The sequence below is a fragment of the Medicago truncatula genome, chromosome 3, assembly GCF_003473485.1.
Source record: "Medicago truncatula cultivar Jemalong A17 chromosome 3, MtrunA17r5.0-ANR, whole genome shotgun sequence".
NCBI classification, from domain to species: Eukaryota; Viridiplantae; Streptophyta; class Magnoliopsida; order Fabales; family Fabaceae; genus Medicago; species Medicago truncatula.
This window is the reverse complement of record NC_053044.1, coordinates 15407113-15470903: the sequence shown is the minus strand read 5'-3', so window position 1 is coordinate 15470903 and position 63791 is coordinate 15407113. Positions and strand designations below refer to the sequence as shown.

Here is a 63791-nt window from a genome sequence, read left to right as displayed (position 1 = left end):
GAAAGACCACGCCCTTGGATGAAGTTGGGTAGGAGCTACATTAAGGATTCGGACGATCTCACATTGAAAATCAGTGAAGGGTAGCCGAACACCAAATTTTTTAAAGAAGTAGTCATATACATAGGTATAATATTCCGTCTTTTGGGTTACGTGGAGAATGATACACAAACTCTCTGTTTTCGCAAGGGAAGATGTCAAAGAAACCTTTCCGGGAGGGATTCACTAGACAAGGATAAAGTTTAAAGGTGTTGTTATAGTCGACATAAATGGAGGAGTGACGAAGTTCCTCGGCCACCGAATCAGAATCACTTTCTTTCGATATGGCTGCGGAGGACGTGTAAGAAATGGAGGGAGGGTCAGAGGAGCTAGATGCGGATTGATCACTCATGGAAGATTGAATGCACTAATTCCTGACACAAACAAATACATAGTTATTATTGTGTGAACATGATATACTTGTATCATTAAGCGAGAACTAAAAAAAAAAAAAAAAAACGGGGTGATCAATCCACCCTCACTATTATCTCTAGCCTACCCACCCTTTCACGCCGTCACTACAACTTGCTAGCTTGGAGATAAATTTGCTCTCCTTTTCTAATCGCCTGTTTTATACTAAAACACAATATAAGCTCTCCTTCTCTAGTGAGGGAACATGTAAATGTCTTAAGGGTAAGAGAAGGATTAAAGTGTGGGTCATTCAAGGCACAAAAAGTTTCTTTACTTAACTATGTGAAAAGTTGGAAAGCATAAAACCATTACCTACTAGTACTTTGTTACATAGTAAAGGGTTAGTTGTTTTTAGTCAGTTTTGAGAATATTAAACTACTAGGATAAGATACAATCCAAATAAAAAATCAATGGACCAAAACCAGAATGCATAAATTCTCTATAAGTTAAGGCATGCCATCATAATTGCAATAAAAGTTTAGAAAATTCTACATATTTTCCAGGCTAATGCGATTTCAAAAGAAAGCATCTTAGCTAGAGCAAAAACAACGACTTAAAATTAAATAAAAGAGTTTTAGTTTTTTAGTAAACTAATTATTAGGATCATTCAGAATCACCAATTATCTTACTCGTCTATAGATCGCAACAAAATGTTCTAGACTATACCAAAGTAATAGTAAGCAGGGACAGAATAATTGAGGTGTGTCTCACTCCTATCTACAATACAAGCATATTTTATATTTTAAAGACATGAGAGGGTACAAGGCTATTATCTACCCTACCCATCAATCTTCTCTTTACCCTATCCCATCTATTTGACTTTTCTACACACTAGAGACATAGAGCTTAGTACAAAAAATGGCAGTTAGAAAAGCACATGGGATGTGTACTTTGAGATATAGTATAAGCTAGCTGGCTAAAGATATATAAGTTTGTTGAATCCTTGCACTCTACCCGTCCCCACTCCCCACACTCCTTTCTCCCACCCGTCCCCACACTCTCTCTATCCTACCCTACTTTCCTTTCTCCTACCCGTCCCCCCACTCTCTCTATCCTACCCTACTTTCCTTTCTCCTACCCGTCCCCACTCTCTCTACTCTACCTTTCCATTTATTTATTTTGTACTTTGTGATATGATATATGAGTGGGTGTAGTTACTTTCTCTTGTGATACAATATTCAAGACATAAGACTACAATATTCTCAATCATCATTTCTTCCCATTACAAATATCCAACAACCATAAAGAGCATGTCTTTGTTCAAAAACGTGGTTGTAGAACAAAGCAAGTGAAACCACATACACATGCAGGAATTCAAAATTATCGTAAACACATGTTTTTGTTCAAAAATTATGGCTAGTGCTTGCTTACTATCATCACAAGCCAAAAAGAGTTGCATATATACTACAACCGGCTTCATGATTGCCACTCCTCTACTCGTCTCCTCCTTCCCTACTCAGCTCGGCCCTCACATCTTCCTAAAAAGCTAGGAAGGGGGCTTTGGTGTGAGTACGACCAATCACACTTAAAATCTCACACAACAATAATTATTATTAGTCTATTACTATATACTACGTGTTACAACTTGTTTCATTATCCTCAAGAAGTAAAGTAAAGAAGGACAAGTACGGATACATAAAGGAGTTCAACTAGAAATATGCAAAGAAAGACATGTTAGTACCTGTGAAGAAGTGAAGAAGGAGTGGAGTTGTGGTAGTAGGAAAAAGAGCCAAAACTGTAAAAATGAAATGGTGAAAATGTAGTGATGTGAAAATGAGGAGGTAAAAGTTAGTATATATAGGGAGGAAAATAATAAAGGGTGTGGTTGGGGCCGCTGAACAATTATGAAGGTAAAGAAGTATTAATGAGGTGGTACAATGATGGGACAAGACATGATAAAGGACAAATAAGTTTGAATCCAACCAGTGTTTACAACTCGGTTACGAGCTAGTTATTTAATGGACGATGGGTCGGTATGAGTCGTTTGAGCAAAGAACAAACTTATACGCCTTAATAGGCTTGACGCTTGGTGGACTGTGGACTGGTATAGATCGACCGGATTAAAGAACAAACGTCTACGCCTTAACAGGCTTGACGCTTGGTGGACTGTGGACTAGCATGGGTAGACCATTTCCATTTGATAGTTAAGCCAGCCAGCTCAGCACGTCTTCGGTCGACACTGGATTGATTGTTCAAGTCAAGCCAGCCAGCTCAGTACGTCTTCAGTCAACACTGGGTTGATAGTTCAAATCAAGCCAGCCAGCTCATCTCATCTTAACTTAATACCACGTGTCCAGTACGGACGATCATCGCGTTTCAACTCCACGCGCCCAGTACGGAGGAGTTGCTTCCTAGTCCACGCGCGGCCGTACTCAAAGCCTCACTTACGCGTCTAGTACGGACGATCAAAATCACACATTTTCAGTTCATTATCAATCTATAATCACCTACGTGAACACCTCTATTTTACTAAATAAAAAAGCCTCACTTTAATATTAGGCAAAGAAACCCTTACTTTTAATTAAAAATGAGACCAATAGTGGTGTTATAATTCACCTACATAAGATTTAATTAATTACGATAGGATTTGCTCGTCTGCTGTAATGAAAATTAAGTTCTGGAGCATCCTCAAGTAGTTAGTATTCAGTTATAGGCTTGACGTTCAGTACCTTCTGCTATTCGATTCACATTTTTCTCATAAAAAGACCAAACTTTGAATACCAAACCAAGTCACCACATAAAAAACTTACTGGATGATGATCATTTGAAGAAGAAACGCGAGCCAAAGATGATCGGCGCCTACTTCCAATTCTTCTAGCCACTAATAAGAAAACGCAGATTAAAAGGAAAGCAATGCATCAGTTAAAGTGCTGAACAAACACCGTGAATAAAAACACAAAAGATCTATAACAATAACCACATAAGAAGATGGACCTCGTTTATGAATCTAATCTCATAAAAATGTTGAACTCAGTGGCCGATAGTCTTCTCCTAAGGTCCCTATCTCATGTCTGTCCTTTGTGAGATTTTGTTGCCCGACTGATTATCTTTAATCTAATCGTTTGTTTGATCTTTCTGTTCTCTTTTCCAGTATTCATTTCACCGAGATCTCGTTATGAGATTTGTTATTAGGTCAATGGTTTGTGATTTTGTATTGATTATGATTAATCCCAACTTCAATTGTACCAATATTTTTTTGATTTGGCTTTCAAGGCAGAATCCAGCAAATCATTAATGGGATTTATTGCTCATCTTATTAGCTTTTTCGGAAAAATCATGTCCAGAGTCAGTGGTCTCAATCTGTTTGTATATGGGTCTTTATGGTTTTCGATCAACTCTTTTGATCATGAAGATACCAGTGTTATTGAGTAAGATTCATTCTCATGTAGATTTTGCTTACAAGAAGTCCTATAAGTCTGTCACGCAAGCGCCTATTATCATCCACTGCTCTTTACCCTTTATTCAATACTCTATGAGATACAACCTTGTTTTATTCACTTACATCACGTTCCTAATCTATAGTCCAATTATCCAAATGGAGAACCTCAACCTTAATAGTGATAACAGTGCTACAGCCAAGAGACCAAACCTCACTCAAGCTTAATTGCTTGACCTTTGTCTGGTTGGCCGAGTAATGGTGAACAAACCTATCCACTTAACAATGCTTGAGGCAAGGCTCGGCCCTATGTGGGAACCAAAGTATCAGATAACGCTAATTCTAATGGAGGGTAACAAATTCATGGTCCAACTTTACTCAAAGGCGGATCTTGTTAGAATTCTTGATAGGAGTCCGTGGTTACTCGACAATAACATGATAATCTTGAAAAAAGTTGCTATTGGGGAAGATCCTTTGACGTTAGCTATGGACACCACAGAGATATGGGCACAGAAAAATGAACTGCCGTTTGGGTTCATGGACAAGAAGGTCGGTGCGCTTGTTGGAAGTCATATTGGTAAGATGGTTAAGTTCGATGAGGAAAACAACTATGGGCTATGACGAAAGTATATGAGGGTCCGAGTTGAAATTGCGTTGGATGCTCCGTTACAACAAGAGCTGATCATCGAGTGGGAGGAAGGCGATAACATTAAACTTGTCTTTAAATTTGAGAAACTAGGTAAGTTTTGCTTTGTTTGTGGTGTCATAGGCCACTCTGAAAATTTTTGCAGCGGCAAATTTGAATCAAGCATGACAAGCAACGAAAAGTAGTGGGATGCCTATCTTCGAGCTGAGAACAATTCGGTTGGGGGTGGAAGCAAAGAAGTCAGCAAATGGATTGACGGTGGTCGGAACAAGACTTCCGGCAGCCGGAATGAATGTGGCGCAGCTGTCAATGACATTAATTGTCACTCAAGAGCAATTATTGGCTACGGCATTTCAAACCACAAAGTCTATGGACGCATTAAGGTAGGCATAAATGCAGAGACAAGATCCTTAACTTTCTTTAAGTACACTGAGTATGAAAGGTCAGACGGAACCGGGTTAGTGCGATGGTGGACGGAGATTGATCCTACTGAAGTTACCAATGTTGGGATTAATCAACAGGAAGTCAGAACTAGTACAAAATTATTTGCTCAAAACCTTACCAAATCGGATCAAGTCAACAAAGTTTTAACGGATGGGATGACGGAAAAGGAATAATTTCTCTATGCTAATGGCGGGGGTGCAGAAGCACTTCGAAAACTAATTGATTTAGAAGCCCAACAAAGGGTCAGCCCACAACTTTCAAGGGCGGGTGAGAAAGAAGCGTGTGAAGGAAAAGGCGCTGGGAGCAAGCTTATGGCCAACAGCTGGGTCCCACAAGGGAACGGTCAACAGACAAAGCAGGGACAACAGCATCAAGTTGTCCTCTTCAATGCTAATCAACAGTAGGTGGTCCCACCGACCAGTCAATCAATCCAACCTTTATTGCAGCAATCATCACCAATTAAGAAAATGTCTACGCAAGTCTACAGGCAATTATTTGCAAAGGAGACAACACCAATTAATGTCTCTTTTAAAACTAATAATGTTGTTTTTCAGGTCCAAAAAGTGGAGAAAGTTCAACATTTAATGTTTGCAGGTCAATCATCAGTGATGGATCCTACTTTCAATGCCACTAATTACCGTGCAAAATTTGCTTCCACAAAAGACAAAACTAGCAAGCCGAGCCGAACCCGAGCCGCCAGGAAGGACAAAGGACCGGCTGCAATTCAGAGTCATGGGAAGCCAAGAAAGCCAGCCATCGCGCGCAACCCAGTGAAGCCAGATTCTTTCATGGCTTCTGCACGTGGGGCCAATAGAGCTGGTGGGCCTCAAGAAGAAACTGGGCCTAAAAAAAGGTATAGAATAGAAATTGCTGAAGAGGGTGATCGTGGGAAAGAGGGGCGGAAAGAAATGTCTGTTGTTAATAATCCAGTGTTTGGAAAAAATGAAACGGCGAGACCTGCTAGGCAGGCCTGCCGAGACCAATGAGTATTATAGCGTGGAATTGCCGAGGCCTGGGAAACCTGCGAGTAATTCCTAAAATCAAATTCCTTGTCCGGTATTATAAACAAGATATCCTTTTTCTTTGTGAAACAATGGTTGAAGTCAATAAAATAGAGGAATTTCGTTATCTTTTGGGTTATGATTTTTGCTTTGCACCTGCTAGAAATAATAGAAGCGGAGGTATTGCTTACTTTTGGCGGAATACGGTTAATTGTAGCATTGTTAATTATTCGGCTAACCATATTAGTGCTAAAATTGAAGAAGTTAGTCGTAGTGCGTGGACTTTTACAGGCTTCTACGGTTACCCAGAAATTGCTAGAAGAAGAGACTCTTGGAATTTTATTCGGGGTCTTGCTAGACAAATTAATTTACCTTGGTGTCAAATGGGAGATTTTAATGATATCCTTCATTCCGATGAGAAGAAAGGTAGAGCCACTAGACCAAATTGGCTTATCAGGGGGTTCCGTCATTCTATACAAGATGTTGGTCTCATTGATGTTCATATGGAAGGTTATCTGTTCACTTGGTTTAAAAGTTTGGGTACTACACGTGTTGTGGAAGAAAAGTTAGATCGGGCTTTAGCAACCAACTCTTGGATGCAGCTCTTTCCCAATGCAAAACTAGAAAATCTGGTTGCTCCATCATCAGATCATTTCCCTATCTTGCTAGATAGAACTCTGATGGTTAGAAGTCACAGAGTTGAAAGGTCGTTCAAATTTGAAAATGCAAGGAGAGTTGAGGAAGTGGTAAATGATGTTGTTCGAGGTAGTTGGCTTGGTAGTACAGTAAGTAATGTCATCAACAATATGAACAAATATATAAATTGTTTGTGTTTAATATCTTTGAGTTAAGGATAAGAAAAAATATATAAATTTTCAAGTTCGGAGGGCATTTTGCACATAAGTGTAAAACTTCAGGGGGATATTTGCAAAACGTCATGTTTACTAACAGAAAAATTTGACGGAGGGGGTAAATTGATTAACGTTGTGCAATTTCAGGGGGTAATTGACATTTTGTTAATTTAAGGGGGTAGTTGACGAAACTTACAATTTCGGGGGGGTAATTGACTATTTACTCAATATTATATATATATATATATATATATATATATATATATATATATATATTAGAATAGAATATTGAGACTGTGGGGGAAGATTTGGAAATAAGAGAAAATAAGTAGGTTAAGGATTTATATAAAAGGGGAGAGTTAGAATTAGAAAATAAGGATTACGTGAAACCTGTTTTTGGAGAAAAAGGGAGAAAACCAAGAGAAGAGAGAAGTCAGAGAAGAGAATAATCTTGTGAGAAGAAGAGTAATCTTGTAGAGTCCGATCATCTAATTTATGGTAAGGGTGAGACTAACTTTCTCTAATTCTAAGTTGTATAATTCTGAAATTGAGGTTAGCATGTTGTAGGTTGTAGTTATGGGAATTTTGGAATTAGGTTTTGGAAGTTGTAATTGGTTGTAGAAAGAGTAGATAATCTGATGAATTAGATTGATAATTGGTGATTTTCTAAAATAATGTTTTGGGTCAAGTTTTATATGGTTTTCAGACTCTTTTGATGTATATAAATGTTTTGACAAACTTTGGGATCAAATTTGGGCATAGGGAAGTTAAAATTGGGATTTTGGGGTGAAAAATGGGTTTTTCCCGAGTTGCTCTCTGACAGCACGTCATGTTTTATGTTCTTGCGTCTTTTTCACACGTTTATGTTTTGAATTGGCCTTTGGTGTAAACATGAAAGTTGTAGATAATTGAGTTAGCTTTCCTATGGCTTTGGTTTGACGTGAAAATGATTTTTGGTTCATGAGATATGATGAAAATACTCCAAGGAGGTCTTAGTGAAATCTTATGAAAATTCAGCATAACCGTTTTAAGTTAATCCAAAACTTAAGGAATAATTCCAAACCTCAAAACTAGAAGTACTATGAGTTCAACTAGGGTGTTTAAGAGTATTTAACCTATGTTGTGATGGATCTAATTTGGTTTGACGTGAATATCTTTGTTGGATAATTTGAAATACATGTATTATGTGAATGTTGTTGAATAATTTGAGTTACATATATTTATGTGGAAAAGGTATTATATAGAAAATAATGTTGTTATACCATTCAAGTTGTTATTATTAATGATGCTATGTTGTGAAGTTGTTGTATGTTGTTGTCTTTGTTGTATTGATTATTAAATCATTAAGTTGCATATGTTGGTCAAGTTGTTAAAGTTGTAAGATGTTGAATCAAATTATTGGAGTCATATAAGATATTTAAGTTGTTTAAGTTGTAAGACGTTGAGTCCATGCATACTCATTTAAGTTGAGGGCTTGATGCCCTGTAATGTATATTTATACATATTATGTTGAGGGCTTGATGCCCTGTGAGCCTATTTACGCTCAATACGTTGGGGGCTTGATGCCCCGGTTGGTACCACATGCATGATTAAGAAGTTGAAGTTGCATTTATTGAGTTTAAGTTGTTGAAGTCGCATTGTCGTTGTCGTTAAGTTGTCATTTATCAATGAGATGTTAATGAAGAACTATGTAAAGTATTAATATTTATTAATCGCTGTTATTTATATTGTTATATGATGATGTTTATGATGTGAAGTATATGATGTTATAAGATGAAGTTTATGTTATATTATGATGATGTTTATGATGTGATGATTATGCTGTTACATGATGATGTTATGATGTGATGATTATGTTGTTATATGATTAATGTATATGAGGTGATGAATATGATATTAATGATGACTAGAAGTTGATCGACGATTTAATGAAATATTATATGAAGAGTTAATGTTATTAATTGATGAAGCTTAAGTTGTTAAATGCTTTTGATGAATTACATGCTTATTATTATTGAATGTGAAATCTCACCCCTTTTGCTTGGAAATGTTGCTCTTCGTATGAGTAACTTGCAGGTGATCGAGTTTAAGTTGTTGTTAGATTGCTGTCGTGAGTGGACTATCTCTCACGTGTTTCTTTAGGTGCTCTGATATGTAACGGGATGGGAACTTTGTTACATGCTTTTCTATTCCTTACGTATTACTTTATGAAGCTTATGACTATGTTTTTAGACTGGATTTCTATGAGATATTTATGATGAGGTCTTCATGCCAAAGACTACTATTTTTAGATGTTGAATAAATTCCGCTGCGAAGTTTTAATTATTATGTTATTGAATTTTGAAAGATAATTAGTTAATTATTCCATTTATGATTTAAAAAAAAAAAAAAGAAGTGTGACATTCCGTTTATGTGAATTACTCTGATTATTTTTATGAAATTTTTACGTTGGGAAAACGGGGTGTTACAACGGAGACCTGAATACAAAGTTTTTTCATGCTGCAGCAACCTCTAGGAAAAAAGTTAAGAAAATTCTTTCTCTTGAAAGTAATGAAGGAATTCGCATTACTGATGAAGGTTGAATAAGTTCTATTGCGAAAGTCTATTTTGAGGAACTGTTTGAAGGCCATGAAAGTATTCGCTCTCCTGTAATCAATATGCTAAATCAAGTAAATGATAATGAAGACAATGTACAATTAACATCCCCTTTTTGCAGAGAAGAGTTCAAAGAAGCAATGTTCTCTATGCAGTCTGATAAATGCCCAGGCCCTGACGGTTTTAATCCAGGGTTTTATCAACACTTCTGGTCTATCTGCAGTGATGATATTTTCAACGAGTGCTGTCAGTGGATGAATTAAGGGCAATTCCCACCATCTCTAAATTCCACAAATATAGCATTGATACCAAAAGGAGCAGAACAAAAAACTATGAAAGATTGGAGACCTATAGCTCTTTCTAATGTGCTTTACAACCTTTTGTCGAAGGTCCTGGCAAATCGTTTGAAGAAAATCTTACACAAATGTATTGCTGATTCACAGTCTGCTTTTGTTCCTGGTAGATCCATTTTGGATAACGCTTAGTTGCCATTGAATTAGTTCATTACATGATGACGAAAATGAAAGGCAAAGAGAAAAGCGTTGCGTTGAAGCTGGATATAAGCAAAGCATATGATAGAATTGATTGGGCTTATCTTAGAGATGTTATGAGTAAGATGGGATTTTCAGAGAAATGAATCTAGTGGATCATGATGTGGGTGGGAACAGTTGATTATTCTGTCATCTTGAATAAAGAGAAGATTGGTCCTATCATTCCAGGTTTTGGATTACGACAAGGTGATCCGTTGTCACCATACTTGTTCATTCTTTGCGCTGAAGGTCTCTCGGCGCAAATCAGAAATGCTGAAAGTAGAGGAGATCTTCAAGGAATTCGAGTTTGTCGTATCGCGCCAAGAGTATCTCATCTATTGTTCGCAGATATTGATTCAGTATGAGGAAGCATCAGGTCAAGCTATCAGTCTTCCAGAGTCCGAAATCTTCTATGGCAGAACTATGGAAGACCCAATAAAACAATCCATCACTAACATATTGGGAGTTAGAGCAGTCTTAGGGATTGGTAAATACCTTGGTTTACCTTCAATTGTAAGACGTAGCAAAAAAGCAACTTTCAGTTTTATCAAGGATAGGGTATGGCAAAAAATAAGTATTTGGAGCAGTAAATGTTTGTCCAAAGCAGGTAGAGAGGTTATGATCAAATTTGTTCTTCAAGCTATTCCATCTTATGTTATGAGTATCTTCAGGCTACCCAATACTCTCCTGGATGAAATAGAGAAGATGATGAATGCTTTTTGGTGGGGTCATAATGGTTCAAGTAATAGAGGTTTGAATTGGCTTTCTTGGGAAAAACTATATGTTCACAAAAATGATGGAGGTATGGGCTTCAAGGATTTGGCAGCTTTTAATGTGGCTATGCTTGGCAAACAAAGGTGGCAATTACAAACTAATTCAGATAGTCTTGTCTCAAAAAATTTCAAAGCTAGATACTACCCAAACAGTAGCTATCTAGATGCTAAACTGGGACATAATCCTAGTTTTGTTTGGCGAAGCATTCTCAGCGCCAAGGTGGTGATTAGACAAGGAGCTCGATGGAAATTTGGTGCAGGATTCGATATCCCCATTATTAATGAACCATGGATTTGTTTAGGATCCAGCATTCCACCCGTTGGTGACGACATGTTGGCTCTGGAAGGCGGAGAAAAATGGCCACTATTCAGTTAGAAGTGCTTACCGCATCTGCATAGAGGAGGTCATCAACAATGATCATTTGCGCAAACCAGGGTATTGGAGTGGCATCTGGAGACTGAAAGTTCCCCCAAAGTCAAGAATTTGGTATGGAGAATTTGTAGAGATTGTTTTCCGAATTGTGTGAAGCTATGAAGTAGGGGTGTCAACAGCCCCTCAGAGTGTGTCAGGTGTGAAGACCCCATGAAGATAGTTACCATCTTCTGTTTCATTATCCGATAGCAATTAATATTTGGCAGTCTGCAAATCTTTGGCATATGATCTCCCCATCCACACACCAATTTGATAATGCCCCTGATATTATTTTCAATTTACTACAAAGCTTGTCTGCAGCTCAAATCGAGAATATTGTTACCATAATGTGGAGTATATGGAAAGCTAGGAATCTAAAAATTTGGCAACAAGTGTCAGACTCAACCTTCACAATTCTGGAAAGAGAAAAACATCTGCTAGAAGGTTGGAGAATTGCTAATTGCAAGCAAGCTCCTTTAAGGCATGACAATTCATCTTCCAATACGAGTTCTTCTCACCAAAATGGGGACACGAACGTTCAATGGAGGAAACCGAGCGTTGGTAGATATAAATGCAATGTTGATGCATCCTTTCCAAATAACTCAAACAAAGTGGGTTTTGGAATGTGTATCCGAGACTCAGATGGGAATCATGTCCGCTCTAAAACTATGTGCTTTTATCCATTTTGCTCTATTGATGTTGGGGAGGCTCTAGGTTTATATCATGCACTTCGGTGGATACAAGAACTTCAACTCACAAATGTTGATTTCGAGGTTGACTTTAAAAGAATAGCTGATTATTTCAACAAAGGTCATGGAGATGTCACCGAATTTGGTTTTATTATGGATAGTAATATCCACTTCTGTAACACATACTTAAAAAATTCTCATGTCGAGTTTATTAGGAGGCAAGCGAATGAGGTTGCACACGCTCTAGCTAAGACAGCCACATCTAGTACTAGCTTCCTGGTCTTTGATGATATTCCTGCATGTATTAGTGATTTGATCTTTAATGAAATGACATAATTTATTTTCTCTCAAAAAAAAAAACACAAAACGCAAGGAAAAACCCAATATAAAAACCCACATCCTCGTCTAACACCAAGCACACAAGAACCAGTTGTGAGTCTATCTCTTTTTGCTTTAAGCTTCTGCATCCTCTCTGGACTGGCATAGGTAGACCATTTCCATATGATTGTTCAAGTCAAGCCAGCTTAGCACGACTTCAGTCAACACTGGATTGATTGTTCAAGTCAAGCCAGCCATGTACGGACGATCATTGCGTCTCAACTCCACGCACCCAATACGGATGAGTAGCTTCCTAGTCCACGCGCGGCCGGATCCGAACTGGAAGACGACGCCAACGCCCAACTAGCTCAGCTGCTCAAGGCAATGCGTGAGCTTCAAGAGCAGAATGTTGAACAACAAAAACAAATTGACAAACATCAACGTTTGCAAGTAGAAGCACAGGCTCGGGAGGTCGAGCTGAAACAACAACTGGAAGATCGAGAGCGCGAGCTCATACATCATATGGAGGCCAGAGAGAGGAAGTTGAGGGAGCAGCTCGAGCTCTTAAGAAACAATGTCACTGGAGCTGATACCACCAGATTGATGCCTAAGATGTTCCAACCATTCTCAGCGGAAATACAAGTGGTGGAAATCCCTCGTAATTTTCGGGAACCCACCATTGATTCGTATGACGGGACGAGTGACCCACATGGTCACGTTTCGACTTTCCAAACACAAATGTTCATAAGTGGAGCTGATGATGCGTTGAGCTGCAAAATCTTTGTTGGGACCTTGAAGGGTGTAGCACATAAGTGGATTGCAGGGCTGCCTGCCAGATCAGTCACAAATTTTGAGGACATGGCAACCCGTTTCGTTGCCCAATTTGCAGCAAATATTGAGAAGCCTTTCCTATTAGCGGATTTGTTCGATATCCGCCAGCGCCCCATAGAATCCTTGAAAAGCTATCTAGCTCGATTCAACAATGCCACTCTCATGGTGATGGAGCCCAATGAAGATATTTTTGTTATGGCATTTGAGAAGGGTCTGAACTCGGGAGCTTTTAGTGAAGCTTTAACTTTGCGCAAGGAACATTCCAAGAATGAGATTCGGATGAGGGCAGAGAAGCACATCGAAGCCGAGGAGATAACACGAGAGAAGGGATCCAGGGAGATACGAAACAGAGACCGAGCTAACGAGGATCGTCGGGAAGGAGTGATGAAAAGGCTAGGGGGAGAAGGGTTCTCAAGAGGTGCCCAACTGGATCGAGGAGGCCGACCAGAGCGTGAAGTCTCTACCAGAAGAAACCCATGGGAAGAAAATTTCCCTCCTCAAATACTCAAGGAGGTCATGAACACTCAAATTATCAAGCGACCACCTCCAAACCCTCGTCCTATGGGGAGTGAGGCAAGATTATGGTGTGAGTACCATCGCACACAAGGACACGATACTGACAACTGTCGTACCCTTAAAATGCACATTGAAAAGTTGATACAAGAGGGTCACCTGGGGCGGTACGTTCAAGGAAGGGGTGGAGGCTGTAACACCTGTTTCGAATTATTTAATTATTTAATTGAGTCTAAGAGCTATTTAGGTGAGTTATATTATATATATATATATATATATATATATATATATAATATATAAGTGATTTATGGTGATTTGAGATGATTTATAAGAATGAGGTGTAGTGACTTATTTTATTGTTTAATAAAATAAGATTTGAAATTAGAATAATTATTGAGATGGGGCTGTTTTGTGAATTTAGAGATTTTAGTGGTATAAGTGGAATAAGATAAAATAGATAAGAGGAGATATAAATAGGAGAAGACCTAGTTTTAGAAAAACATTGTACGTACGATCAGTTTTTGGAAAATGGGAGAAAAAGCCAAGAGAATGGAGGAAAGCCTAGAGAGCTGCGATTTCTTCAAACTAAGGTAAGGGTGAGACTAACATTCAATTCTATTAATTCTGTAATTCAATCGGTTGTAAATAACAAGTGTAGGATTGGTTTTAGAGAATTTGAGAATTAGGGTTAAAGTGAGAAATTTGGGATTAATTGATGAAAAATTGTTAGATTGATGTAGAAATTGTTTACAGACCTTAGATAATCCATAGAATGATTACAGAAATTAGTTTTGAGCTTTAAACCATGTGAATAGGTGAATTTCCGTAAAAACTGCACTTCTACCCGAGCCAACATTCATCGCTCGCCTCCCAAGTGATGATCCTCGCCATAGCGAGTGATGAGCTTCATCGCTCGCCTCGCGAGTAACTTCTTCTCGCCTCGCGAGCCTTACCCTACAGCTCGCCATAGTGAGCAGTTCACTCGTCATAGCGAGTGTGACCAGTGAGTCAACATGATTTTTGTCGATTTGTCCCTTAAGTTGAACCTTAGATGATTTTGAGTGCCTGAATATGTATAATAATGATTAGGCAAGGTTTTAGATTGAGATTGGACCTGGGAAGGTTTAAAAATGGATTTTTGAGCGAAAAATGTCAAAATTCCCGAGAGCACCCATTCTTTGTTCGCCAAGACGAGCAGCTTACTCGCCAAGGCGAATAGCCATTTTCTGAACTCGCCATAGCGAGTAATATCCATCGCCTCGCGAGCTCCTGTAAGACAGAATGTCTGGTTTAGGTTAAATGCGATCTTTGTCACGCGAGTTGTTATGAGTTGAACCTGGGGATAGTAATGAGGAATATGTTTGATGTTAGTGACGATCTGTGAAGTTGTTGTATGATGATTTGATGATACTTATAATGTTATATAATTGGATATATGTTGCATGAAATTATGATTGATGATTGAGATGTTGATGACGTGCATTTGTAATTGTTATATATGATGATTCTTATTATTGAATGATGTTGTTCTGTTATTGTGATGAATATGGTTACTTGATGATTAATGAGAGAATATTACATTTCGTGAATGATGATGATATGAAGTTGTAATGAATGTATTTGATGATTATTGTTGATGTTGACTTGTTGCAAATTATATGATGTTGTTGCCTTGCTAATGTGATATATTAATATCATTAAGATGCTAATGTTGGTTTAAGTCGTTTGAGTTATAAGATGTCGGCCCAATTTATTGGAGTCATAAGAGATGTCTAAGTTGTTAAGTTTTTAGGATGTTGAGTCCATTGCATATTCATAATCTGAGATGTGGGAGGTGTAACGCCCTCTCTAATTATTTGATTATTTTAAATGAGTTTAGAATATACTTATATGATTTGTGTGATTTATATGATTTATTTTGATAAGTGATATTTTGTTATGATATATGTTATATATTTATTAATATAATATATATGTTATTTGATTTAAGAAATATATATATATATGTTATTTGATTTAGAAATATATATATATATATGCTATTTGATTTAGAAATATAATATATGTTATTTGGTTCAGAAATATACATGATTTGTTGTAGAAATATATATAATCTGTTATAGAAATATGTATGATTTGTTCTAGAAATATATGCCATTTGTTATAAAAATATATACATGATTTGTTGTAGAAATATATGTCATTTGCTATGGAAATATAAATGATTTGTTATGGAAATATATATATGTTATAGAGATATATTTGTTATTTATTATTGTTATAGAAATATTTTATATATATGTATATATTAGAATAGAATATTAATATTTGGATTTAAGAGAAAAATAAGTAGGTTAAAGATTTATATAAATAGGAGAGACCTAGTTTAGAAAAACATAACGTACGTACGACTGCTTTTGGAGAAAAGGGAGAAAAGCCAAGAGAAGAGGGAGAGACCTAGAGGGGCTGCGATTTCCTGATTATAAGGTAAGGGTGAGACTAACTTTGCAATTTTATTAAGTATGTGAATCAATGGTTAAGTTTAACATGAATTAGGATGAGTTTAAGAAGAATCGGAAATTAGGTCAAATTGATAGAATTGATGATTAAACGGTGGAAACTTGTTAAAAAGATGTAGAAATTGTCCTTAGACCTTAGATAATGATTTAGATGAATTCTGGAATTGAAATTAGGCTTTGAACCATGTTGTTTGATGGATTTTCGAGAAAACCCGTAGTCTGCCCGTGCTTCTGTTCATCGCTCGCCATGGCGAGCGATGATCCTCGCCTCGCGAGTGATGACCTTCATCGCTCGCCACGCGAGCCCTTTCCCTTCGCCTCGCGAGTTGTTTGGTGCAACTCGCCATGGCGAGCAACCCTTCCTCGCCTCGCGAGCTAAGGCAGAGAGCATGTTAGATTTTGTGTTTCGACCTTTTTAGTTGGACCTTGGATGCCTTAGAGTGCCTGAACATACCTAGTATTGATTAGGATTGAATGTAGGATCAGATTGAACCCAGAACAACACTAGTTTGGGAGATGAGTGGTACTCGCCATGGCGAGTAAGAACTCTCGCCTCGCGAGCACATCTAGAATTGAGTGCTTTTGAGGAATTTGAGACCTGAGTCGTTTGATTGGATTAGGAATGAAACTTTAGGTAGTAATGAGACCTATCTAAGATGTTAACTGTTATTTGTGAAGCTATATTGAAATGCTAATTGTTTATAATGTGATTTATTGATTGATTGCATTACTTGAATTATTATTGAATGATTAGGAAGTTGTTGAAAATGAATTGATATTAAGCTGTTGATATGATCTGATTATGCTGTTATTGTTATTTAACTAAGTTGCATGAGTTGTTGTTGATTATCATTTGATATTGTTATATCCTGAGATGTTTATGTGTCGCCTATGTTGCTGTTGTTGGTTATGTGAAATATTTATATGCCTTATGTGGAAGATGTTTGATGTTTAAGTTGTTGATGCTTCACATTAATATTGTTATGTTGTGAATTGCAATTGATATATTGATATCTCTCTATTGTTGTGTGATTTGACTGTGCTACTGCTATTATTTAACTAAGTGCATGATGTCTATATATATATTATGAAATGATGACGTTTAGCTCCAAATTATTGGATGCATGATGATATGTTGATTATGATGATTACGGTGTTTTGTTGTTAAGAGTCCATGCATAGCATTTCATTGAGCTTTGTCCTCACCACGATTAGGAGCTTTGTCCTCCGCACATTTTAGGAGCTTTGTCCTCCGCACGATAAAAGTATATTAATACTTATGATGACGATTGGTACCACATGCATATAAGTGTCTAAGTTGCATTGTCGCATATGTCGAGTCAAGGTCGTTGTTGATGAATTATCATCCATGAGTTGTTAAGTTGTCGATGAATTATCATCCATGAGTTTGTCGAGTTGTGTTCTACCCATGTGTTGTTAAAGAAGTACCTACGAAGATTATACGATGTGAATTATATGATGTTGACTAAAATATTGCTATGTTGTTTAACATGTTGATTATGATATTGTTATGTTGCTACATTGTTTAAGATATTGATTATGATATTGTTATGTTGCTACGTTGTTTAAGATAATGGTTATGATATTGTTAAGTTGTTATGATGTTGTGTATAATTGTTACTATTAAGTGATGAATATGTTGTTCTATATATGATTAATATTGTTAAGTGAATATTATGTTATGTTATTGATGATGATCGAATGTTGTGATTACTTGGTAATTGTTTATCAAAGATGCTATGATATTTAAGATGATATTGTTTAAGATGTTTATGTTGAAGATTTATGATGTTGATTTTGGTGTTAGTATGTGTTGATTATATTTTCATAAGATGATGAATACGTTGTTGTTATATTAATACAAGAAGATGAATATGTTGTTGTTATATTATCATATTATGAAGAGATGATGTATATATAATTATTATTATTATTAAGTGAATATCATGTTATGTTGTTATTATATTATTATATTATGACGAGATGATGTATATATAATTATTATTATTATTAAGTGAATATCATGTTACGTTGTTGTTATATTATTATAAGAAGATGTTTATGTTATGATGTAGATAATTATTACTATTAATAAGAGATGATTATATTGTGTTGTTTTAAAGTTATTAGCGATGATGATTACATGATGATATCTATGAGTTGTTAAGTGTACTTGATGATGTTTATGTTAAATTGATAAGTTGTCTTTTATTAATGAATTGATAATGAGATGTTGATGAATAATTATTATTATGAATTAATGATGTTGTTATGTTGTATATGAATTAGGATTAAGATGTTGTTATGCTATATATGAACTATGACTATGATGTGATGATCTATGTTTGTTACGATTTGGTTAATATGTGTTATATGATGATATTTATAATGTGATGAATATAAAGTAAATGATAATTAGAGGTTAGTTGGATTATTAAGAATTATACATTAAGAAGTATTATTGCTAATAGATGAAGTTATTTGTGTTGTTAAATATAATTATTGAATTATATGCTTGATATTATTGTTTTGTGAAATCTCACCCCTTCTGCTTGAAAATGTTGCTCTTCGTATGAGTAACTTGCAGGTATTACTGATTAGTAGGAGTGGTGGCTCAAGTGTCTTAGGTGCTCTGATACGTAATGGAATGGGAATTTTATTGTTGTCTTTCTATTCCTTACGTATTGTTTTAAGAAGAGTTATGACTATGTTTTTAGAATGGATTTTTATGACATAATTGTAAAGAGGCTTTAGTGCCAAAGGCTGTTTTGATTATTGAATAATTTCCGCTGCGAAGTATTAAAGACTTTTTAGTTATTGAATTTTAAAGGATAAATAGTTATTTATACAGTTTTTGATTTTAAGAAAAAAATGTGACATTCCGTTTAGGTGAATTACTCTGATTAAATAAATGAAATTTTCACGTTGGGAAAACGGGGTGTTACAGGAGGGCTTGATACTCTGTAATGTATATTTATACACAATCTGAGATAGGAGAGGGCTTGATGCTCTGGGAGCCTATTTACGCTCAATATGATTTGATTGGTACCACATGAATGATTAAGAGGTTGTAGTTGCATTTTTGTCAAGAAGGTCTAAGATGAATAAGAGGTCTAAGTTGCATTGTTAAGTTGAAGTTGCGTCGTGGTCGATTAAGTCATTCTCTAACTTTGAGTTGTTAATGAAAGATTATTTGATGATTCATGAAGTTGATTTAAGATATTATTATGATGTTGTTTGTGAATGTGACCATGATGATAATCATGAATATGTATTGTTGTGTATGATGAACATGTGTTATTGTCTTATGACGAATATATGATTATGATTAATAAGTGAATATTATGTTATATTGTATTTGATTATATTTGATAAATGATTATTATGTTATATTATATATGATTATGATTAATAAGTGAATATTATGTTATATTGTATTTGATTATATTTGATAAATGATTATTATGTTATATTATATATGATTATGATTAAAAAGTGAATATTATGTTATATTGTATTTGATTATATTTGATAAATGATTATTATGTTATATTATATATGATTATGATTAATAAGTGGATATTACGTTATATTGTATTTGAGTATATTTGATAAATGATTATCATGTTATATTATATATGATTATTATTTGATAAGTGATATTATGTCATATTGTATATGCTTATTATCAATAGGTGATGATTAAGTTGTGTTGTTATGTAATTATGAAATGATGATTATGTTGTATGACAAAGTTGATATTTATTGATGTGATGATTTATATTGGTTATGATTTGAATATTATGTGCTAAATGTTGATGTACAAAACATGATAGGGAATTAATGATGAATCGAAATTGATTTAAATTGTTAATACAGTACTATATGATTATATTACCATCTATGATTAGTTTTTAATGTTGTTAAATATAATTGTTGAATTATATGTTTAATATTATTGTTTGTGAAATCTCACCCCTTCTGCTTGGAAATGTTGCTCTTCGTATGAGTAACTTGCAGGTGAACGAGAGTAGGTCGCTGTGTTTGCCGTTGTGAGTGGCTATCCCTCACTGTGTCTTTTAGGTGCTCTGATACGTAACGGGATTGGATCTTTGTGGCTATTTTCTATTCCTTTACGTATTGATTTAATAAGGCATGCGTGTCAAAGACTTATCTATGTTAATGAATTTAATCCGCTGCAAAGTTTAAATTAATATGTTGCTGATTTTTGGGAAAGATAATTAGTTAAATTATCTCATTAATTATATTTTAGAAGTGTAACATTCCGTGATATGCTGTTTACTCTGATAGATATTTATGAAATTTTTACGTTGGGAAAACGGGGTGTTACAGAGGCTACCATAACAAAAGGACTGCTCCCAGTAGAAATTCAAGTCGATCCTCGAAGCGAGGTCGTGGAAAGGAGAAGCCTCAGGACAAAGAAGTTGAGGGAGGACACGAAAGGAACAACAGAGGCACGGTCAACACTATAGTAGGGGGATTTTCCGGAGCTGGGTCTACTAGCTCGGCCAGAAGAAGATATTCACGCTCCAACCAATCTTGCAACATGGTGGGAGTGTATGCTTTTAAAGAGCACCCTCAACTAGCTTTCACCTTCAATGATTTTGAAGGAATGTATCCTCATGATGACGACCCTTTAGTTATCTATGTATTCACGGTTGGTTTCCAAATCAAACGCACAATAGTAGACACAGGTAGCTCGGCGAATGTATTGTTTTGGGAAGTATTCAAAAAGCTAGATCTTCCCAAAGAGGTTATGAGGGAGCACCGAGGATTTGCTGGAGAATTGATGAGTCAATAATTATCTATTTTAATATAATATTTAAGTCTGTTTTATTTATATTTGAGTTTATTTTATTTAAGTTTATTTCCTTTTTAGAACTCTTTTACTACAATTGCAAGTTATTATATTTCAGGAACAAATATTCTAAAGATTGAGTCTTGGAGCAAAAGAAACGAGAATTGGAGCTGATTCATGCCAAAAATATAAAAGATCTTATACAAAAATATCTGGTGCAAGGATTGAGGACAAAAATATGAATATCTCATACAAAAATATCCTGTGCAAAGAATTTGAAGATCTTGTACAAAAATATAAAAGTGGCGCGCCCCATTATACCCTTTTGCTGCTTTTGCTTAGATTCTAAGTTACTCTATTTTAGTTTTCTTGTGGAACATTCTAGTGATGTAATTGCTTAGATTCTAAGTCGAATGTAAACTATAAATAGAGTAGCTAGCCATCACAAATATTCATCTTTTGTTCTCTGAAATAATAAGTGACAATTGTTTCTTTGAATAAAAGTTCACCTTTATTTTATGTTCTTCTTCTTCTTCTCTTCTATGTCTACAATGAACGTTAGTGACTAGACTTCTTCTTGTCTTGGGATTGTTGGATAAGTCTAAATGACATAATCCTAATCAAACCAAGCTTTAAACCTTAATCTTATGTAACCCTAATCTCTAATCTAAATTCACCGCTTTAACATGAATTAACCATTATCAAACTGTGGAAACGAAAGTGGAGGGTTTGATAATTGTTAATCCATCATCTCAAATATCAATTCATAAAACGAAAGTGGAGCTTTGATATTCGAACAAGTGAATTTAGACAAAGATTGTAAAGGCAGCAAAATAGTCTTTACAATCTTTGAGACATATAGTTTCGAACTTCAAGGATTTTAAATTGTGATCAAGTCAGCGAAATAGGCTTGGTTACAACTTAGGACCAAAATCTAATAGTAATCAAGTCAGCGAAATAGGCTTGGTTGCTAGAGGAACAAAAGAGAAACTGTCTTTAGAAGTTAGGTCTAACATAAGGTTATAAGTTTAATAGTTTGGTTTGTGAAGGACTTGTCAATTAGATGAACCAATAATCCCAAGACACCTCTTTTATTTTTATTATTATTTTCTTTTAAACAAAAATACAACTTTCTACCTTCTAAACTTTCAATCTAATCATTATTTAAAGTTAATTGAATTCATAACTCCCTGTCGGAACGATACTCTATTTTTACTACTTCGATAGAACCGTGCACTTGCGGTTTTATCCCATCAAGAATCAGTCGAAATCATTGGATACGTAGACTTACGCACCACATTTGGGGAGGGCGAGAATGCAAAAACTATAGTTGTAAAGTACATTGTGGTTGATGCAGGATCCTCCTACAACATCATTTTAGGAAGACCAACGTTGAATGGCTTGGAATCAGTTACGTCGACCGCACACTTGTGTATGAAATATCCGTTGGAAGATGGTCGTGTGGGAGTCGACAAAGGAGATCAACTCACTGCCAGAAAATGGTACGAGGATAGCTTGAGAAACAAAGGAATTTAAAGGAGGAGTGGCATGACCTTGTCAAGAGAGATGGAGGAAGAGATGAAATGTACGCTAAGGAAAAACCTAGATGTGTTCGCATGGTCGGACAAAGACATGCCAGGAATAGACCCAAATTTCATATGTCATCGACTAGCCATTGATCCAATGGCAAGGGTTGTACAACAAAGAAAGCGTAAGATGGGTATGGAGAAACAAAAGGCAGTACAAGAGGAGACCCACAAGCTGGTAGAAGCAAAGTTTATTAGAGAGGTAAAGTAGCCCACATGGTTGGCCAACGTGGTGATAGTTAAGAAGCTCTCAGGAAAATGGAGAATGTGCACGGACTACACTAATCTAAATAAGGTGTGTCCCAAGGATGCTTATCCCCTGCCGAGCATAGATCAACTGGTACATAACACTTCAAGGTATGACCTTCTTAGCTTCATGGATGCTTACTCGGGCTACAACAAAATTCGAATGCACCTAGAGGATGAAGAAAAGACAGCTTTTATGACAGACAAAGCTAATTATTGTTACAAAGGTATGCCATTTGGGTTGAGGAATACTGGAGCTACTTTTCAAAGATTGGTGGATAAAGTCTTCAAGAGTGAGATAGGCAAGACGATCGAGGTGTATGTAGATGACATGGTGGTGAAATCGACAAAATAAGATGATCATCAAGGCATCCTCAACAAGGTATTTGACTTGCTTAAGAGGCACGATATCAAGTTTAACCTAGAGAAATGTTCATTTGGAGTACAAGCAGGAAAGTTTTTAGGCTTCATGCTTACTAGGAGGGGAGTAGAGGTCAATCCAGAAAAGTGCAAGGCCATCATGGATATGAGGAGTCCAACTGATGCGAAGGAGGTACAAAAACTGACTGGGAGGATTGCTTCACTCACGAGGTTTTTATCATGCTCGGCTGATAAAAACCTACCTTTTTTCCAATTGCTGCCAAAAAATGAAAATTTTTGTTGGACGGAAGAGTGTGAGGGAGCTTTTCAAAAGCTAAAGGAATTTTTGACAACCCCACCCATCCTAGTGAAACCTAAGCTAAGCGCTCCCCTCATACTCTACTTGGCAGTATCTGAGCATGCCTGCAGCTCAGCGTTAGTTCAAGAAGTAAGAAAGGAGCAAAAACCAGTGTACTTTACGAGCAAAGTGCTACATGGAGCGGAGGTACGATATCAGAAGATTGAAAAGGTCGCATTAGCTCTAGTATCATCAGCTAGGAAGTTGAGACCATATTTTCAAAGTCATACTATAATAGTTCGGACTAATCAACCAATTCGGCAAGTACTGCAAAAGCCAGACCTGGCAGGAAGGATGATAGAATGGTCGGTAGAATTGTCTGAGTTTGGCAGATTTCCTTGTAGAAATGACTGCAGAAAAGGGAAGCATGGAAGCGGCTAAATGGGTATTATCGGTAGATGGTTCATCCAACCTTAAAGGAAGCGGAGCAGGAGTAACGTTGGAAGGACCATACGGGGTGTTAATAGAGCAATCTTTAAGGTTTGACTTCAAATCAAGTAACAACCAAGCTGAGTATGAAGCTTTGTTTGCCGGAATGCGTTTAGCTCTCAAAGTAGTAGTTAAGGAGCTGGAGGCAAAGAGTGACTCTCAGCTAGTCTTCAGGCAGGTCACAGGAAACTTCCAAACAAAGGACCCTCAACTTTTGATGTATCTCGAGAGCGTCATGTACTTAACTCAAAAATTTGTAAGTTTCAAATATTACATGTGCCTAGAGAGCAGAACGGTAGAGCAGACTTGTTGGCTAAGTTGGCTAGCACCAAGCGACAAGGGAATAATAGATCAGTGATTCAAGAGACTTTGAAACAACCAAGTATTGAGCAGAAGGAATTTCTTTTTCTTACAGAAGATTTCAAGTCATGGATGGGACATATCATTCGTTATCTAAAGGATGATCAGCTTCCAATGGAGGAGGAACAGGCGTCTAAAGTAAAGAAAAGGGCAATCAAGTTTGTTGTTATCGCATATCAACTCTTCATAAGGGGTTTCTCTAGCCCACACTTGAAGTGCTTAGCTCCCCAGCAGGCCGAGTATGTCATAGCTGAGGTCGATGAAGGGGTATGTGGAACTCACATTGGGGGAAGAGCCTTAGCAGCAAAAGTACTTAGAGCAGGATATTATTGGCCGACCATGAAAGAAGATTGCTCCAAGTACGTCAAGAAGTGTGACAAGTGTCAGCGATTTTCTAAAAGCTCATCCTGAATACCTAAGTTCAGTGATTTCGCCTTGGCCTTTTTTCAAATGGGGAGTGGATATCCTGGGTCCGTTCCCTCTAGCACAGGGTCAGTTGAAGTTTTTGATTGTGGCAGTGGACTACTTCACAAAGTGGATTGAGGTTGAGCTAGTGGCCACTATTACGGCAGATAGGATCAAGAAGTTTTATTGGAAGAAGATTATTTGCAATTTTGGTCTCCCCGCAGTTTTGGTTACTGACAAAGGAACTCAATACGCTAGCTCATCTATGGCAAATTTCTGCAAGGAATGGGGGATAAAACTTAATTTTACCTTGGTCAAGCACCCACAGTCGAATGGTCAAGCTGAGTCAGCAAACAAGGTAATTTTGCAAGGTTTAAAGAAGAGATTGGAGGCAGCCAAAGGACTATGGGTAGAGGAGTTACCAATGGTAATGTGGTCATATCACACCACCCCACACTCATCCACACAGGAAACTCCCTTCAGGATAGTGTATGGATCAGATGCTATGATTCCAATTCAAGTCATGGAACCAAGCGCAAGAGTCCTTTTTGCACAGGAAGAAGTGAACAATAGTAACCTACTGAACAACTTAGACTTCCAGGAAGAAGTTCGAGCGCGAGCTCAAGTGAAGGAGGAAGCTTGTAAGAGAAGAGCAGAACAGAGGTATGACACAAAGGTAAGAATGAGAAGTCTTAAGCAAGGGGACTTAGAGCTGAGGAAAAGGCCATGAGTAGAGCACCTAGGGAAATTGCACGCACACTAGGAAGGACCTATTAGAGTGAAAGACGAGGTGGGAAAAAGAGCTTACCGTTTGGAGCGTTTGGATGGAAAAAAGGTGTCACGCACTTGGAATGCAGCGAACCTTCGTTATTACTTCAGCTAAGGGGAGCAAATCGAGGGAAATGGCCAAATCTTATGTTTATTTTTATTATGGCTAGCCTAGTATGTTAAGAGCAGAGGCGTTATACCAATAGTCGTCTAGTATGTTAGAAGTAGAGCTCTAAATGAAGGCATTATGCCAATAGTTGTTGGATATTTGTAATGTTCTTCTACCTTTTTTTTATATAATATTAAATCAAGGCCATTTTCCTGCAGGATACATCAAATCTACGTTATAGGAAATGATCCGTTAAAGACTTTCCTTGACGTCTTAATAAGGGTAGCCGAGTAGAGCTGCGCCTTCAAGACCTAAGCGAGTATCAGTATAGACCCAACCCTTAGGAAAATCTACGTTATACGGATTGATCCGTTAGAGACTTTCCTTGACGTCTTAATAAGGGTAGCTGAGTAGAGCTACGCCTTCAAGACCTAAGCGAGTATCGGTATAGACCCGACCCTTAGGCAAATCTACGTTAAAGGGATTGATCCGTTAGAGACTCTCCTTGACGTCTCAATGATGATGGTCGAGTAGAACCACACCTTCAAGACCTGAGCGAGTATCGGTGTGGACCCGACCCTTGGATAAATCTACGTGGTAGGAAAAATGCATAGTAAAAGAGAGCATGCGGAAGTACAAAACAATAACGAGAGGTACCATAGTAATTTGAAAGTGAAATAGTACAACATAGTTTGGCCCAAAAGTTACCTAATGCAATGTCTGAAACGGCCTTACAGGAAAGTGAAATAGTACAACATAGGTTGTCCCAAAAGTGACCTAATGCAATGGTCGGAACGACCTTACAGGAAAATGAAATAATATAAGTCCAAATACAGCACTATAAACGTCAGCCTTCCCGAGACCCCACAACGTCTCCGCTAGTCTGGATGGATCCCGTCAAGATCTAGGCTCAGAAATTTCTCATGAACTCGTCCAAGAGCATCATGAAAGCCATTTTCATAATCAACTACCCCTTGACTAGTCAATTTAGAGAGCCTAGCTTGCGCCTTGTCTCGCTCTTCCTAGGCGGAGACCATAAGAGACTGAATTTTAGTTTTGGCTTTCTCTAGAGCCTGATACTTCTCACTAGAGATTTGAAAATCCGACAAGGCCTTCGCCAACTTACTAGTAGCACGGTTATACGAATTCTCCAATTCCGTGCACCGTTCCTCAAGTGAAGCGATCTTATCTTTCAATGATTGTAAAATGTCGAGGTACTCCTAGCGTTGGCCCAGACTCTCGGTGGAGTTAGCTAGTGCACTCGCCCAGAGAGAGTATGCTCTCATGGCTTTCAGAGACTCGTTGATTCCAAGCTTTTTCATCTTTGCTTTGTCTCCTTGCTTGGATACCTCATTCCAAGCATGGTTAAAGGGAAATTCAACGTCCCACAATGAGGAGTCCTCAGCTCCAGACTTGAAAGTCGCTAGCTCAGATCGCCAAGTTCCAGGTGAACCCACATAAGAAGCAAGCTCTGAAGCCTCTGGCTCAACATGTTCCTCAACGACTTCAGGGATCACTACCATAGAAGAATTTAGACGACGTTTTTTGGAGCTCGTCTTTGAATGTGGATCTTTTGGGTGAGCAGTAGAACATCCAATGTGCTCATCTTGTCTAGGGTTGGAGTGAGCGATCCCCTGCACCACGGCTTGTTGAGCCCTAGCAGCACGAAGCTCTTCCTTAGCGAATGGTGTCATCCTAGTTGATCCTGCAAAAAAAAAATGTAAAAGTGTTAGTTTAATCATGGTCACAATTGAGGAGGAGATGCAAAAAATTCTTATATATATATATTAAAAGCGAAAAAGAGAATTAAAACGGCAGGGGAAGAATAATTACTCAACAAGGAGGTTAGTTTCACGCGGTCGCGCTCTCTTTCAAGCATTTCTGAGGCATGGACAGGCGTAGCCTGACGTACCAGTGAGATCAACTAGTCGTCTGCATCCGATTTTGGTAGAGTGCGAAGTCTAATTTTAGAACGAGGGTTCTCCGTCCAGTATAAAGGACATAGAGGATCTCTAGACTCGTCGTGAAACAATCAAGGAAATTTGGGCCCGGGACGGACGCGGAAGAATTTCTCTTTAAAACTATGTATTCCTTTCCAGGAGGCATGATAGGGTCGGACAAGGGGGCGACCAAAAAAGTTACTCATGTACACCCAAGAGTTGTTACTTATCTTAGCTAGGAAAAAGCTAAAGAATGCATAGGCAGATGGTGAAAAACTGATTCCACCGCAACTAACTTCAAAAGAGCGCACGAAAGACCACGCCCTTGGATGAAGTTGGGTAGGAGCTACATTAAGGATTCGAAGGATAATATTCTGTGAAGGGCAGCCGAACACCCAATTTTTTAAAGAATCAATCATATACATAGGTATAATATTCTGTCTTTGGGTTATGTGGAGAATGATACAGAAACTCTCCATTCTCGCAAGGGAAGATGTCAAAGAAACTTTCCGGGAGGGATTCACTAGACACGGATAAAGTTTAAAGGTGCTGTTATAGTCGACATAAATGGAGGAGTGACAAACTTCCTCGGCCACCGAATCAGGATCACTTTCTTCCGACATGGCTGCGGAGGACGTGTCAGAAATGGAGGGAGGGTCAGAGGAGCTAGATGTGGATTGATCACTCATGGAAGATTGAATGCACTAGTTCCTGACACAAACAAATATATAGTTATTATTGTGTGTACATGACATGTTGCTAGACAGATATACTGGTATCATTAAGTGAAGAATTAGTAAAAAAAAATGCAGCCATAAGCTTCCTATCCTTTCGTTCCTACCCGTCCATTTTGTACTAAATCACAATTTAAGTGTTTCTTCTCTCCTAGAAGAACACGTGAATGTCTTGAAGGTGAGAGGAAGATTAAAGTCTGGGTCCTTTAGGATACAAAAGTTTTTTCAGTTAACTATGTGAAAAGTGGGAAATCTTAAAGTCATTACTTGGTAGTACTTTGTTACATAGTAGGTCCACGTGAATGTAAATGGGAAGTGCAACTAGCTAGTAGCTACACACATTGCTATGGCCATATTTCTAAAGATACTTCAATACCAAAGCTAAATAACATGGAAGTACATGCACATGTTCTTTTTCTACTGGACCTCTTACCCCACTCATCTCCTTCCCTTATACTCGTCCTTGTTGGTATGTTGACGAACCGTTCCTATATGAAGATGAAGAAGGGTGAGGGTGAAAGAACCAAATACAAGGACGAGTTGGTGGCGTCCTTTTGGAAGTGTGAGTTGACTCGGTGAGTCAAGTAGGCCGAGTGTGTACGTTAGTTTGGGTTTGGAATGAGTGAGGTGACTCGGTGAACCAAGCAGGCCGAGTGTGTTTGTTGTTTTGGGAGGTGTGGATACGGGTGGCACAACTCTACCAACAACATTATATGGTTTTAGATGCAAAATTAACATTTGTGTCTTAGGAAGGGATGAATTAACTACGGTAAAAGCATGAAAAATTACAAGTACTTGGGCCATTCATGAAGGCTACATGTAAAAATAAGTGATTGGTGATTTTACCTGAGTGATAGGAGTTGAAGGAACCAAGTAAGCTTTCCAACAGGAACCAAATCATCAGAGAGTAAAATGAAATGGTGACAAAGTAGTAGTGTGAAAATGAGGAGGTAAAAAGTTAGTATATATAGGGAGGAAAATAATAAAGGGTGTGGTGGGGGCCGTTGAATAATTATGAAGGTAAAGAAGCATTAATGAGGTGGGTATAATGATGGGACAAGACATGATAAAGGACAAATAAGTTTGAATCAAATTAGTGTTTACAACTCGGTCACGAACTAGTTATTTGATGGACGGCGAATCGGTATGAGTCGTTTGAGCAAAGAACAAACGTTTACGCCTTAACAGGCTTCACGTTTGGTGGACTATGGACTGGTACGGATCGACCGGATTAAAGAACAAACGTCTACGCCTTAACAGACTTCACGCTTGGTGGACTGTGGACTGGTACGGATCGACCATATTAAAGAACAAACGTCTACACCTTAACAAGCTTGACGCTTGGTGGACTGTGAACTGGCATGGGTAGACCATTTCCATTTGATTGTTCAAGTCAAGCCAGCTCAGCATGACTTCAGTCAACATTGGATTGATTGTTCAAGTCAAGTCAGCCAGTTCAGCACGTCTTCAGTCAACACTGGGTTGATAGTTCAAATCAAGTCAGCCAGCTCATATCATCTTAACTTAATACCACGTGTCATGTACGGACGATCATCGCGTCTCAACTCCACGCGCCCGATACGGATGAGTTGCTTCCTAGTCCACGCGCGGCCGTACTCAAAGGAGGCAACCAATAGGAGGCTCTGGATCACAACTTAATGGGCCTAGAATGATCAGAGAAAGGCCCATTAAGCCAACACTTTGAGGGCTATAAAAGGGGGAAGTTTAGATCTTATGGGACAGATTCCAGATGGTGAAAAACAGTATATTATTCATTTACTTCTGAAGAGTGCTCTTGAGACTCCACCTAAAACATTTCACTGAACAGCTCATCTGTTGTAATTAACTTATGTTTACATACATGAACACTCTCCAATCGCATTTGTCTAGCCATTGATGCTCTGGGACACCCACCATCTTCATTCATCCTTGGGAGCAAACTACCTTCAAGCGTTTGAATGGATCAGAGATATAAAGAGGGATGATGATACAGCTGAAATGTATGAAGCTGCGTCTGAGCACCATCCACCCCAACTTGGGGTACCTATATATACACACTAAACATGAAAAAAAGAGCAATAAATCTATGATACGTGTCAACATTCTATTAATTATATTTATTATTGTATGTGACTATACTTGACATTGAGACAAACATTACTTGCCATGTTAAAAAATGGACCTTTGATCCTGCTTAGTTGGAAAGAGACAAAAATGAAAACAGTTCTACAATTCCCTTAAAAAAGATCACTGTAGAAAGAAAAAATTACACTAACAAATGATCTAAAATTAAAGTACAATATTATATTGCTAATAAAGTTTTTACTATGGAGTGGCCCGCTTAAGATGCATTCATTGCTAAGACAATAGCTTTTTTTTTTTTGAAATAAACTAAGACAATAGCTAAGTACACATATTTAATTCTTGATTTGGCTCTTTAAGACCATGTGACATGCATCTTCCGTCAAGTACGTTTTACTATACAAAGCTGAAAGCCCAGCCCACATATACCTTCCTCAAGATTTTTTTTTTTTTTTTGAGAAAAGATGCTTATAGCATTTCATTAATAATAATAGGTTCAATACATAATGGGATTGCATAATAAATAATTGGACTAGCTAGGGAAGTGGCTTCTCTTGCTAAAACATGAGCCGCCGCATTCGCTTGTCGCCTAATAAACTCTACCTGGGAGTTTGTAAAGGAGGTGGAAAAAATCTCTCGGCACGCGTCAATAATATTTCCAAATTCTGTAACGTCGATCGTACGGGAGTAAAAAGCATCTCGAGTGATTTTTGAATCAAGTTCAAAGTCTATATTATCAAAATACATATCTTGCATCCATTGCATAGCATGATATAGACCCAACGCTTCACCGATAGCTACAGGAAATAATTGATCAAATTGCAACACTTTTGCTAGCACAAAAGTTCAAGAATCATCACGTATACACACGCCGATACCTGTCCTCTGAAATTGTGCTGAAAACGCCGCATCGACATTGCACTTGAATCTCCCACTGCTCGGTGGTGTCCATTTCAGGTTACCATGACCTGCTGGCCTGTTATGGTGATGTGCGTGAGCCTGCAAAGGGACAGCAGATTGCTGGTGTTGTGCGTGAAGCTGCAAGGGAACAGCAGGCTATTGTTGCTGCACATCCTCCTGCAGAAACGTTGCTGGTTGCAGCGTGATTGCTTCTTCCCAATCTGCAATCAAGTTTCGAGCTCTGTCAACAACTTGTACACTGTTCTCATCAACGTTCTCCCAAATTTTAAGGTTCCGGTGCTTCCACAAACTCCAACAAGTAGCAGCAAAGCGTTGTTTAATATTTCTGGACAGATTCTGGAGTATAGAGAAAATAGTATTTGCAGCAGAATCGGAATGAATGGCTGCATGTTGAACATCATGCCAAATTCCTGCAGAATTCCAAACATGGATAGAAAAAGGACATTCAAACAACAGATGATTTAAATCTTCATGATCAGCACCGCAACTTTCACAATTCGTCGGACACGAGACCCCTTTATCTTGCAAACGAACTCAAGTCGGTAAGCATCCCCGACACATACACCATAAGAGATTTTTCACCTTTGGCGAAACTTTCAAATACCAAATATGCTGCCAATTACCTGGCCTACGAAGATGGGAAACATCAATTAATTCTTCCACATATAAACGATATGCACTCCGCACCGAATAACAACCATTTCTTTCCGCTTTCCAAACAAGACAATCGTTGGTAACTTGATCATACAGGGGCGTATGTAAAATCGCTTCAGCTATGTCATTACTAAACATCTGTTGAACAAGAGGCTCATTCCAACTCTTACCATGTTGAGACAATAAATTTTGGACAGTAAAATCATGGATATAAGAACCTCCAGGGATGTTACCATTGATAGACTCACCGTTAGCCAGCCATGGTGTGTCAAGAATAGGGATAGTCGCCCCAGAGCCAATACTCCACCTTGCTCCGCCTCGGACAATGAAACGGGAACGTAAAATACTCCGCCAAACATAACTCGGATTGTGACCAATGGTAGCATGAAGAAAGGATTTAGATGGAAAGTATCTAGCTTTAAAAATACGAGAGACTAGGGACTGAGGCTCCGAGAGAAATTTCCACGCTTGTTTACCAAGCATTGCTAGATTGAAGGCCGAAAGATCCTTGAAACCCATTCCCCCATGAGATTTGTGCATGGACAACTTTTCCCAACTCAACCAATTTATGCCCCTATGAGTGGTTCTGCCGTGCCCCCACCAAAAAGAGTTTATCATCCTCTCTATAGATGTTATAAGAGTATCCGGTAATTGGAAGAGATTCATAACATAAGACGGGATAGCTTGAAGTACAAACTTAATCATAATCTCCCGTCCCGCCTTCGATAGACACTTACTACTCCAAGAGTTAATCCTTTGCCACACATGGTCTTTGATAAAAGAAAAAGTAGCCTTCCTATCTCTCCCTATCATGGATGGCATACCTAAGTACTTACTTGTACCCAAAACAGCCCAGACTGCCAAGATATTAGTAATGTTATTCTTCAGACCATCAGACACATTTCTGCTATAAAATATTTCTGACTTCGGTAAACTAATTGCTTGGCCTGACGCTGCCTCATATGTATTCAAAATACTTTTCATAACTTGTGCTTGACTTTCTTCCGCTTTGAAGAAGAGAAAAAATCGTCGGCAAACAACAGATGAGATACCGACGGAGCCCCACGACAAATACTAGTACCAGAAATAGCTTCATTTTCCTCAGCGTTTCGAATTAGGGAGGAAAGACCCTCCGCACAAATAATAAACAAGTATGGCGAAAGCGGATCCCCTTGACGAAGGCCTCACCCTGGAATAACCGGACCAACATGTTCCCCATTTACAAGAACGCTATAGTCAACAGATTCGACACACATTACCATCCATTGAATCCATTTCTGATTAAATCCCATTTTTTCCATAACCGCCTTCATATAATCCCAATCCATTCTATCATAGGCTTTGCTAATATCAAGTTTAAGAGCAACAAACTTATCATTACCTCTAGTTTTTGTCTTCATAAAATGGATAACTTCAATTGCAATCATCGCATTATCCAAAATAGATCTATTAGGAACGAAGGCCGACTGGTTGTCGGAGATGCACTTATGAAGAATAATTTTAAGCCTATTGGCGAGTACCTTTGAAATGAGCTTGTACAAAACATTACAAAGTGAAATGGGGCGCCAATCTTTCATAGAGGCCTGGGAGTTACCTTTTGGGATTAAAGTAATGTTTGTCATGTTCAGGTCTGGTGGGAAAGAACCTGTATCTAACCATGTACAACATTCTTTTAAAATCTCATCACTACACAAATTCCAAAATTGCTGATAAAATCCCGGACTATAACCATCCGCCCTGGAACATTTACCCGGATGCATAGAAAACATCGCCTCCCGAAACTCTTCCTTGGTAAAAGGTGCTGTCTGTAACACCCTATTTTCCAACGATAATTATTAAATAATAAGAATATATTTAATAGTAAGGATGTTACAAACTTCAACATTATATCACAGAGTAACAATAAAATGTTTTCTTTTAAAATAAATCCACCGAAGAAAAATAAAATTATTCACTGATCACATTAATAATTCATACTTGTCGTTCAATAATCATAAATAGTAAAAGGACAAAGTTTCCAAGATTCCACTCAAACTGCAATTAAAAATTAAATTTTCATTCTCAACCCTAGTGTTACAATATCAGAGCTCGTAGTGACTACATGCTTATTCAACAACTAAATAACAGAACTAAACGGAGGGCATCCCCTCCCATCCACCTTCTTAAACGTCCCATTGCTACTTCTTGTCAACCTGAGCATCTGTACTCAAGGTACAACCACCATACATAAAACAACACAACAAAGTAAGGGGTGAGAAATTCTGTCATAACGTAATAATAGGGAAAAACACACATATTAAATAAATATCAAGATAATATAATCTTCACCATATCTTCACTGTCAACAGTTATTATGCATAATCTCTTCTTTTCACAAATCACTACAGCACATCATCTTCACACTTTCAACCACCAAGCACAAAACATCATCATATATATGTATATGGACTCTCCTATCGACCTATATGAATGTGGTACCACACCTATCGTCATAATTTTCCAGAGATATGTTACTGGACTTTCATCGTCATTTCGTCATCATGATTCCTAGACACAACTTTATATGCATGCATGAAACAGACTCTTCAAGTATTAAAAGATCATAACATCATCAACAAATCAGAATCATAAATGCAGACTCTTCCTGTTATGCACATCATCAAGACAAAATACATCATCGTCATTCACATCGTCATCATAAGCAAACATCGTCATTCTCATCATCAATGTATATTAGGAATCATCATTCAAATCATCATCATAATTATACATCGTCATAAGTTAACCATCGACACTATCATCATCACAACAACATAGACATCGTCATCCTCATCAATATTATAGTATAACCTCATCATGTCCCATCGTAGTAATTTCTTTACATATATATATATATAATATTAATCATCATCACTCTTTGTCACAGTTATAGGACTCCTCATCATTACTCTCTATCATCCGCTTACATCACCATTGTATCTCTTCATTAATCCACTCCTTACGCGTGACTCATTCTACGCCAACATCCCTTTATTTTATTTTATTATTCATCTCACAGACATACTCTATTCTCTCATCTATTCAAGACCCTATATATACTTTATCCCTGATATCATATCTTATTTTTCATTCCTAGTCTCAAGATGTTTTCCTATTCATTATCATTACATACAACTTCCCCTCCCTACATAACTAGGTTCTCCCTCTCCATTTTCATTAACTCTTTCATACTTATCCTCCTCAATAAAGTATCTTATATCTTATTACTTTGTTCTCATGTTCGTAGTCATCTAGGCATCGTCCATTTCCCTAATCTTAACTCCGTTCTAATTTAAAGTTACTGTCTCACCTTATCATTAATTTTGACTTCAACAACTTTCCTCACTAAGACTACATTATAATTCAAGGTTTTATTCTCTCGATACTAGTCATTATTATTATCGTCAACCATTATAACTATTACCTCTTATCCTCTTTCCCATTCATCTTTCTCTCTTCTAATAGATCTCCATTTTATTCATCGTTATCATCACTCATAGTATCTTTCATTACTTAATATACAACTCCTTATCTTCCCTAACATTTCATCTTAACGACCCTCCCATCGTTTACAATCATCTAAATTAGACCTCTATACTCTCTATTCATTTTTACACCTTATACATTAATATATAACATTTATTTTAAGTTCTTTAACTACCTTGGCTCTTTTACGCTTTCACTTAACGGTATTCCTAAACTCATTATTGGTTTAAGGAAATTATGTATAACCTCATAAGTTACCCAGAAAAGCATCTACTTCATATCCCCTTTTACTAAATCGTGTGATTTTAGACTCGCCACATACCCACACTATTTGCTCTATTGAAGTCTCGTCTTATAACATTAGTTAACTGAATATCATTTCTCGTTATTATTTTCACCACCGACCTTACCCAATGTTTTAACTCCTACTCGCAACATAATCCACTTCCTCCTTTACTCGTCACCCTAAACAAGACACGTCATCGGTATTAATCGTCATTCACAAACATCATTTATCACATCATTCATCATCATCATTCAACAACTATCATCTCAACATAAATATTCATCATACGACAGTAACCCCTCATCATTAAATAACATCTTACATGAGAATATGTATACATCACATTCCTTTGTTATTCATTACTACATTTGTAATATACTCTCGTCATTCGTTCTCTCCATTACTACTTCTTTCCATTTAATAGTATACCCTATTCTCCACTCTAATTTAAGTGTTTACCTCTCTATTAACATCTCACGTAACGTCTTCCCTTTGCATCATTGATTACCTTAAACGATTGCACCTTATTCTTCGTTTGTTTTAAATTTATATCCTTCTAACTCACAATTATCTTAGACCCACCTCTGTCATTGGTAACTATCATGAACTATCTTAGACTCACCATTGCTCCGAAGGTATCATTTTTAAACAACGCTTAATTATACTTCTCCTACTTAATTACTATACTTACATAACTTAATTAGATTGTTTATATTGGTCCTACAATAATTTTAGATGGCCAAGGGGTGTTAAAAATAGCAAAGTACAAAAGAAATGATCTCACAACATCGTTTTTGACACTTGCTGTCAAAATCGCTTCATGATTTGGAAAAATCGCTTCATGATTTTGACAGCATCAGACATACTGAAATTACAGATTTTCTGTCAAAATCGCCTCATGATCACTGGAATTGCCTCATGATTTCGACAGCATCAGACATTCTGAAGTCACAGATTTTTCTGCGATTTTCTACCATGGGAGCCTCCTTGGCTCCGTTTCTTAACCCTAAACTCTCCAAAATCGTCCATAATCATCACCATATGATTACCCTATCATTAAAACATTAATCCCTCACTAACCTACCTGATTAACGACACTTTTCACCGTTCAATTCTATGGTTCACTTTACCCTAGGTTATTACTCTCAAATTACAATCTCTCAACAATCCCATCGCCGTCACAACAACATTAATACTCCGACATCATTACAGCCCCACAATGAAATAATAAACCCTAGAGATGAAAAGATTCTCCCCCTTACCTCGAATCCTTCGAGAATTTTGATTTGTGGCTTGACCTCGCTGCCGCTAGGGTTTCTCCTCCAATGCTCCTCTTTTCTTTCTTTTCCACGTTCAGCAATACTGACTCTTCTAACTCTTAACCTTTCTATTTATATTAGGGCCGACCACTTGCTAAGATTCTCTTCCCCTCTACTCACTATTCTTTTACTCTTCCCCTCCCCCGCTTATTTAAAACTTATATTCTACACCCCCGACTCTACGTTATTTTATTTTGACTCCTCCCTTCATTAAAATTAAATTCTCACATCATCCCTCAATCATCATCAATATTCCATTCTCTCAATAACAAAACCATACTCAAGCATAAGCAACATCAATAATAGTATTAATCAAAACTTTGCCTAATGAATATCAATGAATTAAATAGAAATTGAAAGTTGGGGTGTTACACTGTCAATGTCACATTATCCTCATTTGATACAGACTGTCGGATGACTTGTAAAACAAGGGCCGTATGGCTATTATTCTTTTGAAACAAATCCAAAAAATAATTTTTTGCAATTTGACACATACCGTACTATCTGAGACCTTGTTACCTGAGTTGTCCTCAAGAGATAAAATCCGGTTAAACTTCTTCCTTGCAGTGGCTGAAGCGTGAAAAAATTTCGTGTTCCGGTCACCATCTCGATACCAATGAGCTTTAGCACGTTGCCGCCATAAGTATCTTCTTGAGACAATAATCTGCTCATTTTCTTTCTCAGCCGCACAACCTGGTCTTGATTGTACCCTATACTATTGAGTCGAGCATTTTGAATTTGGCGCCTACAATCTTCAATATCCAGCTTTAGCTTGCTGCAATGTTCTCTACTCCAATTCACCATATCAGCTGCACAATGAGATAACTTAGGCATAACAGAATACACCCTATGTTGCTGCCATGCGTCATTCACAAGTTCCTTAAACCTGGTTCAGAAAACCACACATTTTCATAGCGAAAACCCCATTTATGAAGATGAGGGCGCTGCACCGGAGTTATGTTCAAGAGAACAGGATAATGGTCAGAAGATGGGGCTGCAAGATTTTCTAAAATGGCCGTAGGAAATAGATTGAACCAATCACTGTTAGCAAGCGCTCTATCAAGCCGCTCTTCCATCGCACGTGGTGTGCCTAAGCTTTTGAACCACGTGAAAGGGTAACCCTCCACCGGAACATCTACCAAGCCCGAGTCAAGCACCGCTTGCCTGAAACCATTTATTAACCAATTAGCACGAAGGTTTCTTCCTCTTTTTTCACTAGCATCCATTATATCATTAAAATCACCAAGGATGCATATCATATTGGTTCCATATCATATTAATCTGAAAATTGGTTCTAAGAATGTTTGAAACCTCCCAAAAATTTGATGTTCGCAAGTGATATCTTAATGCAAGTGATATTTCAAAGACTTAATGGTTTTTTATCCTTTATTTTTCGATGCTCACGAAAATAGTTTGTGTTTAAAACAAAGTTGAATATGTTGATCTCTCGAGTATCACATTTGTTGTAATTTTGGACTAGATCCGAAGTTTTTTCCCCAAAACATGGTGACTTTCAGCCTCAAACATGCTAACTTACTGTCCCAATTTTGATGCCGAAAAGAAAACACGAATTTTGAGGCCAATATCGCCACTTTTGTGACAAAAATAACTAGAGCGTTGCTACTTGGTGCGAGAAATAACAGTGCAACTGACACACGAATCATGGGGGCAGTGGTATTATTTTCTCAAATACATGAAAGTCAAAATACACTGCAATCTAATGCAAGATCCAACGGTGCCTATCTATTCGTTGTTTTTCGTGGATAATTTATCGCACTATCAATCTTTTTCCAAATAACTATTTGTATGGGGTAAAAATCTGAGTTAGACCATAATTACAACAAATATAAGACATGAAGAATAAAAAAAATCAAATTCGAAAAAAATGATCAAATGCACACGTCTATTTCAAATTATAACATATATTTATATTTTTCTTTTCTAAATAGACCTCTTATTAATAATATTAATGTCCTTAAAAATAGAAGGTTAGAATTAGACATGTTTATATACAACTCATATGCAGCAAAACTCACTTTCATATTGACTTTCATTAGAATTATGTTCTTCTCCCAACTCGTTTTGCTCATTTCCAACCAAACTTTCGAAAATGCTCCTGCATGTATTAACTCACACAGGTGTTATATCCTGCGTGACTTAACTCACGCAGGTGTTATACCCTACGTGACTTAACTCACGTTGAAAAACCCCAATATTTTCATCAATCATTTCTTCTCCAAAGCATCCATGAATTAAAACAACAACCCTAATATAATCTCAACTCCTTTCATATGCTTAGAGCATCCACAATGGGAGAGTCTTCAACATTTAAGACCCGGTACCTAATATGTATCCCCATTGTGGAAAAATAAATTGAGGGTCTTAAAAGATGCAAGGTCTAAATTAAGACCTCATTCTTAAATGGGCCCACATCATCTTTTTATTAAAATAATAATTAAAAAGTGTATTAAAAAAGATAGTGTATCAAATAAATAATATTGGTGGGACCTAATTAGACCTTTTGTTAGAGGGTTTCCATTGGAGTGGTTTGTTGGAACAAAATGTGTTTCACAATGAACCTTATTAAGTTTTGATGATAACAAGGTATTAAAAATTGTCAATTGGTTATTACTAATAATTGTTCAAGTGTACAGGACCAAAGGCTACTCAAGTTATTTCAATAGGTCTTGGAAGAACAATGGAAAGAAAAAGAAATTCTGAGCATCTGAAGAAAACTGCTCCTGAAGCTGAAGTGCTTCTGAAGAGATGACGTCATCAGAAGCAGAAGGTCATCAGAAGCAAAAGTTTTCATCAGAAGCAATATCTTCACCAGAAGCTATGTTTGATCCTTTAATCAAACTGAAGATTCAAAGTAGCTGATTCTCAATTCAGTCTTATCAACGAAGAACGAAGAATTGAAAGGGAGGTATCAACGGATATATGGATAGCACTGAGCACTTGTCTCTCATTAATAGAGTTGACAAAGTACAAGTGTACAACCACTACCTCCACTACTCTGTTTTCTGTCTACACTACAAGACAAAACAACAGCCATGCCTGCAGAATTTGTTCACTCAAGATGGGAATGAATTTGAAGCTTATTCTTCAAAGGACTACACCCAAATCAGGCAAAGGATCACTGGTGGATAATCAAAGGATTTCAAACGACTCCTTAGACGTGCTGATTATATCTCAACGTCTCTTTCACGCCTCTATATAAAGGAGTGAAGACTTGAAGATTGTAGATAGAGATACATAAGTTCAAAAGCGCCAAAACTCTGTCAATTTGATTCTACAAAGCACACTGAATTTCTGCACTGATTTGATACATCTTAGAAATTCAAAGTCTAGAGTCTTTTCTGTATTGTATTGTGAACACCACTGATTGTATATCAAGTGTTCAATTCAAACTCAATTCTCTGTATTTTTGTTTGATTAGAAGTCTCTTGCCTGCGTGCTTGAGCATTAGAAGTCTCTTGCTTAGTGCTTGAGCATTGGAAGACTCTTGCGTGTGTGCTTGAGCATTTTTGTGAAGTCTCATACTTAGAAAGTATTGAGCAGTTGTAATCTTTGTGATTATAGTGAAATCTCCTTGGAAGTGCAAGGGGGACTGGACTACTTCCGTGTTGTGGAAGGAACCAGGATAACTGCTTGCGTCTTTGTCTTTCTTTTCTCTGCTCTGTTCTTTTCCGCTGCAATCTGACTCTGATCATTTCATCAGAAGCAATCAAACTGCTTCTGAAGTTTTATCAGAAGAAGTATTTTTTAAGAGAAAAAGAAAACACAATTCAACCCCCCCCTTCTTGTGTTTTTCACCTTCAATTGGTATCAGAGCCTGGTCTGTTATCACAGCACTTAACCGTGTTACAGTTCAAGATCTATTAGAAAAACATGTCTGGAGATGAGGAATCAGTTACTACAAAATACACAAGTGTCAAGCATGACTATGATACTGCTGACAAGAAAACAGACTCTGGAAAAGCTCCAAAGTTTAATGGAGATCCAGAAGAGTTTTCATGGTGGAAAACTAATATGTACAGCTTTATCATGGGATTGGATGAAGAGCTATGGGATATACTGGAAGATGGAGTTGATGATCTGGATTTGGATGAAGAAGGAGCTGCTATAGACAGAAGAATACATACTCCTGCTCAGAAGAAGCTTTATAAGAAACACCACAAGATAAGAGGAATCATTGTGGCTTCTATACCTCGCACCGAATACATGAAAATGAGTGACAAATCTACTGCGAAGGCTATGTTTGCTTCTCTATGTGCAAACTTTGAAGGCAGCAAGAAAGTAAAAGAGGCTAAAGCTTTGATGCTAGTTCATCAGTATGAACTTTTCAGAATGGAGGATGATGAGAGTATAGAAGAAATGTACTCAAGATTTCAAACTTTAGTTTCTGGATTGCAAATACTGAAGAAAAGCTATGTTGCTTCTGATCATGTTAGTAAGATTTTGAGAAGCTTACCTTCAAGATGGAGACCCAAAGTAACTGCTATTGAGGAAGCTAAGGATCTAAATACTTTAAGTGTTGAAGATCTTGTTAGCTCACTCAAAGTGCATGAAATGAGTTTAAATGAGCATGAAACCTCTAAGAAGAGTAAATCCATTGCTTTACCATCTAAAGGAAAGATCTCAAAATCTTCCAAAGCCTACAAAGCCAGTGAATCTGAAGAAGAATCACCTGATGGAGATTCTGATGAAGATCAATCTGTAAAAATGGCTATGCTGTCCAACAAGCTTGAGTATCTGGCAAGGAAGCAGAAGAAATTTTTGAGCAAGAGAGGTAGCTACAAGAACTCCAAGAAAGAAGATCAGAAGGGATGCTTCAATTGTAAGAAGCCTGGTCATTTCATTGCTGATTGCCCTGATCTTCAGAAGGAGAAGTTTAAAGGCAAATCCAAGAAATCAAGCTTCAATTCCAGTAAATTCAGAAAGCAAATCAAAAAGAGCTTGATGGCGACCTGGGAAGATTTGGATAGTGAATCTGGTTCTGATAAAGAAGAAGCTGATGATGATGCTAAGGCAGCCGTGGGGTTAGTGGCAACAGTATCATCAGAAGCAGTATCAGAAGCTGAATCAGATTCAGAAGATGAAAATGAGGTATATTCCAAAATCCCTAGACAAGAACTTGTTGATTCTCTAAAAGAACTTTTATCACTGTTTGAACACAGAACCAATGAGTTGACAGATTTAAAAGAAAAATATGTTGATTTGATGAAACAACAAAAGTCAACTCTATTGGAACTGAAAGCTTCTGAAGAAGAACTCAAAGGGTTTAACCTCATATCAACAACATATGAAGATAGACTCAAGAGTCTTTGTCAGAAGCTACAAGAAAAATGTGATAAAGGTTCAGGCAATAAACATGAGATTGCCTTGGATGATTTTATTATGGCTGGAATAGACAGAAGCAAAGTTGCTTCTATGATCTACAGCACATACAAGAACAAAGGCAAAGGGATTGGATATTCTGAGGAGAAATCCAAAGAATACAGTCTCAAGAGCTACTGTGATTGTATCAAGGATGGATTGAAATCCACCTTTGTGCCTGAAGGTACAAATGCTATAACTGCTGTTCAGTCAAAACCTGAAGCTTCAGGTTCACAGGCTAAGATCACATCAAAGCCAGAGAATCTTAAGATCAAGGTAATGACAAAATCTGATCCTAAGAGTCAAAAGATTAAAATTCTGAAAAGATCAGAACCTGTTCATCAGAATCTGATTAAACCAGAATCTAAAATTCCAAAACAAAAGGATCAGAAGAACAAAGCAGCTACTGCTTCTGAGAAAACAATACCAAAAGGTGTCAAACCTAAAGTATTGAATGATCAGAAGCCACTCAGCATTCACCCTAAGGTACAAGGGAGGAAAAGTAAAACCTCCAAAACTAACCCAAAAGGACCCATGAAGATATGGGTACCTAAATCTGAATTGGCCAAAAATGCAGGTGTGCTTAAGGGCAAGAGAGAAACAAAGGTCATGGTACCTAGACAGCGGATGTTCAAGGCACATGACTGGAGAGAAAGCTTTGTTCCTTACCCTTACAATGAAAGATGGAGGAGAAGTGAAGTTTGGTGGCAACCAAACTGGAAAGATCATTGGTACAGGTACTATTGGTAATTCCTCCATCTCAATTAATAATGTGTGGCTAGTAGATGGTCTGAAGCATAACCTATTGAGCATTAGTCAATTTTGTGACAATGGGTATGATGTAACGTTCAGTAAGACCAACTGCACACTAGTCAACAAGGATGACAAATCCATTACATTCAATGGAAAGAGAGTTGAGAATGTCTATAAAATAAATTTCTCTGATCTGGCTGATCAGAAGGTAGTTTGCCTTCTGTCAATGAATGATAAAAAATGGGTATGGCATAAAAGGTTGGGACATGCTAATTGGAGATTAATTTCTAAAATTAGCAAGTTACAACTGGTCAAAGGATTGCCTAACATTGATTATCATTCAGATGCACTTTGTGGTGCATGTCAGAAAGGGAAAATTGTGAAAAGTTCTTTCAAATCGAAAGACATTGTATCAACCTCCAGACCCTTAGAATTACTCCATATTGATCTTTTTGGTCCAGTTAACACTGCATCTTTATATGGAAGTAAATATGGATTAGTCATTGTTGATGATTACAGCAGATGGACTTGGGTAAAATTCATTAAAAGTAAAGACTATGCATGTGAAGTGTTTAGCAGCTTCTGCACTCAAATACAATATGAAAAAGAATTGAAAATTTTGAAAGTCAGAAGTGATCATGGTGGAGAATTTGAAAATGAGCCATTTGAACTTTTTTGTGAAAAACATGGGATTCTCCATGAGTTTTCCTCTCCTAGAACTCCACAACAAAATGGAGTTGTAGAGAGAAAGAACAGAACTTTACAAGAAATGGCCAGAACCATGATCCATGAAAACAACTTAGCTAAACATTTTTGGGCAGAAGCAGTCAATACTTCATGTTATATTCAAAATAGGATCTATATCAGACCTATGTTGGAGAAAACAGCATATGAACTCTTTAAAGGAAGAAGACCCAATATCTCTTACTTTCATCAGTTTGGATGTACCTGTTACATCTTAAACACTAAAGACTATCTGAAGAAATTTGATGCCAAGGCTCAAAGAGGAATCTTTTTAGGTTACTCTGAAAGGTCAAAGGCATACAGAGTGTATAATTCAGAAACACAATGTGTTGAAGAATCTATGCATGTAAAATTTGATGATAGAGAGCCTGGAAGTAAAACTTCAGAGCAAAGTGAAAGTAATGCAGGAACAACTGATTCTGAAGATGCATCAGAATCTGATCAACCTTCTGATTCTGAAAAGTATACAGAAGTTGAATCTTGTCCAGAAGCTGAAATCACTCCAGAAGCTGAGTCTAATTCAGAAGCAGAACCTAGCCCAAAAGTACAGAATGAAAGTGCTTCTGAGGACTTTCAAGATAACACTCAGCAGGTTATTCAACCTAAATTCAAGCACAAATCTTCACATCCTGAGGAGCTAATCATTGGAAGCAAAGATAGTCCTAGAAGAACAAGATCACATTTTAGACAAGAAGAGTCATTAATAGGACTGCTTTCAATAATTGAGCCTAAAACTGTTGAAGAAGCTCTCTCAGATGATGGATGGATATTAGCTATGCAAGAAGAGCTAAATCAATTCCAAAGGAATGATGTGTGGGATCTGGTACCCAAACCTTCTCAGAAGAACATTATTGGAACAAAATGGGTATTCAGAAACAAGCTGAATGAACAAGGAGAAGTAACCAGAAACAAAGCCAGACTTGTTGCTCAAGGCTACAGTCAACAAGAAGGCATTGATTACACTGAAACATTTGCTCCAGTTGCAAGATTGGAAGCAATCAGGTTACTTCTATCCTACGCAATTAATCATGGCATAATATTATATCAAATGGATGTCAAAAGTGCCTTTCTTAATGGTGTCGTTGAAGAAGAAGTGTATGTTAAACAACCTCCTGGGTTTGAGGATCTTAAGCATCCTGACCATGTTTATAAACTTAAGAAATCACTATATGGCTTGAAACAAGCTCCCAGAGCTTGGTATGATAGACTAAGTAATTTCTTAATTAAAAATGATTTTGAAAGAGGACAAGTTGACACAACACTCTTCAGAAGGACTCTTAAGAAAGATATTTTGATTGTGCAAATATATGTTGATGATATAATATTTGGTTCTACTAATGCATCTCTTTGCAAAGAATTTTCTAAGTTAATGCAGGATGAATTTGAAATGAGTATGATGGGAGAACTGAAATTCTTTCTTGGAATTCAAATCAACCAAAGTAAAGAAGGAGTATATGTTCATCAAACAAAATATACAAAGGAGCTTCTGAAGAAGTTCAAGCTAGAAGATTGTAAAGTGATGAACACTCCAATGCATCCAACCTGCACCTTAAGCAAAGAAGATACTGGAACAGTAGTAGACCAGAAGCTATACAGAGGTATGATTGGTTCTCTGTTATACCTCACTGCATCTAGACCTGATATTTTATTCAGTGTATGCCTGTGTGCAAGATTTCAATCAGATCCTAGAGAATCTCATTTAACTGCAGTTAAGAGAATCTTCAGGTATCTGAAAGGAACAACTAATCTTGGACTCCTGTATAGGAAATCCCTAGATTATAAGTTGATTGGATTCTGTGATGCTGATTATGCTGGTGATAGGATTGAAAGAAAATCAACCAGTGGAAATTGTCAATTCCTGGGAGAGAATCTGATATCCTGGGCAAGCAAAAGACAAGCAACTATTGCTATGTCTACAGCAGAAGCAGAATACATTTCAGCTGCAAGTTGTTGCACACAACTACTTTGGATGAAACATCAGTTGGAAGACTATCAGATTAATGCTAACAGTATTCCCATTTACTGTGATAATACTGCTGCTATTTGTTTGTCAAAGAATCCAATTCTACATTCAAGAGCCAAGCATATTGAAATCAAACACCATTTTATCAGAAACTATGTTCAAAAAGGGATTTTAGATATACAATTCATTGATACTGAACATCAATGGGCTGATATATTTACAAAACCTTTGTCTGTTGAAAGATTTGAATTTATTAAGAAAAATTTGAACATGCATTTTGTGTCTGATTGAAAAATTGCTTGCCTCTGAATAAGAAGTTTGGTTCTGAAGTTTATTCAGAAGCATTTTTGGTTCATCAGAAGCTCTTAACTGAGGTTCTGAGGAAAATGTGCTTCTGAAGATGACGTCAGCACTAAAACTTCAGAAGTGTTATTCTTTGCTTCTGAATAGCTTGGTTAGTGGGAACGTTGGCAGTTACTTTTTGTAACAGCTGTCCCATTACCCAAAAGGTAGTTTTCTGAAGAGTCTCTGACGTGGTCTATTTGTATTGGAGTATAACAAAAAGGGCAATGATGTTTTATTTGTTTTTTAACATACTTACACGCGCCCCCAATTTGTCATTAATGCTGTGTTTGTTTGTCCCTTCTGAATTACAAACGTTTTAATAAAAACACTAAGTCAATTCACACACTTCTCACTTCACAACAAACACTTTCTATTTTTTCTTCTCAACCCTCTGCGAAAGTAAGCGCATCCACTCATCCTCTCAAAACACCTTAGAACCCTAAATCTACTTCAAATCAATGGCATCTTCAAGTTCTGCTGGTGGTTCTTCATCAAATATGGATATAGATACTCCAGCATATGAAATCAAAGGAAGAACTATGTCTATTGAGGAATGGGAGTTAATCATTCAAGCGGAAAATCCAGTGGATTTCACTTCTCTAACTCACCATGGGTGTGACTTGGTAAGATTCTACAAGAAGCAGAAGCTGATGAGTTACTTCAGTCTTCTCAATGGTCCTACTTACGAAGTGCTGGTCAGACAATTCTGGGTAAGAGCTTCAGTGTTTGACAAAGTTGCTGCTAAACAGGAAGAAGCTCAGATGATTCTGATTGATCCTTCTTTGGAGGGAAAAACCAGAGAAGAAATGGGTCTACTCGCCTTCACTGGGACTGAGATTAGATCAAACGTCATGGGCATTCCTGTAACAATCAATGAGCATGTGATTGCTCAAGCCATGAGAAGGGATGCTGCTGGGACATACGATGGAGAAGAAATTCCTAACCCCAGAACAAGTCCTTGGAAGGAAATTGTAAACAACACTATTTACGGATCAAAGGATGCTAAACCTTACAGCACCTTAAGCATGGAAAAGAAAATGCTGCTGAAGATCCAGAATGAGAACATCTTTCCAAAGGTGGAGGAAATGATCAACCTTCACTTGGTCACAAAGTCTTTCTGCATCACACCATCTCTCAAGAAACAACAATGAACGTTCCCAAGTATATGTTTAAATACATGATCAAGGAACTCAAGAAGAGCCAGATGGAGAACAGGAAGTTTGTTCCCTATGGAAGGCTGCTCTCCATAATCTTTCAAGAAGGAGGACTCCTAAGTGCCCTGAAAGACGTGGGCATTTATGATAATCAGAAGCTGGGAGCAGTCACAGGAAAAATAATCAATGGGGCAACTCTGGTCAAGATGAGGCTGATTTCAACTTGCAAGAAACTAGATACAGATATGCATGAATCTGATGTCATATCTGATCTAGTCACTCATCACATCCCCATCTGCAAGAAGGATCCTCTGGATGTGCAGAGAGCATACATCTTGGACTTCTACAAAACATACAACAAGAAGATCAGCTTGAAAGATGTCCCTGAGGAAATGTATGGTGGTGATCTGTCTGTGGCCAAAGGCAGAAAATCTAAGAAGAAGCAGATCACCAAGGAAGAATACCTTGCTGAAGATGCTACTGAGGAGGGTGCTTAGAAGCATAAGAAAGCCAAGAAGGAAAAATCTGCTATGTCCACCATTCTTGAGGAAGTGGAGGATTTGGATGATGTCCCTCTTATCTCAAAAAGGACAAGGAATGCTCAAGAAACAGCAGAACAGCCTGCTTCTGAACAAACAGGTTCTAAGCAAGCTGCTTCTGAAGAGCCTCTAAGTCCCAAGAAGAAAAGAGAAGCTGCTCTTAAGACCATCAAAAGGAAGAGATCTTCAAGGAATCTGAAGACAGCTGAAGGACGAAGGGCAGAAATGTTGGAAGAACTGGAAGAAAACTGGGATGAAGACTCAAGCCCCAAGAAGGCAAAAAGGACTATAACTTCAGAGCCTATAGTCATGCCCAGTTTTGAAATGACTGAAGAAATAAAGCAGTATGCTAAGGAGTACTCTGCATCCAAGATAGCAGAGAAGAAAAGGTTGAAGGAACTGTTTGAGAAAGATAGGGATGAGCGTCTCAAGGCTGCAGGGTATGTGCCTACTCCTGACATTGCTGCTTTAGCGTCTGAGTTAGAAACTGTTCAGTATGGAGCAACTCTGCTTTCTCAAGCCTTGAAGAATAAGCAAGCTTCAGGAGCAACTTCATCAGAACCTGTTTCAAAAGCTCCAGAAGCAGTTCATCCAGAAGCTCAATCTTCAGGTATTTCATCCAAACCTGACATCTATACTCAGATTCCATCTCTACCCTCTTCACCCTCTTCATCATCCACAGAATCAGATGACCAACCCCTTAGCCAACACATAGACAAACTTCTAAAAACCAAACCTACCAAACTAACAGAATATGGAACACTTGACTATGAGAGCACTCAAATAGAATTTTCCAAAAATAGGATTAAACTGTGTGAGAAATTCAATTTGCCTACTACTCATCCACTATATCCAGATATTCCAGAGCCTGTTAGTGTACAACAACCTGAACCCAACCAAGAACCTAACCAAACTCCACAAAGAGCCTCTGAAGTAGTTTCAGAAGCAACTACTTCAGAAATCCCCCAACAACAAGAATCCTCAACCATTCACAATTTAGAAAAACACTTAGGTGGTGAAATGCAACCTACACCTACAAAGGCCTCTAAGACAGTCCCTGGAAAGACTGTGTTAGAAAACCAACAAACAGAAACCATCCCTGAGCAAAATGTTCCTGAGCAAACTGTTCCTGAACAAACTGTTCCTGAACAAGATGCTTCTGAACAAGTTGCTCCTGACCTTCAAACAACTTCTGACCAAACAACAGAACCAGAACAACAACCAGAACCACCAATAATTGACCTAACTTCTTCTGACCAACAAACAGCCTCTGACCAACCCTCCACATCTCATACAACTCAATCTGAACCTTCAACCATCCCTGACTATATCCTTGAATCTGAGTATATTGATGAACAGTTAATCAAGCTTAGTGATGAGATTCAGACACTGATTCTTCGCAGAACAGTTCCTGTACCTCCTATTCACTATCTTGATCAATGGATGGATCTGAAAAAGAGTTTTGATGACCTGCTGGATAAGCTTAGTTCAAAGTGTGTCTCATCTCACTCTGCCATGCTGCAAAAGATGTTGGATGATATGCATGAAGCAGCTAAAGTGAAAGAGCTGAATTACGTGCCTCTGCTGGACATCACTCCTTTCTATCCAGAAGAAGAGTACATCTCAAGGGCAACAAGAATTCATGCTGGGTACAAAAGAAGATTGAGGGAAAAGGATGAGCTACTCAAAAAGAAGGATGAGCAAATCAAGTATCTATTGGAACAGATGTACAAGCAAACCCAACCTTAGTTGCACATTTTTTTTGCTTGTTTTAATTTTTGTTCTAAGTACTTTAGTTGCACTGCATTTGTATCTCAACTTTTCTATATATATATATTATCATTGTTTCTGGATCTTGTGCTTTTTCACCTTCAATATGTTTTACAAGCTTTAACTCTGATGATATTTACTGTTTTCAATGCTGCTTGCTCTGAAATACTATTTTTAAAGGTTATATGTTTATTCTTTTGTTTTGTTTTGGCTCTGATACTCTTTCTTTTGTTTCTATTCTTTTTGTTGATGACAAAAGGGGGAGTAAATGTATAGTATTTTTAAGGCACTGAGCCCCACTACAACCACTTCTAAATTTCTTTTAAATACTTCTGATTTGATTTTATGAGTATTTTATTGAAATTTAATTAATAAGAATAGAACTTAGGGGGAGCTTACAAACCTCACCTTAAAGATCTATTAGACTCAGGGGGAGCTTACAAACCTCTATCCCAGTAGTCAACTTATTAATTAGATCAACAACAATTAAACATTTTAAATACTATTGTTTGTCATCATCAAAAAGGGGGAGATTGTTGGAACAAAATGTGTTTCACAATGAACCTTATTAAGTTTTGATGATAACAAGGTATTAAAAATTGTCAATTGGTTATTACTAATAATTGTTCAAGTGTACAGGACCAAAGGCTACTCAAGTTATTTCAATAGGTCTTGGAAGAACAATGGAAAGAAAAAGAAATTCTGAGCATCTGAAGAAAACTGCTCCTGAAGCTGAAGTGCTTCTGAAGAGATGACGTCATCAGAAGCAGAAGGTCATCAGAAGCAAAAGTTTTCATCAGAAGCAATATCTTCACCAGAAGCTATGTTTGATCCTTTAATCAAACTGAAGATTCAAAGTAGCTGATTCTCAATTCAGTCTTATCAACGAAGAACGAAGAATTGAAAGGGAGGTATCAACGGATATATGGATAGCACTGAGCACTTGTCTCTCATTAATAGAGTTGACAAAGTACAAGTGTACAACCACTACCTCCACTACTCTGTTTTCTGTCTACGCTACAAGACAAAACAACAGCCATGCCTGCAGAATTTGTTCACTCAAGATGGGAATGAATTTGAAGCTTATTCTTCAAAGGACTACACCCAAATCAGGCAAAGGATCACTGGTGGATAATCAAAGGATTTCAAACGACTCTTTAGACGTGCTGATTATCTCAACGTCTCTTTCACGCCTCTATATAAAGGAGTGAAGACTTGAAGATTGTAGATAGAGATACATAAGTTCAAAAGCGCCAAAACTCTGTCAATTTGATTCTACAAAGCACACTGAATTTCTGCACTGATTTGATACATCTTAGAAATTCAAAGTCTAGAGTCTTTTCTGTATTGTATTGTGAACACCACTGATTGTATATCAAGTGTTCAATTCAAACTCAATTCTCTGTATTTTTGTTTGATTAGAAGTCTCTTGCCTGCGTGCTTGAGCATTAGAAGTCTCTTGCTTAGTGCTTGAGCATTGGAAGACTCTTGCGTGTGTGCTTGAGCATTTTTGTGAAGTCTCATACTTAGAAAGTATTGAGCAGTTGTAATCTTTGTGATTATAGTGAAATCTCCTTGGAAGTGCAAGGGGGACTGGACTACTTCCGTGTTGTGGAAGGAACCAGGATAACTGCTTGTGTCTTTGTCTTTCTTTTCTCTGCTCTGTTCTTTTCCGCTGCAATCTGACTCTGATCATTTCATCAGAAGCAATCAAACTGCTTCTGAAGTTTTATCAGAAGAAGTATTTTTTAAGAGAAAAAGAAAACACAATTCAACCCCCCCCCCCCCCCCCCTCTTGTGTTTTTTACCTTCATGGTTGAGTGCCTATTAAATACTATTATTAAAAAATTAATAAAAAGTAATGTGTCAAGGTAGGACCCATTTAAGACCTCAAAGATGAGAGTCTCCATCGTGGATGCTCTTATATGCTCATATGCGCCACAACTTTTTCTTTCAAATTCCAACTATTTTATGATTATGCCAACGTTCCAACTATTTGATATTTTATGAATATGCAACAGAATTCAACATGACATCAACAATTGAATTATTATATTTAGTCCACCACTTTTTCTTTTTTTTTTTAGAAAAATAAAATGATATTTATTCATTCAACACCGTTAAAAACGTAACGGATGAATCTGCGAACAAACTCAGAACATCCAAGTTAATAGTATATAACAGCATAATGCCTACAAAAATATATGACAAAATTAAAGTGACTGGAACATCCATTGCCTCCGGATCTGCAACGTTGACGCCCAAATCTTTGATTGAATAATCGATCTTTCAATATGAATCAAATGAACACCGCACGAAGACGGGAAATTAAACAACGCCGCACGAAACGATGAATGACAAATCACCACACTTAGAAGATGAAATCACAAAGAAAAAAAAACTTAGATCTATGTGAAAATCACTTATTTAGATTGAAATAAAGAGAAAAAGATGAATAGGGGTGATTTCAGGTCAAGAATTGACCCAAAACCACCCTTCAATGAAAAAATTGTAAAAGAAAACTAGGGCCGACTTGTTGGAGAGGGAAAGAAGAGATTAAACTATATTTCGTCCACCACTTGGCTCTCTCTTCCTCTTTCTCAATTATTTTAGGACCGCAAAACTTGTTATCTTCCTTGTTTAATTTATCGATGCTATGGAGAAGAAATGATTGATGAAAATATTGGGGTTTTTCTACGTGACTTAAGTCACGCAGAGTTTAACATCTGTATGAGTTAACTCACGCAGAGACATTTTCGAAAGTTCAGTTGGGAGCGAGCAAAAATTGTTGGGAGAAGAGCAGTATTCCTTTCATTACTCCAGCAGCCAAAGCCCAATAAAATGACTCTTCAATGGCCCAAACCCGGTTTTCTCCCTAAACACTCCCTCATATCAGTTTTTATTTTTTATTTTTGGAAAATCTTAGACTCATAGGAACTACTTATAGTAATTTTGTCTTAAATATCATGTATTGAAATTTTTAGAAGTTTATAAAATTAATTTTTATTGATATAAAATTTATACTTTTGATTCTATAAGTCCAAGCTCAAGTTGCAAAAATATCAAAATTAAATTTTCAAAATGTCAACTTTTGAGAGAAAACTGAATTTCGAAAAAAATAAAAAAAGACCGGAGATATTGTTCAATTACTAATCAATCAAAATACACGTAATAGTACTATAGTTTGATTTTTTGGTAAAAAAAAATGCTAGTTTGATTTATTACGAGTATTATGGTGAAAATGATTTTTTTTTAATGTTTTTGTGTGGACTCAAGGATTAGTCTAATAGCGGTCCAAAATGTGCTTAAACTATAAGGATACATTGAGATACTTATTGGTGTCTAAAATCCTAATTTTGATCCATTAGATTTGGCCTTAAAGATTCATTAGATTTGACCTTAAAGATTCAATATGACAACATATCATACTAAAATGGCAAAATTACACTTTTAGTCCCTTAACTTAATTTCAGGTAACAGTTTGGTCCTTTATCTTTTTTTCATTTCAATTTGGTCCTTTTTGTCAATTTTTATATACATATTCAAGTTTCAAATATAATATTCTTATGCAAACATAGATGCGGATCATAGATTTTGAAGATTGAAAGGCCATAAGAAAATAAAATAATGAATTTTAAACTTAAAAATTCATATGAAAATGGACAAAAAGGACCAAATTGAAATGAAAAAAAGATAAAGGACCAAACTATTACTTGAAATTAAGTCAAGGGACTAAAAATGTAATTTTGTCTACTAAAATTTAATAAAGTACTCAAAGAGCAGACACTTGCAAACGTATTATACATAAACCTCATAATCCATTTATTTTCATGTCACAATTCATAACTTCCTAGGAAAGCCTTGTTAATATTAAATCTTGTCATGGAGATGAATTCAGATTCTAGTGTTTGATTTGAGACAGAAAACGAAGATGATACTTTCTATGATGAGATTAAGAGGTAGATTCTGCTATTGACATCTGAAGACAATGAAGATTTAGTTGAAACCAATAGTTTCAAACACATTGATGTTACAAATGATGGTTCAAACAGGTCAATTTACAATTATAACAATGCAACAAAAGCTACAAGAAAATTCTATTTGTGGGAAACAGATAGCTCTGGTTCGCCGCCTATTTGGCTAACGAATTTGTGGAGGAATGGTAAAGGTACTGGAGTGTTCATTCCTCAATTTAGGAATGGTAAAGTTCGGATGAACGGAATCCACCAAGCCACATGAAACATCTTTCTGCAGGTGTCTTCCACAACCCAGAAAGTATGTGAAATACATCAGCCTTTGCACCTATGCTCTTCAACTTGTATAATTCATCATAATGTACCATGACACCATCAACAAGAAGAAGATGCAGTTCATTATCGCCCATTTGAGAATTTATAGCTGATCTTATGTCATTGATTTGTCGTTCATGCTCATCTACCCAACGAGCATAGTCCATATCAAATGCTACCGAACCTGAAGGTTTAAAATACTTCATCAGTCACATACTCACATCCCTCCATAATTAATTTGCAAAATGCCTTCTTAATTCTCATGATGCCACATGAATGTAATCATCCATTAATCATCTATTTTGCTGTTTACAAAGAATGATTAATTCTAAAGAAATGCACATCATAAATTGCAGTTAAAATAACAAAAGTAATGTAGTTTCTATTTGAAAACATATATTGGACACAAACACCATATTTCTACCACTATGAAGAAAATGAATCTCAAGGTTGCATCACCTCACCTGCATTACGTTTCCAACAATTGAATGACCATGATCCGCTGTAACTCCAATTCCAACAAATGTACCCTAGAGGGGAAAAGCAATCCATGGAAAAAATAAGTAGAATGACAATAAAATTATATTTAACAAACCAATTTTATCAAATGAAAAATCTTTTTAAGTTGTTGGACCTGTTGACGTACTTGTTGAAGCTCATGTTCTATTTGAGCAAGCCTAAGTCGACTGTTCTCCAATTGTTGCACATAAGCCTATTCAAAACCAAAACATATAATTTAGTCCAGTAATGCTATATCGCACGAATTGTTTTTGTCACAAATGCTATATCGCACGAATTGTAAGGACTTATTAAGTTAACCCAAAAAATAATAAAATGTGGATACTCGACTAAACACATCAAAGCAGAAATTAGTTTAAATACAACACACACACAAGACATATCATAAGTTGGAATCAAATCAATTACCTTTTTCCTTAACCTACTTTTCCTTGCAGCCTCGCGATTCTGCATCAGCCGACGAAGAGTCTAAAAAAATGCAACCACATAAATAAATGTATCAGCAGCAGAAATGTAACATAATTTAAATTTGAATTAGATAGCACAAAGTCACAATAAAAGTGGTAGAAAAAAATCAACAACCTTGTGCTCATCAGATTGACCCTTAGTCTTGCATTGATCCTTGGATTCAACAACTACAAGAGCCTCATTTCCAACACCATTGCACCAAGACACGGTTGATAAACACCGAAAAATAAGGACATTCCCACTCTTCATACATCAAATATATACACATAGATATTGAAAGAAACCCTGAAAGTAACCAAAGTGGCGGAGCCAGGAATTTTATAGAGCCTGGGCAAAAAATTTATCACAAAACGTTACTTCCTTCCTACGAATAATTTTACATTTCCTGCAGATAAATTCACATTTCCTACGGATATATCTTTCCTGCGGAACCTAAATCCTTGGCAAAATCTGCAGGACATACATTTCCTGCGGAATTTACATAAAAATCCGCAGGAAAAGTTAAAAATTCTAGTAATGGTAGGGCTTGCTACAAAGAAAATTGGAGCTGAGCCTGGGCAGCCCAGGCTCGCTGGGGGAGGCTCCGCCCCAAACTATGATTTCTATTCACTTAAACTTTGAAAAATGAAGCATGTGTTATCTACCAATCTTAACATGCGTTCAATCTTTGCCCTATGAAATAGTTCATTTTTTGTTGTGATGCTTCATGCTTTCTCAGAGTTAAATAATTCCTCAACATACAAATTACAAGAACTGACGAAGAAGCCAATGGTGAGATGTTTGTTTTGACAGGGATGATTCATTTATTGTAATGTAAGGAGAGAGAAAATAAATAAAACAAAATTACATTACTGCCCATTAAATTAAGTGGTTTATAAAAGGGTTATTTGGGTTTTTAGACAAGAACATAAAGGTGTACAATGCTAACGCACACATTTTATTTTTTGAGTGGGTGTGCATTTGAGTGGGTGTGCATTAGCATTCCCCTATATATATATATATATAGGGAACTTCTATGGTACACTCATAATTTTGAGTGTACCGGTACTCTTGTTTCACAAAATAAATAAATTAAAGATCACTTTAATGAAATAAAAAGGTATTTGTCAATGTTTATATTTTAGAAAACATCATTTCATAAAAAAAAAAATCATCATTTCATTGTTTATAAGGATCATATTACAAAATTTACATTTTGTCATAAAAAATAATCAATATTCATTGTTATGAGTAAAAAAAATTCTTAAAAATTAAATTTTATTTCGTTGAAACTTTTGATATATAAAATTTAATTATCTTAGTTGTCAATGATAGAAAATAATTATTTTTCTTCAAAAAAACAACTCTTTTATTATTAATTTTACGACTTGGTGTACCGATACACCCATATATGATTTTGCTACAATAGATCAACTTTATTTTATGAAGGTCTATTTTAGCAATTAGCACCTTTTCATTTGGACTAAAAGACCAATTTCATTATACTAAGAGATATTTAAATTCATGGGGTTTTTGGTCATTTTGAATACTTATTAATTATGTTGACATCCCTTTTCTCTCTCTCAATTAATTTTTGTGATAAAAACGAAAAAAAGAGAAGAAAAAATTTGGTTAAAAGGGACTGCCTTCTTCCTCTTCCTCTCAACAACAATGTCCTTCTGCTAATCTGAAAATGGAAGAAGATATAATAATTGTTCCTTGCCAATTCATGATATGGCTTGATTTCTCAATTTATATTAGTTTTCAGATGCAATGAATCAGAGTAAACACATGAGTCAGAGAAAAAAATTCTTAAAGTTTAGAGCTTAGAAAAAGGTTATCAATGAAAAGGAGAAAGAGAGGATGAGCTATAAAGCAAAGGTAGAGAAACTCAAAAACAATCATGATTCAATGTCTTCTGTGTCCATTATCGGTTTGAAGCTTTATGAGAGGTTATTGTAAAGTTTTTTTACTTTGATGTTAGTATGGTTCATTGCATGTACCTCTATCAGGAAAAGTGGTGAGAGAAGAAAGAAATTCCAGTAAAAAAAACAATGAAGGAAGAAAGACACGGGCTTGAAGCTTCTCGTAAAAATAAAAAAAAATCTAACATTTATATCAAAATGACATTTGCACCCCTTAATTTTAGTTTTTCCAAAAAACAATAACAATGGTCTTTGTGTCTAAATGAAAAGGTGTGAGTGGGTCTATTGTAGCAAACCCCATACATACACACACACACACACACACACACACACACACACACACACACACACATATATATATATATATATATATATATATATATAATCCTAGCAAACATGCTTAACCTAATTTCCAAACCCTAAACCTATTTTTTCGTTAGATCATTATAACTAGGGGAGGTTAGCACATCAGTCGTTGATCAAATCTCACTCCTTGAAAATTGATACACGAGCATAGGGAAACAAAACAGCTGCTGATAACAAAACACAACACACACGTTTTCTCTTTTCCAAAATCAGCACACGTTTCTTCTTCTTCTTCCTCTTATCATCATCACCACCGCCAACCCTCTCCCCCCATCCATCGGAGACCAAGCATCTCACCATCTCCTCTTCACATTCCACCCAAATAGACTCTTTCACCGCCTCCTCTTCATCCAAAACTGCTTCGGCTTCTTCACACAACCTATCACCGATCTTCCAAACCACCGGCGGCGCCATGAACGACAATTTTTCAGATGCTTAACTTTTCAGGTACAAGATTGAATTGTGAACATCATGGTGAGTTTTGTTTATTTTTTATTTTTCTGAAAGAGGTGAGTTTTGTTTAATTGTTGTTCTTTTGATTCTATGCTTATTTAGTACTGTATCCCTTATTTACCTCTAGGGTTCGACATTTCTTGCTGGCTTTGAACTCAGTGGCTGATCCATAACTGAAAGTCACAGTGGCTACCCATTTCGGCAACGATTCAATTTTGACTGTTAAGGTAATGCTTAGATTTGCTTCTCTTATGGTATTTAATGGTTTGTTGTGAAATTGAGAGTAACTGAATAATTTTTATTTGATCGATTTATTGATTTTACAGTTTATGAATTTTCAAATTAGGAGTTAAGATAAGAGTAATAGCATTTGTTTAATTTTATTTTTGGTAATTCGTAATCTGGTGAGTGTTTAAATTGTATTGTTACACTCAATTTATACATGACCTATATGTATTCTTTCATTGACAGATCAAAGTGATGATGCTTTTTTTTGTGTTGAAAGAGTCTATACAAACGAACCTATCGAAGCTGCAAACTTACCACATGGAGTTGGACATCTTTAATGTATGTTTGTGTAAATGTCGTAAGTTGTTGGATTTGTTGGTATGTTAGTGGAAGGATGTTGTTTAATTGTTTTGTTTGAGAATGCTGTAATTTTTTTGTTTAGTAATGTTGTTTGTCATTAGTGAATTTTTTTGGTTGGGAATTGATTCATACTTGGTACTTTCTGTGCTTTTATTCAGTTGCATTCTTATTGATTTTTCTTATTGATTATTGTTCGATGCTTACTCAATTTTATTTCTCAACCAAATATATCGAAACTGTAAATGTTGTAAGGTGATGGATTTGTTGATGTGTTAGAGGAAGATTAGCATTCTCATCGTAGGTTTCCAAAGCTAAGCTTGAACGGTTGGTTTATAATGTCTTTCTTCTGCATAGTAATCATTGTTTTAATTTCCAGTTTTTTATTTTTGTAACTTAACCTATTTTTCTTCTCTAATTGACCAGTTTTGCATAACTTATTTGTTTCTCAAATTTGTGTCGCATTCTGATTAGTCAATAAATATATGTTCTAGTTTAATATTTAGTTTCGTTTTAATTAGATTTAAGTTTATTTTATTTTACTATTATTTCCTTTTTGAGCTATTTTACTTTAATTGCATATTATTATATTTCAGGAATGAATATTTGATGGATTGAGTCTTGGAGCAAAAGAAAGGGGTTTTGGAGCTGATTTGGTGCGAAAATACGAAGATTCGGAGACAAAAATATATCTCCCTCAAGTCAGAAGCTTGGCAAGGCCCGTGCTAAGGTTGGCACGGCTGTGCCACCTCCCAGACAGCCTTTTGCTGCTTTTGCTTAGATTCTAAGCTACTCTATTTGGTTTTACCACAAAGCCCTTTTCTTGTGGAACATTCTAGTGATGTAATTGCTTAGATTTTAAGTCGAATGTTACCTATAAATAGAGTAGCTACCCATCACAAATATTCATCTTTTCCTTGGAATTCAATAAGTGACAATTGTCTTTTGAATAAAAGTTCTTTTCTTTTCCTTGACTTTCTTGTTATTTACTTATATGCTTTCTCTCTTCTTCTCTATGTCTACGATGAACATGAGTGAGTAAACTTCTTTTGTCTTGGGATTGTTGGATAAGTCTAATGACATAATCCTAATCAAGTCAAGCCTTAAACCTTAATATTATGTAACCTTAGTTTCTCTTCTAAATTCACCGTTTTAACATGGATTAAATATTATCAAACTGTGGAAACGAAAGTGGAGGGTTTGATAATCGTTAATCCATTATTCCAAATGTTAATTCATAAAACGAAAGTGGAGCTTTAATATTCGATCAAGTGAATTTAGACAAGGATTGCGAAACATGAAAATAGTCTAGTGAACCTTGAGACATATAGAGTTTCGAACTTCAAGGATTCTAATAGTAATCAACCATGAAAATAGGCGTGCTTGCTAGAGGAACACACTCACTGAGACCGATAGGAGATGTGATAGGCTTAAGAGAAACTCGTCTTTAGAAACTAGGTCTAAAATAAGGTTTTAGGTTTAATGGCTTGGCTTGTGAATGATTTGTCGCCTAGCTTCTTAAATAGCCTCTATGGTCATGATAGGCTTGGGCTACCAAATTTTAGGTTTGTAAATTGTTAGGAGGTTTTGGTTTTTGTCCCCCTCCTTTTGTTTGTTTTCCTTCTGTATCTATATAAGCTTTTGAGATGGCAGTTCTTTGTTGCTCCTCCTTTTTGGGTAAAAAAAAAAAAAAAAAAGAATGATTTGTCGCCTATGACGGACCAACGATCCCAAGACTCTCTTTTATTATTATTTTCTCTTTCAACCATTTTAAAACAACAATCTTGCAACTTGATTCTCTTCTAATCACCAACTAAAAGTTAATTGAATTGAACAACCCCCTATCGGAACGATACTCTTTTCATTACTACTTCAGTAAGACCGTGCACTTGCGGTTTTATCCCATCAAGTTTTTGGCGCCGCTGCCGGGGAGTTAACTAATTTAATTAACTCTTTCTTTGTGATTAAAACTTCTCTTTTCTTTTTCTCCTACTTCTTTCTTTTCTCTGTTTACCGTTAACTTCTTGGGTTCTCAATTTCTTATGCGAAGAAGTAAAAGTCTCGGAGAATTTATTCCTGAGATTGAAAGATATTTGCATAAGAAAAAGAGAGAGGCACAAAATAATATTGCCATGGCTGAATGCACTCTCAAAGAGTATGCTACTCCTTCAACGGAAGAGCCACAAGCTATTATCGTGTACCCGACGGTTGAGGGTAACAACTTCGAAATCAAGCCTGCACTACTCAATTTGGTGCAACAAATTCAGTTCTCTGGATCACCCACTGAGGATCCAAATCTCCATATTTCTTCCTTCTCATCTCTTTCCCTTTTCCTTAAGGGATAGAGCTAGCGCTTGGTTCCATTCCCTAGAAATCGGTTCCATCACTTCATGGGATCAAATAAGGCGAGCATTCCTTGCCCGATTCTTTCCCCCATCTAAAACCGCTAAACTAAGAGATCAAATCACGCGGTTCAACTAAAAAGATGGGGAGTCTCTATATGATGCGTGGGAGCGTTTCAAGGAAATGCTTAGACTTTGTCCCCACCATGGTTTAGAAAAGTGGCTCATAAGCCACACTTTTTACAATGGCCTAACATATACCACTAAGATGTCTGTTGATGCAGCTGCAGGTGGAGCCTTGATGAACAAGAACTACACGGAGGCTTACGCATTGATTGAAGACATGGCTCATAATCACTACCAATGGACCAACGAAAGAGCCATCACCGTCTCTACACCCTCCAAAAAGGAGGCAGATATGTACGAGGTCTCTGATTATGATCACCTTGCTGCTAAGGTTGATGCCTTAACTCAAATTTTAAAAACTTAATGTTAAAGCTGTCATACCTTCTACTACATCTCCTCCTTGTGAAATTTGTGGTGTATTTGGTCATATAGGTGTTGATTGTCAGTTAGGTAGTGCTGCCAATGGTATTGAACAAATGAACTACGCTCAATACAACCAAGGAACTAGACCCAACCAAAATTTTTATAAAAATCCTCAAGGTTCCTATGGACAAGTAGCACCACCAGACTATACAAACAACCAGAGAGTGGCTCAGAAATCAAGTTTGGAAATTTTGTTAGAAAATTGCATGATGAATCAAAATAAACAACTTCAAGAACTAAAAAACCAAATGGGATTTCTGAACGACTCTCTTTCCAAACTCAATACCAAGGTAGATTCTATAGCAACACGCACAAAAATGCTTGAGACCCAAATCTCCCAAGTGGCCCAACAATTGGCCACCTCTTCTCAAACACCAGGAGTCTTTCCCGGTCAAACCGAAACAAACCCCAAAGCTCATGTCAATGCTATTTCTCTTGGGGGTAGTAAGTTAGAAGAGACCGTTGCTAAAGCCAATAGTGCCAAGGGAGAGAATGTTAAGCTTCTAGGTGAGAAAGATGTGATAGAGAGTGAGAAACCACTTGATAAGAACAAAGCCCTTTCCCCATTAAGGCTTGTTAAGCTTAACTTGGAGGCTCAATTCAATAAATTCTTAAACATACTTATAAAGATTTGCATAAAGATTCCCTTTGCTGAAGCTTTGTCTAGTATGCCTCGATATGCCAAGTTTTTAAAGGAAATTTTTTCAAAGAAAAAGGCTATAGAGCACAATGAAACAATAGCTTTGACAAGAGAAAGTAGTGTAATCATCAAGAAGCCACCTCCAAAGCTTAGAGATCTAGGTAGTTTTGCCATCCTTGTATGATTGGGAGTGAAACCTTAGACCGAGCCTTATGTGACTTAGGTGCTAGTGTTAGTTTGTTGCCCTTATTGTAACGCCCTCTTTGAATTATTTAATTATTTAATTGAGTCTAGAATTTATTAAGATGAGTGTATATTGTTGTACCCTGATTTTGGACCTAAAAATACTTGTTCAAATTTATTTTCTACCACTAACATTTGTTAATTCGCTGTTATTTTACTCCGAACATTTACTCTCTTTTCATCTGCATATCTTACTGTCTCCATCTCGGAGTATTTTCAATCATAATTTTGTCTTTGATTTTCTCGCATAAAACTATCCAAAGTGTCTGTCTTGCATTTTTATTTCAAAGCATCTGCAAAAATCATACAAAAGGGTATTTTGGTCATTTCCTGCAGTGGAACCCATTTTAGTCCCTGTAATTGTCTCTGAGTCTTTTCAACTTGTTTTGCAAATCATTGTTAAATCTCTTTTTAAAATCATCTCAAAATTACATTTGAGTCAGTTTGGGTCAGTTTAGTCCCTAGGGGGCATTTTGGTCTTTTCCTGTCAAAATTTCGACAGGGAGGTATTTTAAAATACCTCATGTCGGTAATTTGTTCGTTTTAGTCCGTTTGTTGATTTTATTTTTCGTTTCACTTTACCTTTTTACCAATTACCAATTTTAATTCATTTTATTTTTTTATTTACATTTCGGTCCCCCAAAAGAGTCCCAAAATTGCATTTTTGTCCAATACTTTTTTTAATTGCATTTTTTTAGTCTTTTTTTTATTGCAGATTAGTCCTCATATTAACTTTTTTGCAGATTAGTCCATAAGTCCAAAACGGTCCAGATGTCATTTTTTCATTGGTTCTCAGATACACATGGCAGGCTATAAATAGTAAATGTGTCAGATCCATCACAATCAGTCAGAAAAATCAGAATCAATCACAATCACCCTCAAACAGAATCTTTTTCTCTCTCTCATCCATAACAGAATCAAAACAGAAAAAAAACTCAGAAAAAGAGGAAGAACACCAAGAACACCTCATCACCAAAATCAACAGATCTAAACCGGATCTGCTCAGAATCAGCTCCAACCACCACAAAATCAACAAATCCGAACCGGATTCACTCAAAACCACCGCGAATCACCACATCAACACCAAAACGTACCGGATTTTCGAGCAAAAACAACACCAACGGAGGGTATAGCGCGCGCGAAAGAGAAGAGGAGGATTCGAAGTTTTTCCGAAGACTTTTCTCCGTTTCACGACAGAGGTAACGCATTTCTCTCCTCTTTTTCTCCGTTTTCGCGCGCATATGTAGTGTAAAAAAGGTGTGAAAAAGTTTGTTACGGATATGTATTTGTAGATCTAGGCGTGTACGTTCGGATTTTGAAAATTTTGAGGCCGGATTCGGACACTAGAGAGAAAAGGATATCTAGATCCGTAGTTTTTTTTTTTAAAAAAAGTGTGAAAAATTTTCAAAGAAAAAATGTAGATCTAGTCTGAATCGCTCCATTCTCGCTAAAACTAACGCCGGATTTGTGTAGAGGAGGTGGTGACGGAACTTTTGATGTAAAAATTTTTAAAAAAAAAAGAAGTTTGAATTTTCCGGCGCGGTGGCGCCGCCGGAAACCGGCCGGCCGCCGCGCCGGAATCACCACCACCACCCACCTTCGCCGGCGGGATTTTTAGAGAGAAGGGAGAGCTTCTCTCTCTAAGTGTGACTTAGAGAGAGAGAAGAAGGAGAGGTTTGTGTGTTTTTTTGTGGGAAATTCCTTTTTATACTCCCTCCGTTCCCACGCGCGCGCGTGCGTGCTCTTGTTGTGTTCCCTCGCTCTATGAACCGTCAGATCTGGATTGTTCCAAGATCTGATGGCTGCTGTGTGTTTGATTTTGAATCCTGTGTGTGACTTTTTGTGTGGAATATGGTATATCTTCTGTTTGAACCGTTAGATCTTTGATCTAACGGTCACTGTGCTTCCTGCAATTTTAC

At 36.9% G+C, this 63791-nt stretch overlaps 4 protein-coding genes, 1 long non-coding RNA gene and 1 other non-coding gene across 6 annotated transcripts; 3 read left to right on the top strand and 3 right to left on the bottom strand.

Moving 5' to 3' along the window:
* The first annotated feature begins 11422 nt into the window (after positions 1 to 11422).
* On the top strand, positions 11423 to 12100 carry LOC112420106 (uncharacterized). Its single transcript, XM_024778741.1, has one exon. It carries the CDS (start codon positions 11423 to 11425, stop codon positions 12098 to 12100), a length of 678 nt encoding a protein of 225 aa, XP_024634509.1.
* Positions 12101 to 12466: 366 nt separating this feature from the next.
* On the top strand, positions 12467 to 20788 carry LOC112420105 (uncharacterized). Its single transcript, XM_024778740.2, has 2 exons — positions 12467 to 13593; positions 20320 to 20788. Exons 1-2 carry the CDS (start codon positions 12467 to 12469, stop codon positions 20786 to 20788), a joined length of 1596 nt encoding a protein of 531 aa, XP_024634508.2.
* A 2893-nt stretch (positions 20789 to 23681) lies between these two features.
* Positions 23682 to 25259, top strand: LOC112420104 (uncharacterized). The gene is made up of 3 exons (XM_024778739.1): positions 23682 to 24001; positions 24049 to 24391; positions 24474 to 25259. Exons 1-3 carry the CDS (start codon positions 23682 to 23684, stop codon positions 25257 to 25259), a joined length of 1449 nt encoding a protein of 482 aa, XP_024634507.1.
* A 7662-nt stretch (positions 25260 to 32921) lies between these two features.
* On the bottom strand, positions 32922 to 38093 carry LOC120579512 (uncharacterized). The gene is made up of 3 exons (XM_039831922.1): positions 37754 to 38093; positions 37364 to 37676; positions 32922 to 33552 (listed from the first exon to the last, which is right to left on the bottom strand). The coding sequence occupies exons 1-3, from the start codon at positions 38091 to 38093 to the stop codon at positions 32922 to 32924; spliced, it is 1284 nt and encodes a 427-aa protein (XP_039687856.1).
* Positions 38094 to 54276: 16183 nt separating this feature from the next.
* LOC11405561 (uncharacterized) lies at positions 54277 to 55009 on the bottom strand. The gene is made up of 4 exons (XR_003010187.2): positions 54905 to 55009; positions 54731 to 54790; positions 54450 to 54515; positions 54277 to 54333 (listed from the first exon to the last, which is right to left on the bottom strand). It is a non-coding gene; the product is annotated as an uncharacterized lncRNA (long non-coding RNA).
* Positions 55010 to 60546: 5537 nt separating this feature from the next.
* LOC112420623 (small nucleolar RNA R71) lies at positions 60547 to 60653 on the bottom strand. Its single transcript, XR_003010796.1, has one exon. It is a non-coding gene; the product is annotated as a small nucleolar RNA R71 (small nucleolar RNA).
* Positions 60654 to 63791: the final 3138 nt, after the last annotated feature.

Bases quoted from the DNA above. Each gene is read 5' to 3' on its own strand.
- LOC112420106 (XM_024778741.1), top strand. From the start codon at position 11,423: ATGTGGAGTATATGGAAAGCTAGGAATCTAAAAATTTGGCAACAAGTG.
- LOC120579512 (XM_039831922.1), bottom strand. From the start codon at position 38,093: ATGGATGCTAGTGAAAAAAGAGGAAGAAACCTTCGTGCTAATTGGTTA. The intron at 37,677-37,753 runs GTTTAAGGAACT...CTCATTGTGCAG, and splicing joins TGTGTGGTTTTCTGAACCAG to CTGATATGGTGAATTGGAGT. The intron at 33,553-37,363 runs GTATGTGTCAAA...GTTGGAAAATAG, and splicing joins ACAAGGTCTCAGATAGTACG to GGTGTTACAGACAGCACCTT.
- LOC112420105 (XM_024778740.2), top strand. From the start codon at position 12,467: ATGCGTGAGCTTCAAGAGCAGAATGTTGAACAACAAAAACAAATTGAC. The intron at 13,594-20,319 runs GTACGTTCAAGG...GGGGTGTTACAG, and splicing joins CAAGAGGGTCACCTGGGGCG to AGGCTACCATAACAAAAGGA.
- LOC112420104 (XM_024778739.1), top strand. From the start codon at position 23,682: ATGACTGCAGAAAAGGGAAGCATGGAAGCGGCTAAATGGGTATTATCG. The intron at 24,002-24,048 runs GTACTTAACTCA...ACATGTGCCTAG, and splicing joins ATGTATCTCGAGAGCGTCAT to AGAGCAGAACGGTAGAGCAG. The intron at 24,392-24,473 runs GTATGTGGAACT...CCATGAAAGAAG, and splicing joins TAGCTGAGGTCGATGAAGGG to ATTGCTCCAAGTACGTCAAG.